Source organism: Rhea pennata, chromosome 5, assembly GCF_028389875.1.
Source record: "Rhea pennata isolate bPtePen1 chromosome 5, bPtePen1.pri, whole genome shotgun sequence".
Lineage (NCBI taxonomy): Eukaryota > Metazoa > Chordata > Aves > Rheiformes > Rheidae > Rhea > Rhea pennata.
The window spans coordinates 60,293,319-60,354,266 of record NC_084667.1 but is presented as its reverse complement, the minus strand read 5'-3'; the positions used below and the strand labels follow the sequence as shown (position 1 = coordinate 60,354,266).

At 41.8% G+C, this 60,948-nt stretch overlaps 1 protein-coding gene across 2 annotated transcripts; it reads right to left on the bottom strand.

Annotated features, from left to right (window-relative positions):
* Positions 1 to 325: 325 nt before the first annotated feature.
* On the bottom strand, positions 326 to 19,639 carry C5H14orf180 (chromosome 5 C14orf180 homolog). Of its 2 annotated transcripts, XM_062577031.1 has the most exons (6): positions 19,545 to 19,639; positions 11,930 to 12,030; positions 11,027 to 11,119; positions 7,596 to 7,722; positions 5,638 to 5,664; positions 326 to 2,977 (listed from the first exon to the last, which is right to left on the bottom strand). In XM_062577031.1, the coding sequence occupies exons 3-6, from the start codon at positions 11,042 to 11,044 to the stop codon at positions 2,775 to 2,777; spliced, it is 375 nt and encodes a 124-aa protein (XP_062433015.1). In that variant the 5' UTR covers positions 11,045 to 11,119; positions 11,930 to 12,030; positions 19,545 to 19,639; the 3' UTR covers positions 326 to 2,774. The 2 variants fall into 2 exon arrangements, with proteins under 2 accessions (XP_062433015.1, XP_062433014.1); XM_062577030.1 differs by lacking the exons at positions 11,027 to 11,119; positions 11,930 to 12,030; positions 19,545 to 19,639 and adding an exon at positions 9,534 to 9,739.
* Between the last annotated feature and the right edge of the window lie 41,309 nt (positions 19,640 to 60,948).

Below are 60,948 nucleotides of genomic sequence, written 5' to 3'. Positions count from 1 at the left end.
TGTCCCGCTCACAGCAATGGAAAAAGATCTGGTGATGGAAAAAGAATAGAAAGAAGGGGCAGAATGGAAAAAAGGGCTGAGAGGGGTGTGTGTGTGTGTGTGTGTATGTGTAAGAAGGAGAATGGATGGATATGGCATGAGTTCCAATGTGAGGAGAAAATAAAGTCCATGATTAGATGTGCTCCAGCAATTAAATGTAGATCAGGAATCAATAGTTTTGGTCCTATTCCCAGCCTTGTTATTGACTTGCTTCATTCACCCATATACATAGGTTTTTCTCAGCTTCAGTTTCTTCATCTGCAAAATACCACCACTCTCATGAGGATAGGATTAAGCTTTTATTTATTTCAAACATTCTGGTCATGCTTTGAATTGAATTTGTTTCGACTTTGTGCAATCTGCCATGTATCTGACTGACTGCAGCAAACAGTCCTGACCCAGGAGACCTTACAAGGCCATGGCTTAAACTCAGCAGACAACTCAAGTGCTGCTTTTGCCAATGTCCCAATCAGAGCCTGGGCAGAAGCCAGGAATAGTTGTTCCTGTTTAATTTCCCTGACAGCCCTGATGCAATAGCCATTCTCAGAGTGTGCCTCACTCACACTGATAAACCACGACCCCAGCAAGGTGGATGGGGCCATTTTCTGTTTAAATCAGGCCTGGGGAGAGGTGGTCCCAGGGTCTGTCTCTTGGTGAGCAGTGCAGGAAGGTGAGCCTTCGCCTTGGATTTCAGGCTATACCCTCATCTTCCTTCAGAGCCCTAAAAGGAGATCTCATTTCCTTTCAACCCTTACTTTGCTTACTTGTTATGATATGCAGTGAGTTTCAGGGAGTGCACTATCACTTCAAACACAGGCTCCTGTTTTGAATGTGGTCGCTACAAACATGTTAGTACAGATCTAAAAAAAGAAGCCCACTGACTTGCCAAAGGGTTAAAAGCATACACGTTAAAAAGGTCATAAACATTAAAAAAATTAAAACAAAGGTTTCAGTGACCCACTTGCCCCATGAATACATCATTCTCAGCTTTTCCATCAGAGAATGACCAATACACAAGTTTAAAACCTTTCTTCTTTATTATCTAAAAAGCAGAGCTGAGATGGGGGCAGAGGGGAGGGAAGTAATCGTGGAACTTACCCTGGAAACTTTGGGTACATGATGGGTTTAGGCAAAGAGCCACTGAGCTAAATGCCTCCTGCAGCAACCTCTGGTTCCCAAACTGGCAGCTCATCATATGCAGTTGCTGTGGGCCTTTGATGTCTCAGGATGAGCATGAGAATAGCCCCTGCAGTGATTTCTTTTTGTCTCTGACACTGCAACTTTTTGGATTCATTTTCAGTCAGCTTGCGCCCACCTTCATCTTGAGTCCAGGCTGCATATTTTGTTCCTTTTTCATCCATTGCCTAGTTTAAGTCTGAGGTTGCTTGGGAGAAGATTGCTGTGGCAGAGAAATGTTGCCCTCTCTTTTGTTAAAGTCAGTTAAAAATAAGGCACCAGATATACATCTTTTTGGTTAGCAGCTATGGCAGGGGAGTTCAAGACATGGTCTTGCAAACATCAATTCAATCTTCTTTGCAGTGTTTTCTCTCGTTTTCTTCAGCTTTTACAGATTCTGACATTGTTCTTATACTGAATAAAACCAAACATGCATCATATGCCTTACTTTGATGTCACTTGAAGATAATCATATTTTTCAAGTTGCTGCTGATGATATTTTTGTCAAGGAAGAAAATAAACATGAGAAAGCTGCTGTTCATAAGCTCGCATGTGCTTGCTCTCCTCTCAGATGAGAGAAGTTCTACACTCCCTGCATGAGCTCCATTAATTAAAATGATGCCCTTTGGAGAGGTGCACACTATGGTCTGATAACAGAGGTATGGTAGGGCTGTATCCCCCACATCTTCATAAACAGTCTGTACCACCATTATATAAGGTCTTGAACACACAGGCGTAAATGCATAATCTCTGTCTGAATGCAAGTGCTGTCATAAACCTTGTAAGCTCAGCTCATGGGGTTTATGGGCTGAATCAAACACAGAGGATTAAACTACTGATTTGATAATTAACCTGGGATTCAAGGCTGTTGTGCATAATACTAGGTAAATACACTATTTACTGTTTAAATGAGTTTTCATGCTCTTTTTCACACCTGAGAGTCAATTGAAATATTAAGTAACAGTTTTTGCCTATGGAGGCGAAAATGCATGAAGGGAAAGAAGAAAGCCACTTGCCAGGATTTTACTAACAATCATTTTACAGGTGTAGAAATACAGCAAACTTGCCAACCTTTGATCACAAAAGTAGTTTTTGTGCAATAGTTCAGGTTTATTTTAACCTTTGCAGAACTGCCCTTGGGAGACTTGAGGAGAACAATGGTTTGATAGTTAATGCCGTGATCTAAGACTCCAGAGACCTATTTTCAGAGCTTGCCACTGCCTGCACATATCAATGAATTTTCTCTATCTGCTTCTGCTGCTCAGATCTACGATTTGTAACCTCTTTAGGGGACACAGCTAAGATGCTTGTTCACTGTCCAAGATGATGAAGCCCAAGTTTGGTGAGACCTCTAGTTGCCACTGTGGCCACACGGTAATGAGAAAGGAGAACAAATGGCTCTGAGAAGTGCACGACAGAGCTGGTTTTACTGTTCTTCAAGGTGGCTGCTCACGCCTTCCCTGGCATATGGCTGGAGTGAATCAGGAGCTTTTTGTGACCGTGTGCTGGTTAGCAGTGCTTGGAGATGTTTGTCAAGCTGTTGCAGTCAGAGACTATTGTTACTGCCTTGTAAACCAAGTCCAGCATTTCTGAGCAACGTGTCTTATCTGAAGAAAGAAGATAACAAGTCGAGATTGAAATTCTTCCAGGACCTTGAAATCTTGCCTCATGCTGGTGTAGTAGAGACTCACAGCCAGGATCAGCACGGCACAAAGTGAGAGCCACAGGAACACAGGCAATCCAGATGATGACCTGTCAGGTACTGAAAGGGGGGAGGAAAAAGAAAGCAGCATTATTTTAATGTCATCTTAAGCATTTCCCAGGTTTGCTCCCCTGCTGATGTCTTTGTCCCGCTTTTCTGGGAACAGCAGGATACACAGTGCTCTGGTTGTGAAAACTTCTGCAGGCATCAGTTAAGTGATAGTGAGTCACACCTCCCGACGCAGGGTAGTGAGTATAAAAGATCTTATCTAATGGAGCGTTACAGGAGTTTAATTATATACAATAAGAACAGGATTACCATAGCTAATGCATAATCTCAAATTTCCTTCCAGCAATTACTTTTTATACATTTAAGCTAAACATTGGGTTAAATACTAGGAGGATATTAAGCAACCACGTCTAATTCTTTAATGCTCACAAATGCTCCATAAAGAGAGATACAGATTTCTGTCTTTTTCCCTGATAACTCAGCTTGTTCGGGCCCCCTGCTAATTACAGCAAGAACTGAGGTGAGAATCTATTAACCGAGAGGTGTATTTAGAAAGCCCTGGCAGGTTTAACCTCTCTCTAAGCGCTAGGTGTGCTAATTACACTGGAAAGTCCTCAGCACTTGCTCTTAAGCAGGAGAGCATTGTAAACATTTTTTTCTGGCCTGTTAAAATATAATTCAAGGATGTTTAAAGTGCCCTGGGTCAGGCATAGTACAAGCATGGAAATCAATGGGCTATGTTTAGCTCTCCGACATCTATGCAGCTCTAAGGAGCGACTCTGACAGAGATTTGGCTACTTTAAAACCTCCCCTAATGTCTCGGTTAACCCGAGCAATTTGGGGCTACCTGCAGACTGCTTCCATGGTGGGAAAACGCTGATGCCCTCCGCACAGCCCCGCTCGGTCTCAGAGGGCAAGGTCCTGCGAGAGGGAGGCAGGGCAGCAGCTCTCCCCGCTGCCGAGGCGGCGGGGCCTCCCCCGGGACCCGCGCTGCCCCACAGGCTGCACCCCGAGCCACGGGCTCGCCGCTCGACTGCGTGGTCGTGGCACCATCAGTATTATTTGGTGGCACACTTTGTGCGCTAAATGCTCAGTATATAACCAAATTCGTACTCAAATAAAAATCCATAGCATGCAGCTATTTTCCTCCTATATGCACATAATCAATAAGAAGATAAAAATGTGGTGTGGATTATTATGGGTAAAGGGTCAACATTAGCTGTAACATATTTAAATTAGCTGCTATTACCAGCCCTGCAATACACAGCAGTCAATTAAACTGTCATACAGATGTACAGAGAAGAAGGTAGAAGTCATAAAACCAAGCAAGAAACGCATAATAATGTATCAAAAAGTGTATGGGGAAAAGGTAGAATGTTAATAGGCAGTCATTTTAGAGCTAACCAGAAACCAAATCAATGTCCCATAATAGAGCTGAGTGAATTATTTGCAGCAAATAATTTATTCATTTGAATTTAAGCCCTTCTCTCTGCAAATTATCCATGAGCAGACTTCATTTTTTTATAAATTTGTTTATTTGGAATTATTCTATGAATGGTTTATAAGAAGGTACTTAGCCAGGGAATCACTTACCGCGTTTTGCTTTTGCAAAGATTTGCGATTTGGAAATAGAAATTCCCCCTTTGTGATCTCCCAGATCACAGGACGCGGCTTGTGGTCCTCAGCTGTGTGCCTGCCTGCCTTTCAAAGGCAGAGCCTGCCTGATGAGCCTGTCTTACAGTAGGGCCGGTTTTCTGTGAATGCTGACCAGCTTTCAACATCAGCCCTTTTCTATGAAGTGCTTGTAACTTTTTCCATCTCGTGGACATTATTTTCCATGTGAAATTTCTGGGCAATCTGAAATGCAATTGTGATCTTTTCTATATCACAAATACAAATTCAAGGATTAATTTTGCTGGTTAAGTTGTTCGCTAGAACAGGACAATCAGTCCTAGCCAAGTGCCTGGACTAAGAAGAGGACACCTCATTTGTGGGAAAGGCTCTGGACTGAGATACAGATTTTTGCTTAGTTCCTACCTTGGCTATGCATTTTTGCTGTTGCCTGAGGCAAGTCATTAGTGGTAAAGCTAACTATGTCTCTCTCTCTGTGTGTATACACATATTTATGTATCCCTTCCCTCTTACTGCACTGCATATAGTAGGGCCTGGAGGTTGGCTGTGGCCTCTGGAAATGATCATCATAGTAATAATATCCATAAACACATTTCCTTGAGGGTCTGTGAGGCTGGTTGGCCTCAAATATCCTCGCAAACAAAAAGAAGAAACACATTATTTTTATTATTTCTACCCTGCTGCCAGCATACAAATGAAATGTCTTTTCCCCACACATGAAAGTCAGCAGGAAGCACTACTGTTTCACTTGGGGTGCTTTCTCTCCATATCTTAGTGAAAAATCTGTACCTATTTTGATGCCATAAAAATATTAATTGTCTTTAAATTTAAATTAGCTTCAGGGATTTAATTTTTGTTTCTACTATTTGTCTTACTAGATGTTGTATTTAATATACCCTACCAGACCTCATCAATACCTTGTGCTTCACGTGCCAAAAAAGAAAAAGCAGCCACCAGTGACAGTATGAAATGCTTCATATTTAAAGGGTATATTTGCACAGTGCATCCCTGCAGCCACAAAGCAACCTCAGGTTAGTGTCGTGGATGACTCATAGTCATAAAGTAAAACTTCAGCTTACCTACTACATAGTCACAGCAGGAAATAGCTAGAAAAGAGAATGAAAATGTTATCACATGCCTGGAAAAACCTTCTTGTGGCAGATAAATAGGAAAGCAAGCAGACTTGGCGGCTGGGTGATATCTCTGAAATTGCCTATTGCCTTACAGACACCGGACGACTTCTCACCTTGTTTTTGGCTGCAGAGGCTTATGGTAGATGAGGATTTACCCACTCCATGCAAACATGCACGTAGGTGCACTTTAGGAAAGTGAGGAACAATTGCTGTATCAGGGATTTCAGAGACTATTTCTAATATGAGACTAATGAGATTATTTCTGTTTTAGGGAGATAAGGAATTGGCTAACTTTCTCTCTCTCAAAAAAAGCACTTTTTATTCGGAATACTTTCTAGAAGGGAAGTGAGATAGACCAGGAGGCTGAGACAAGAATTATGTTTAAAAAACAAACCCCACTGTAAGATACAACCTTCATCCAACAATGTCCTGGAACTGCCTCTACTTGGCAACTGGAGCCCAGATGCAATCCAGGATGAAAAGTCCAGGGAATGGAAAAATTTCAGTAGTGCCAGCAACCTTCCCCTTACCAGTCTCTATATTAATACTGCTGTATGGACAAACAGTAAGTCGTCTAAATCACAGGCTGTTTGTAATAAAAATATTAATTATAGATTTGGACATTTTTCGTGTCTTAATGGAACAAACTGTGTCCATGTCTTCTCCCTCCATGTAGTTCAGTGTGATTTGAGCGTAACTTGTGCTGAAGTCAGCATCCGTGGGAGATGACACTGCATGTCCCCCCTGAGCTGTACTGACAGCAGAGTTACTGATGTTGATCTACCTGCAGACTCTGGCAGTGAGCTGAAGGACATACAGCAGTCCATCAAAATCCTGCTCTTGACCAGTCAAAGGAGCCTGCAAGAGTTTTGAGTTTCCTCCCCTCTGTGAATTTAGTTTTGACTGAAGAACTCAGGCTGCTTATCAAGGAATATTTCACTGCTGCATTAGAAGGCATCAGAAACAGAGTATTGCAAAACCAATGCAAGGTCTGTATATGGACATTGTGGCAGGTGCCAAGCTGAAGCAGTAGCCTGAACATGGGCTGACATAGCAATTGTACCGTTCTGTCACCTGTATTTTTATCGACTGACATATCAAAAACATACAGTGCTAGTTCCCTAGCAAAAAGTACATTTTTCCTAAGTTTTGCCAGTTTGTGAAAGTCAGAATACCATGATAGTCCTTATTAGGTTATGAATTGAACATAGCCATGTGCAGAAGTGCAAATTATATCCTTTGTGCTAGACTTCTGCTTAAGGTCACTCCCAGTTGACCTGCTTGCAAACTGCTTATTGTGGCTCATGCATTAGAGACCAGAGGTTATGTTAGCTATTTTATTCCTTGTGTGCTGTCATTGACAGAAATGGTTATAACTTGGTTGCTTTTAACCCCAGTGGGCCAGCTAAGCTCAGGCATTCCTTTCGTGTTTTGCTAATTGGCATACTGTTCAGAAACATGAAATAAGAAAGGGCCAGCTCCCTCCACTGGTATTAAATCCCAGATACCCAGAATGACATGAGCACATTTAAATATGGTCTGAATGAAAGCTGAGCTCTGAAGTAGATTTGGGGCAAAGAAGGATGCAACAGGAGAGCTCAGCCAAACCCATGGTGCTGCAATGTTCCCTGCAAGGGCTGATCCGGGAGGTCACAGTTAGAACAGCCCTGGGGCTGATCTAACTTGATCGAGGACCTTCTGCTTTCCCAGGGCAGGTAGGCAAGAGGCTCAGAAGTACTTCTGCAAAGCAAGGCACAAAAGGCGTCTGTCCCTCCTGCCCTTCTGATCTGCACTGAGCACAAGGAAACAAATTGTATTGCAGAGGGGGAGACTAATGAGGACACAGAGACTGAATGTTAGGAACTAGAAAGGTCGTGCCAGAAGGCATAGTAGTTTGAACATACCATGTTCAATGACTTCTTCTGGCTCACGAAATCGAACTCTTCTCTCTACTTTTCGCTTTTCCCCCACAGCTTGGTCCACAGGTGGCCTTTTCCTCAGTATCGAAGGAGGACAGCTACTATCATCTGTCTAAGGAGTTGATCAAAACACAAAATGTTGCCATTCAAACAGAAGTGATGGATCTAGGTAAAGTTTTGAACTTTTGTAGCTATATTTTTACCATGACCCTCAAAAGTCATGATATGAAACAGCACCTGTTGTTATACTTAGAGTCAAATCACTGTAATATTGACAGCAAGGCAATATTTTCATAGCACTTTAGTACTTTAAAGCTACTTTCTCAGGAAAATGGTTTGTTAAAGTAAGGGCAGAAAGGTGTTCAGAAAGGATTCCTTTAAATTGGAGTGAACGGTTACTGAATGTGGCTGCTCAACAGACTGAGCTAAGCAGCCCCATCCTAAGTGATGGTGTTATCATTTCAACAGCTGAGACTACGCAGCAGTCTTATGTTTGGACACTATTATGATGGATGAGAGAAGGTAATTCATTTGCACTTTGATATCCTAATTATGTTGCTGGTTTGATTTTTGCTTGCAAGCAACACTCAGTCTTTGTTTATGGAATTGGATTGCTCGCCACACACTGACTGTGGAAGAGGTATCATTACCAGCTGGATCCGGAAGGGGAGTTAGTGGGGACATTGCCGGGCAGATCCAGCCTGCCAATGCAATTTTCAGTCAGATGCCTGGGCTTCTTACATGATTCGTGAGAGAATTATATGCTTAAAAATGGCATCTACAGCAGCTGGCCCATTCAGCAGGAAGCCATCTAACATAGCCAGTAGGACCTGCCATGGAGTGAAGAGTGTCTTCAGATTTGATACCTGCTCCTGAGAGATTTAGAGTCAAATTTTGGCCTAACTTATCACTTAAGAGAGCACTTTTCTGAGCCCAGGTCAGAGAAGCACTGATACCACCTCAGTTTTGCAGTCTGGGGGCAATATGGTTGAGCTCTGTGCTTTTCATCTAGCAGCTCAGGAGTTAGAAGACCTATTCAAGATTTGGGACCTGGATTCAACTTACTTTCTGAGTCCAAGGGAATATGAACCCACCTCTCCTATGTACACAGCCTCATCAACAGAGTTGTGAGGCAGAAGTGAGAATAAGGAATCCCAATGAAACCACCTTGTTTAGCAAGGGAAAATTAAATATTCTTTGGGCCAAAGAATAAGCGAAAGACTTTACAGCCTGGTGTTTCAGTGCTCATTGGTGTTGGGAGAGGTCTGCTCCTGTCCTTGCTTCAATGAATACTTAATACGAAATACTTAATTATTCATTAGAGCAGGCACTGGGAACAGGGTCTCTCATCTGCCAGGTGAGTGCCCTAAGCACTCTGCTATAGCCATGCACATACACATACTTTCTGGTCCGATGAATATTTAATTATTCTGTGTAAAGTGAAACAACTTCAGGGAGATAGAACGGAAGAAACCCAGCTCAGACCAGCAGTGGTTAGAGATTTTGCTGGGAGGTCTGGTGCAGTGGCACAGAGAAGGAAACCAGACTTTATATCTGAAGGGATTTGTAGCTGTTCTTGTCCGTATAACCTTTACCAAACACCTAACAGCACCATCACATCAGAAGGGAAAAATGTTGAAAATTAGCTGGCTGGGTAGTATATAGCCAGGGAAGACCTTAAGAATGAAGTGGTATTTGGAATATTTACCAGGCTTAACAACATGAAAATCAAAGCTACGCAATGTCAAAACAAAATGATGCATTTTCCCCTCAGACAGAAACCCAGTGTTAACATACTGTGGCAAGAGCTGGAAATCTACCAAAGCATTAGTCAGGAAATCATATGCCCTTAAAACAACGCTCTCGTGAAAAGCTCTAGGCATTGGACAGGACAACTCTATCACCCATCAAGAAATTACTTACCGGGAGCTCCTCTGTGCTAGAATCAGAAGGTGGGGCTGGACATATTTGGGACATGTACTCTGGATGCCAACATGAAGCCTCCTACATGAAGCTTCAGTTGGAAAGCAACTTGCTCAAGGAAACGGGAAGGACCTGGGAAAAGCGTCTGTACACCCCCCTGGCAGTGCCACAGAGCCGGCAGAAGCAGAAGCAAATGACAGAGAGGAGTGGAAAGACGAGTTTCCACCCTTCATACCACTGTTGGCTTGGGAAGGATGACGTTACTTGAAATGTACTCAGTAGCCAAAAATAGCATATAGTGATAAAACTAGATACGCAGCTGGAAAGTAGGGCTTTCCTGGCAACTGGAAGGGGGCTGAACAGAGCAAATCACAGAAAAACACCTATGGATTTATATATATAAATGTAAAGTCAAGGCTGTTCTTTTTCTAATAATTGTTGCAGTTCCATAATCATTTTGATTTTATTTCCAGAAACTATTCCAATTTCAAAAATCTTAAAAATAGCATTGCTTTTAATCCTCCTTGTGCTGAAGTTTTTGAGGGCAAAAGCCATCAGGAAATGATATAGATGCAGTAGGATCGCATATATCTCCCTTCAGTACAGTTATGGCTTCACTTTATATGTTTTACAAATTAGATCCATTATTACAGTAATAAAGTGGGATTTTAACATTAGACATTTCTATGGATATTATAATAAGATTATTGATAGGCAAGAGAGATGATTGACTGTTCAAGAGGCTTTAACAACTCCTTGTCAAATGCTGAAGGCTGGTCATCATTAAGTATACAATTTCCAATCAAAAATACCTGCCATGATTGCTGAAATATGGTGGTTTACTGTCTGTACAAGCACAAGCTTGAGCTTTTTCTGTTTTTCTTTTCCTGGAGCTATTTATTCGCTGTGATATGTCTAAACTGCTGCAGATCTGTGTTACTTTCCATGTGACTGGATGGAGTCTCCCGTGGCAGGACCTTGTGTTTGCTCCTTTCACAAGGGCAGCCTTCCTGTGAAGGGGGAGGATAGACTTCAATGTCCTTCAGTGTTACACCTGCGCAGGGTCTTGGGCCATTCAGACTGACATCCTAGTTTCTCACCAACCCAGTGGAGCAAGGGAGGCGAGATGGTTGCGGTGGCACCAGAAACCAGAGGCAAAACATATCTGCTCTCTGCACTCTTTTAATCTTCCCTTCAGGAGTTTGGGGAGTAGCTGGGAAAGGTTGGGGTCCTGCCCTGGAAAGCACAAGTGGGCCAGGGCAGCATGGAGCCCCCCCAGCAGTCGTGGGACCAGCAGCCTCCTGGTGCCTTGCTGCCTCCAGCAGCTCAGCCTTTGCAGCAAGACTGCAGTGCTTCATGGGGCTGTGGTCTTCTAGCCGTTCCCTTTGCAGCAGTGAAAGTAGTGTCTCTATGGAGGGGGACACATTTTGCTGGCCTGGAGCTCTCTACTAAATGAACCATATCTAAAAGCCATCTGGAGAGATTCACCTTACCTTCTCTTGCCTGTGCATTGGGGTGATGGAGGGCTTTTCCTCATGCTGCAAGCAGCTCACAGCTGCAGGGCTTGTAAAACTCCCCGATGCATCCTGCAAGCGTTTCACAGCAGTTATTTTAGGAATACCTGAACTGAGCTTTTGGTACGGAAATATCATTCTTTAATACTGTGTGCAAAACACAGCAGATCCTAGGCAGAAATGTGACAAAATCTTCTAAACCATGGCTGCCAGCTTTTACTCTTGTTCCCCTTTAATAATCACTTGCTACTAATTATTATAAGAAGGTATTTACTAGTCTACTTTGGCCAGTGAAACTGGTAGAGGTGGAAAGAAGGAAGTCAAAATCTAGAGTTCACCTATCCTTCACTTTCTCTAGGTGAAATTATCATTCATTTTTACTAGTGTAATTCATCAAGGCACATAAAAAGGTCTTCTGTAGCCTCCTTTAGACTTTCCTGCAGAAAGTTGCAGAGATCTTGCGAATCCTTAGACTTGAATAAGAAATGTGAGTTCCTGTCTTTTTCACTGACTCTGGTTTTAAGGCAAGGTTCATAGTTTCTCTAAGCAATTTGTCAGAAATTATTGAGATTTTCTTTAAAAAGAGAAAGAAATTTTGGGGTTTTTTTTTGGTTTACAAGAAATGAAAGTGTGGAGACAATATTTGTCATTTTGGGTGCTAGAATATCAATTCTTTTAGGTTCTAGAGATTACTCTTAAAGGTACACACTTTTTCTGTTTATTTGATTGAAAAATTGTAGGGCAGTTTATATGTTTTCATGCAAGCTTGCTACTTAAATCCTAGGAATGATCATTTAATAGTGTCATTATCATAATTTTTTCCATTGCAGACTCGTTAAATTGATAGAAACAGTTGTAAATGCTTGAATAATTCGTAGTTACCTGGGCTCTCAAGTTCCAGTGGATAAAGGTGTCAGAAGTTCAAACCTCATAACAGGGACAGATCCATTCCTGCTAAGTGCTTTTGATTGCAGTTTAACAACCTAAAATTGGAAATATGATAGGAATAAAACACAGCTTAATGCATGAAGTGAAAGATTCCAGGAGAATAACTTCAGTAGTCTTTTAAATCACTTGTAATGAGTGATTGATACAACATTGGGATAATGTGCTTTGGAAGCTGGAAGAATTTTCTTTAATATTACTCTCCTATTTAAAGTAATTTTTCATCTAAGCTTTGATCTAATTTCATGCAACATGTGTCAGAACTAAAGCTGGACAAAAAATTCATAAATGAATTATTTAGCTTATGAATGTCACCTCTATTTCTTTTGGTTAATTGCTCACAAATAGATAGTGACTTCTGTGAGCATATTCATTATTCAGATTTATTCAGTGGATAATTGCTGGGAATAATTCTTTGTCTGTAGATTGCTTGGAAGCTTTTTGCTGGAAGCATTTAATAGTAAAAATCTATCCAGGCTTCCAATATAAAACAAAATAAAAATATCTGTAACTACTGATGGAGTCCTTAAGCATGACCGTTGCAGCCTTAATCAGGAAAGCCAATCTTTTGAGGGTGAACTCTGCTGCTACTTCCTATGTTACATAGCAGAAAAAGCAAAGATACCTCAAATATCTGTGCAGTACTGACATTGAATGGTACATTTACATTGTATGTGCAAATACGTTTTTGCATGAAAAGAGTTGCTTAAGTGGTTGCTCAGCAGAAAAACAAAACAAGCCTGAACAAAACATGATTGACTTCCCAGTGAATAAATACGAACAGTCCACACAAAGGAACTAACTGCATAGCCAGTATTTTCCTGCAATACTCTCATGGAAGATGTCTAGGAAATAAATATAACATGATAAAACAATTTTATGCTCAGAGGATAGCTGTGTAACCATATGAACTCTTTTTCCATTTCCTTCTGCAGGAATAAATATTTTAGACAAGCAAAGTACTTTGTAAATGATGCCTTTGTGGGGATTCATCTGGCCTGGTTCAATTATTTCGAAACCTAGCAATTTTCTCATATCATTGAATCTGGTTTTATTGCAAATAGGGTCATAGAAATAGTCACTCATTGCGATAATGGACTTAGTTTATCTTAACTATTAACACTTCCAGTAGGTTTACACACACGTATATATACAATATTTATGGATATGCACAGCGCATATATATTAATAATGAAGTAACTTTATCTCCAACAATCTGAAAACAAAATCACGTAATACCATACAGTTCAGGGTGCAGTGGTAACTGGAAGCAGCATATCAGGATAACAGAACAGAAAAGGAATAAATAAATTAAAAGGGAGTCTTCCGTATCTTCCTCAACTTCCAGAGTGTCAGCTGAGCCTTTGTTCAATATTCCACCTTTCGTGGTTCTCTGTGCTCTTGATTAATAATTTAGAGATGCACCTTTTGGCAGCAAGGTAAGTTTTGTGTTTGCCAAGAGTGATTTTCCACCAGTCAGGCAATACATCAGGAAATAAAAAGGAGAACTGCTCCACACAGCATAATTAAACATGTGCCACCTTCTTTTTTTTGCCTCTGAAGAAACAGATTTGCTGTTGAAAGATGGAGAGCACCTGTGAGACACCATACAGCACCATTTGTCCTCCTCAGACCTTCCAGAAAGGAAAACACTATATAAATTCCATCTTTAGGACAGAAATCTGTCCTTTGGATTGTGCATTTGCATGTGTATTCCATAATAGAATGGTCAGGGTTAATCTCTCTTCTGATGCTTGTTCCCAAATGGAGGCATTTTTATGGAGTTGGAAAAAATATCAACAGCAAAGCATGATGGAGGCAAAGCAGTGAGTAGTCAGGTAGTTTGGTAACACTTGATACTTCGGGGTAGCCAACTACACTGAAAGCAATCAGTCTTCCTTTCCATATTTTCCTTAATTCCTGTGATGCTTAGAGACCTGCTGTATCCAGATCTGTTTGCCAACAGGGAATGACAGTGTGCTCAGCACAAAACACAAATCTACTCTTGCTATGGTGCTCCATGAAGGAATCACAAAGTTATCCTCCCTGAGAGCCCCTCACTTTCCCTTTGACGTGTTACCAGTCGTCTTTGGAAGCTTTCATGATCGCATAGACGTACAGGCTCTGTTTCGATGCAGGTACGCAGACCTGGAACCATTCATTCATGCACTGCAGGCTTGGATTGCCGCTGTTGGCAAATGTTAAATTAGGCATGGTAATATCACATGCAGCCATCTGATTCAACACAGTAAGATTTATTTCTGAGGACAGAGCCCAGGCTTTATTTCTGGATGTGGCAGGCACTTCTGAGTCATGATTCTCTTCCTGGCTCTGTGGCAGCAGTTTTGAATTCGCAGCATGCAGGGGTTTGTACTTTTCTTTAATACAAAGACGCAAACACCAAGCAAAATATGTAGTAGGATTTTGTGTTGTGATGAGAACATCCCTGGTGCAGGGCAGAGTGATTCCTGCTCTGTTGGGACTGCCTAGAAAAGATTTAACTCTCTTGAAGAACCTGGTTTCAACTCATCTCTAGCATGAATCCAATGACTTATAACAGGCATGGATCTGTCTCCACTTTTTAAAATTACCTCTCTTATTCACACGTCTTTCTGGATAGATATTACACATAACCTGAGAGAACTCATGATGATATATAGTAAATATAGAGAGAATTTCTGTGCTGCTGAAGTGAACTTTCTAAACAGTTACAGAATGTTTCCGCATCCATTTCATAATTAGACTCCTGAGATTACAGTCAAGCTATTATTTGTCATCCAACATACATTTTTATTTTGGAAATGTCTCATAAACCGTTAGGTTTATTCCATATGAGGTTTTCTCCTCCATTCTGTTCATCCTACCACTGGGATCTAAAATGTAAGGCATATATTGATTAAGGAAGAGTTACCAAGTAACCAAATGCTAATATCTACTGTTGGCTTGCTCTTTCCACATCAGTCAATCCTGTTGAGCTGAAGGCAGGAGATGGATGGAGCTGAAGTGAGTATGGTGATTCTGAAAGACCTTTTATCACCCTGTCTTCATATTTTAGGAACTAAAAGGAGTGGTAATAGGTCCTCTCCCTAAAGCATCCTGGACTGTTGTTGAGATGAGATTCATCATGAGATGAATGAGAAGACTGAAACAACTGCCAGAAGGTGGATGGCTGAGCTGACATAAAATAAAAGAGGAGGCAAAAAAGCATAATAAAAACCAATAAAAAATCAAGAACAGAATTATCTTAGGAATTGCATTATAGCAGCATCCACTTTGTGTTCCATGTTGTGTTGATTGGTGCTTTTTTTAATGATTACCAATTTCCCCAAGTGAATTTTGGCCTGAGAATTCAGGCTAGGATAAATGCAGGATATAGTCTAAAATGGGGATTAGTAGTCTCGCCTAAATCGTGTAGATATCAAAAGGCTCCTGTTGACTTCAGTGGGACACTTAATGGATTTGAGAAAATTGGTAGCCATTAATACCCAGATTGATCCTGAGAAGGGCAGCAAATGGGACCTAAGCTTTGCAAGGCAGTGAGAAAGGAAGAAGCCAAGGGAATTGTAAACCATCTCGAAATAAGTATTGTTGCATAAAGATGATTTGAAGGCAGTGATGCAAATGCTCTTGAGATCCATTTGCAGTGTCACCTTGGAGGGGGATTAGATTAGATTAGTGACATGAAAGAAGAACGGAAAACTGTAGAGAAGGACAGATGGAAGCCCGAGAAAAGTCCAAATTCGTGAGCCACACGAATTGGAAATAGCTTGGAGGATGATAGTGGAGGAAGAAAATGAAAGCAAATGGCAAATCCTTGTGTCTTTGGTAGTCATTTTACACTAATCTTAATTATATTAACGTCCACTAAGGAGGATATTTTTTCTGGATTTAATTTCTTGTAATTAGCATGTGAGTCTTTCTCCTCCACCTCTCCAACCCTTGGAGGCTGGTGTTTTCAAAGCAGAATAAGTAATTTTAACAAAGAGTAATCCGTACAATTTTCAAAAATGACCAAGTGCTTCTGGAGCCTATATTCAATTAACTCTCAGTTTTAACAGAGATGAGGAAATTAAAAATAGGAAAATGCAGGCAGCACATCAAAGAACACTTCCGGACATCAGGATGTGCAGGTAAGTTACGCAGAAAGACAGCTCTGTTTTGCACAACCAAATGTGCAAAGATGTGTTTTTGCTGTGTTTGAGCTGTGTTTTTGTTCCAAAGCAGAGCATCGTTGGACCCGTTGACATTTCTGCAGGAGTGTCAGAGGGACCTACTCCCTCCAAGAAGGTCTACGTCTTATGTAGGAAGAGCTGAGACTAGGACAGGTTTTTACTGGAGAATGTGAAAACATGATCCCTGACAGATTTTGATCCCTGACAGATTTGGATTAGATCTTTAAAATGGGATGTCCCTCCCAGTGACCTTAACAAGTTAACATTAGCTACCTTGTGACAGTATTGGCTCTCTCTCATCTTTTTGCCTTTTCTCTCTTTCATTTTTATCAGAAATTTAGTCCAAGACCAAGAAACCTTTTAGCCTAAATTATATACTTGTGGCAATCATTTCTGTTTCAATAAATCAGCTTTTCCTGATGTGGGAAATCTTCATCAGCATACTTTTCATCCTCTCATCTGAGCCTTTCAATCAGTCTCTTTAGTGAAACAACGGAAATTATATCACCTTTCCTTTTAAAGATAGACAAATGCAACAGCAAGGAGTAAGCCGTTGCACAGGTGAGACAGATGGTGAATTCATGGTGTCTGAAGGCAGGAGGATTGGAATTGAGCTCTCGTTTTATCAACCAAATTGATTCCTGTTGTACCACACTGGACCAAAAAAGGTTCATTCTGTCCCCAAGATAAAGGTGACGGAAAGGTGATGAAACAACTCTTCCTTCCAGAATAAGACTTCTCCTGTCTCTGTGATTCCAGCTCAGTAACACTCAGACTAGATTTAAAACACCTTTCTGTGACACTTCTGTTTTTGTCGAGCTTTGACGCTTGCTGCATGCATAGTGCTGAAGCTAGGAAATTGTCAACTTCCTCAACAGACGTATCTGTCAAGTCCAAACAAGAAGCTATTAGCATGAGATACTATAAGACTGCTTTCCAGGATATTAGCATGAGATACTATAAGACTGCTTTCCAGGAAAGTCGCTGTCTGTTTGAATGAGATATATTTTCCCTAAAAATCTTTTATGTGCAAAATCTCTAAAAGAACATGAAAGGAGGCCTGACCCTTCATAACCACGGATGTTGTCTCCACTGAAGTGTTTTGCATGCAGAAACCAGGCAGGATTTGACCTCTGCTTTTGTAATCTATGAGACTAATAGATCTTTATTAAAAAAGCAAAATTTATTTGTTAGGGCACTTTGGGTCAATCTGTCTTCCTCTTATACCCATGCAAATACATTGCAGTCAGTGGAAATTTGCTGTGCATGTGTAATACCAGAACTTGCTCTTCAGTCAAGTGAAGTCATGCAAAACATGAAGACTGGGGCAAAGAACTTTTGATCCCAAAGCAAGATATCAAGTGTCTTCTCTGACTAGCACAATAATTTATTTCCCTCTGGTTAAAGTCATTTTAATGTGCAGGGCACAATTTGACTGTGAGGTTGACACTCTGCTCTCTTGAGCTATAGTTTTGCTGGCTGCTGCCAAATGGCCAAGTACTTTCATCTGTCCCATTTCCACTGGCTTGTCTGCTATCACTAGCTTATTATGACTGGTGAATTTCCAGTCTTTTGGCGCTTACTTACAGCATAATCTTCTGAATAATACACTCTATGCTTGCAACACATGAGCAAAGTATCTGCCTCACATTTTCTTCTCTTTAAATGAATTTCTCCCACATATACCAGTTGCTGCACAAAGACACCTGGTTCCTGTTTCTAAGCCCAGTAGCCTGCCTACTCCTCATCTGCTCTTCTGGCCAAGATTCATCAAGCTATACTGGGAGACTTTTTGCCTGGCATTTGCTATGGTGGCAGCAAATGCTGCAGATCTGATTGCAGTCCACTACCGGGGGATGGTGGGTGAGCAAAATGAGGCACATCTGTTTCAGGTGAGCATGTGGAGAAGGACACACTTGCTGAAGCCTGCAAGATTTCATTGGGTGTAATATGTGTCCTTTGGCAAAAGTATGGGTGTAAAGTGCATCTGAGAACAGAACATGAGAGAGTTTCCTTAGACTGATTCACAGGAAGAAGGTGGCTCCTTGAGCCGCTACTCTGTCATGTCTCTCAGAAGGATCTGGGAAGACAGAGACTGTGTGTGAACCAGCATCAGTGCTGGAGAAGAGGATCAGGTAAGCACCAGGCCAACAGTCATGTGGGTTTGAATGGCTGTGAGACAAGACCTTTTCTGTGCTCCCCACTGCCATTTCAGAGAGCACCCCTTCAGTTCCTTTGGGTTCACTGAATGGAAATCAACTACTTGCACAACAGCAAAATGACTCCATTTCCTTTTTTCTAGGAATGTGCAACTTATTTAAGTGTGACAGAGGAAGAGAAAGGGGGAGATTTGGAGCAGATGGAACTGGTGGTTTATGTCATCTTTACTTGTTGATCTGGACTCAGATTTGGGGGGCAGCCCTGGAGGCAAGAAACTAGCACTCCAGTGTACCAAGCAGTCCTCAGTTCTCTGGGCCACCTGCTTACACAGGGGTCACTTTGCACAAAAACAGTGCTGGAGATGTCTTGTGGAAGAATTACCTCATATCTTGATTCTGCCCAATGGTATATATAACAGTAGTTCTGACCTTAGGAGTGTGTAACCCTAAAAGGGCAGCCAAACCCCTTCTGTCTGAAATCTTTGATTCCTTTGCTCTGAAAAGTCAAGCAGCTCCTGTAGGATGCATATATGATTAATAATTTCTAATTTCAGAAAATTGCCAAGATCATTTATTACAAAACATTCCTATCTGAATGATGGCCTGTTCACTCTAGGTACTTTATAGGAATAAAATGGAGGTCAGTTCTTGGGGTTGGGAATGACACTTGGCTGGTAACATAGACTTTTCCTGCTCCACACAGTGTAAGTGGCTTAGATCTTCTTCCTTCACAAAGTTGGTTGCTGTGGGTCTGAAATGTTATTAACCTTTTTTTTTTTTAGCATTAATGGCAAAATAAGATCTAAAGGAGCAAGTTGTTGTATTACGTTTATACCGATTCAATCCCCCAAAACTCATTAATACATTTTATTGCACCACCTGTTAATAATATCAGCTCCTAACAATGATTATTATTGATCATAAATAATATGCTAGTTTTCATTTGTCTTGTTTAAGACCAGGGCAGTATAACACCTACAGACATCAGTAAAGAGACAGTTCCTGCCCTGGAACTATATAAATTGAAGGAGTAATGACGGTTTACAGCAGACTAAAGATCTGACCCACAGTTTCTGGAGAGAGACTGACTATATTACAGAAGGGAAAAGAAGCCAAGAAGCTGCAGTATTTTGACAGAAGTAGTTTAAGCAGTTTTATTATAGAGGCTCTCTCTACACTGACCTATGTAACGCAAGAACACAAAACCATTTTTGGACGTACCTGTTGATCACGATGAAAAGTGCAGGCAGCATCTCATACTGACATGGCCAGCTTGGGAGGCCTGTTCAGATAAATCCTTCATGAGAACAGCAGCTGTCTCCTTCCCCTGAGCAAATTCCTTTAAAGCTGTCAAAGATGCTGTAATCAGACTAGGTCATCAAAACCAGTCCTCCTGAGGACTGGAAATAAGATCCAGAGATGAGCATTCAGCTACATGGGCAAGGTCTAAAACACTAAAGTTTCCATTGAAATTAAATGAAAGGACTGTAATTGCTATGAAAGAAAAGCAAAGCAATCATTGGAAGAGCCCGAAAGCTTTCAAACTACCTCCTGAAATGATGCTGGCTGTAAAGCAGGAATCTATGTGCCACATAACAGAATCTGATAGCAGAGCAAAGCTTTTACCAGGAAACCAACTTAGATAACTACTAGCACATTTATCTGTGTGGCTCCTGGAGCTAAGGCAAATTTTAATCGAGATTTCACCACACAGTTGAGTAGTTTTATTACCAGGTTAAATAAAAAAGGTTAATAAAGCAATAAAAATGGATTCTATGTCTTCTTGATTTCAAAATATGAAGCTGCAGTCAATATGTTTAATAATTTGTAAATAGACTGGAATAGAGCATTACAGCCAGCATGGTCACCTCTCAGAGAGGATTGCTGTGCATTTGTACCCTCTCTTGTACTTGTGTTTGCTTCAGCAGTTTTGCAGTTTGCATAAATCATAAGTCTGCAAGGCAGAGAAAATGGACTGAGTTCCTCTCCGGTTCAATATTTGCTACTATTACTGTTGTTTAGGATAAATTTGGCTTAGATTTGATTAAACACAATCCTGGATAAAATTAAAGGGTATCAATGTATATGAATTTAGATGTTTTTACAACGTATTGTTTACAGGGTATCTGAATTTTGGTGATGGATCCCTGCTTGAGGAATAGTGATACAGTAAATAGATCACAGTGTGTCCTGGATACTGCTCCATTGCTCTGGCATTACACCAGATACTGGTTCCTAGCTACTTCCTCTCTCTCAGATGCAAGAAAGAAATCATCTTGATGTCTAATGTAAGTACTTGGACAACAACAGAAAAAATGAGAGTAAGCACCCTCTCTCCCAAGGAGGAATAGCCAGCACAAATCACTGTCTGATTTACCTGACATTTGACGTGCTGGTGATCTAGCCAGCTGTTCTGCACAGCTGAACTTTTAGCTGGCTGTAACCACCGGGCAATACCCTGCCCCTGGAGAGGACATGAGAGAGGGGAGGAGGGAATGTGCAAGGCTGTCTAAGCTTAAAACAAGAGCAAGTATGTAAAGTGGGGATCTTCGGGGAAAAAGAAGAAAAGAAGGTAACATGCTCCACTGAGTTTCTGAAGGAGATAGTTGGAAGAAAGGTGGCTGAAGTACAGGACAAGCAGAGGCATGTTGCAGGAACACAAGGCTCTCTAATGCAATTAGAGACCCTACAGGAGTAAGGCGTGGAGAAAGCTGGTGCAGGCAAAGAATGGGCAGCATTTTCAGAAGCTGATTCATTAAACCATTGCTAGCATCATTAGTGGTAACACTAAATTCATTTCTCATATCTGATTGCTGTTTTCATCAAAGTCTATGACAATAGCTATGGGCTACTTTTTCCATCTGTCAGAGGGGGAAACTGAGGCACCAGGCTGCAAAGTGACTTGCCCAAGGCTCCTTTGCAAGTGAGCAGCAGAACTGAGAGCTGAAGTTGTCCGATTCCTCACCCCACATCTCATAAACACCCCGCTGCACTCCCAGGGAGATGATTGCTCTGCACTGCTGTGACCAAAGGCTTCTGCGGGTTGCGAAGCTCACAGCTACGTGGGGATTAATCAGAGCAAAAAAAAGAAAAAGAAGGAGAAGAAGAAGGAAATACTGCTATAAATCCACTAATATCTGATGAGCAACCCTGCAACAGTTCTGAAGGAAGGCAGAGCAGAGCACAGAGAAGGTAGCAGAGAGGAGTATCTCGATATATATAAAGTCATGTACTTGCCTGAACACTCTCGAAGAGCAACACCCACCAAAAGACTGCGCTTGAGTGAGCCACAGAGCTTCGTCCTCTGTTTATACTGGTGAAGAATGTTTAATGGCCCAGTCAATTGTCTGAAGCGCAAGTGAAAAAACACAGTGCCAAAAGCGCAGGAGACGGAGCCAGCACAATAAACACGATGTTGCCTTGACTTTTTTCTGAGTGTCTAATTATACATTCGTTCAAGATTCCTGGGGCTCTATTTTAACCTTAAAGTTGTCTTTCCTTCCTCAGAGATTTTGTCCCTCACTTGGTTAAGGAAACAAGAGCAAAACAAAACAACAAGTGTTTTTTCGTTTCTAGCTCCTGTGCCACATGAGGATTCTTTATTGCTGAATCAAATCTGGCAGCTTCCAGCCTTCCCAACACTATAATTAGAGCATCTTGCAGCCGTGGAAATAGCACTGACCCTCACCACAGCGCTGACCTGCCTGTTTCACAGCTCTCCTCATCTGTCACACACACCAGCTCCTCACCCACGCAAAGCAAGCACACAGAGCAGACGAGGGGTTTGGCATTTTGGCTGTGCGTGTCTGGCATGCAGTCTACGTCCGAATATTACCGTGGCTCCCGCATATCTAGATCTATGTTACATTACACTGGCTGTGCTCCCGTTCACTTCTGAAATGATGGGGCTGGGTGAAATGGGAGCTGGGGGAAGGATGCACTTCAGTTTAATTTGACGTTCCATCATCCAGGCTCCTTGAAATAGCAGGGCTCAGCCAAGGCCTCGGACCCTGTCTAGTTGTGAAAGCAGCCGCACAGTGCAAACCCTGGGTTTGGAGCAGACTTACAACATTTGGCTCTTCTGTCAACATTTCATTGCGCTTGATTTGTATGAACATACAGGCAGGTGTGGCTGACCATACAAATTGCTGGTTCAGTCTAGACCCCAGGACAAGTTAACACAGCTTGATTTCCTTTAGTTTATGTTGTTTGCCTATGTTTCCTGCTTCAGAAACCATCCACTGAGCATTAGAGAGTCCATGTTATCTCTGCCTCCTAGCAAGGGCTGACATGACAGGAAGGAGCAGAGGGTTGCCAGGGCAAGCAAGGATTGCTATGTTTTGGGATGATAGGCTAAATATACCCTAAAGCTGCTTTGAACTGACAGATATATTCAAAGCTGTTCTAAGAATTCTGCTGACCTTTTTTAGAGCAATTTACTGTGCTTTGCAGAACAAGGTGTGACAGAGTAGCCACAGCCCCTTGATTCTCTTATTGGTGCAGTTTCATAGCACCTTCAGGTGAGGTGGTACATTTGGGACTCATCTCGCCTAACTTACTGGCCCTGTGAAAGCACAAGCTAGGCCTCCTTGTACAGTCAACAGGAGACATGTAAGCAGTCCCTGGGAGCAATTCATCACATCTTCTGGAGAAGAGAAGACTGAGAGGGGATCTTATCAATGTATACAAATACCTTAAATGGGGGGGTGTCAAGGGGATTTGGCCAAACTCTTTTCAAAGTGCCATGTGATAGGACTAGAGGCAAGGGGCACAAATTGAAACACAGGATGTTCCATCTGAATATGAGGAGGAATTTCTTTACTGTGAGAGTGAGAGAGCACTGGAACAGGTTGCCCAGAGAGGTTGTGGAGTCTCCTTCTGTGCAGATATTCAAAACCTTCCTGGATGTGATGCTGCCTAACATGCTCTAGGTGACCCTGCTTGAGCAGGGGGGTTGAATTAGTTGATCTCCAGATGTCCCTTCCAACCTCAACCATTCTGTGATTCTGTAAGCTCTAAAACAGATGAGATAACATTCCCAAAGCAGTCTCTTTCAGGGAGCTGGAGAGCTTTAGACTTTAACTCCTTGTAGGATTGTCCCCACAGAGTGGAGTCTCTCTCACTAACTGCAAAGCTGGGATTCAACTTCTCTGATTTTAGCTGCCTGTAGATATCTCCATGTCAATAGTCACCCCAGACTCCTGTTATGTTCAAAGGACAGAAACAAGGGTTTTTAGGGGGCAGTTCCCTCACCCCTGCAATGTAAGGGTCTAATTTAGAAGCAGATGACACACCTTAAGAGTGCCTGTTTCTCTCCACTTGGTATGAAGGGAGCTGAGAGGCCTAGATCTGATGGGAACACCTCCAGTTGGCCAGTGAGCCACCCCTGAAGTATTCTTAGGCAGAGAATTTTTTTTTAATACCTATCACCAGAAGACATGGGAGGAGGGGACTTCTTCAGGGTGACGTTACGTTGAATGTGAATTCTTTATGGTGAATTTACTGGGCTGAGCTGGGAAGGACAAGGATTTTCCAGAGTGCAAACTTGCCTACATGTCCTGGTGCAGAACTACTGAGACAAGTTGTGTGTGCCCCACTGGACATGAGCATCGCTTTACATCTCTCTATGTGCTTTCATCTTAGAGAACTCGTTTTAAATATAAATCAAGTCTCTTTCTCCACTTCCGAGGTTTCTCTTTATTTAACAGGATATACTGTACATTTTCTTTCATAATTATGGGAGTTTGCATTTCCTTGTATGTCAGCAGTGTACAGAATAGATGTCTAAGTGAGTGAAGTGGAATTTTGATTTATTGGAGGAGTGTACATTATCAGTAAATTCAAGAGACTAAATCTTCCATGGAGAGGGCTTCTTTTGTTTGCATCATCAAATCAGACACTATATCCTGTCAAACACCCCAAGGGGTGCTTTTGCTCCGTGCACCAAAGGTAATAACTCTGCTCAGAAATTTGTTCTGCACTGAAGTCTTCATCTTAAAAGGCTTTCAAATCTTGTTTCAAACACAGGACACAAGTGAAAGAGAGAAAAATCAGGAATTAAGCCAGCCCTTTGGTATCTCCTCTCTTTTGGCATGGACTACAAGGTTCTTTGACTGAACTCTTACTGCTGGCATGTTCCCATGGCTAAGAGTGGTGTTGTCAGCCAATGTTGTACCACATAATTTTCGCCTCTGGATGTAGCATCACAATCACGAACATCAGCTCACTGCACCAGGTCACTGTTACAATTCTTTGGTCACTCTCCGTTCCTCAAAATAACTTCAACACTTACCATTATTTGTTGTCAGGGAGGGAATGAATTCTCCTTCCTCCTTTCATCTCCTTGGGTTCTGTGAGAGCGAGGTGCATTCTCTACCTTGGGTGCCTCTGGTCTCTTTGACCAGCTCTGTGTTTACTGCCCTCTCATATAGCTAGAGAAACCTTGGTCAATGCTCTTACCACTGACATCTGTGCTTCATCAAGGCCACTAGTACCTGCAACACTCAGTGACAGTGAATGCTCTGTCACTCTCACAGTGGAGAGAACTTCTCAGAGAAGTCCTCCCTCATATTCAGGTGGAAATTCCTGGGTTTCAAATTGTGTCCGTTGCTTCTTGTCCTGTCACATGGCATTATTGAAAAGAGTTTGGCCCTGTCCCCTTGACACTCCCCCTTAAGGCATTCGTAGACATTGATAACATCCCCTCTCAGCCCTCTCTTCTCCAGGCTAAACAGGCCCAGCTCTCACAGCCTTTTCTCACAGGGGAGATGCGCCAGTCCTCTGGAGCAATGTTGAAATTGTTCATATTTTACAAAGTCACAGGGACCTGCCATGTAGGAAATGACCTTAGGTAATGATTTTCCTAACATACAGTCAGTTTTGGAGTATTCTAGTGTCATTACTATGACACTTGCTTGTGGCAAACAGAACTATGTCCCCAAGGGTGGCTTTTAGCTAGAACCCTTGGCCTCAAGAGGAGCCTGAAGCGAGCTACTGCATGTGTTTAGCAGTTGATTCTTGACATCCTTTCATGCTTCCCAGATCTACAGTGGTTTGCTTTTGGTACATCTGAAATGAAGCTCACAGAAGCTTGCATAGGACATGTTTGGTATGAGTTGACTAAAGAAATGTACCCTGTGGTAAGTTCATAAAGCTAAGACTCACTGAACAGCCAGCAATTTATGAATAAATATATCTACTCAGAGTGGGAATCACATAAAACAATGGGCTGGCAGTGGCTGGCAATTTAAAATGCAGCAGACAGACTACTGCTCGCATTAGTAACCTATGAGGCACATTGCTTAAACAGCACAATCAGCCCCAAACAGCTCCTTGGGAATTACTGAACCATTTGTGACCTGCTTTATTCTTAGAGAAACTTGCTCTTATGATTCTGTTGTATCTGTTTTCTTTATTCAGATAAACTTGATAGCTTTAGGTGAATCTGGGTTCCTTTAAACTATATGCTTTTCACTCATAGAAAGCCACATATTGTCTGCACTTAATATTACGTACTTTGGGTTCTCATTAACAGGCAAATGCTATGCATTTTTTTTATTATTATTGTCATTTCTTTTCCATTCTGATGTGTTACTGATTATTCTCACTGTTAAATTTGGAACTAAATGATATGTGTTTCCTGTGAATTGATTGTATCTGGTACTAATTATTTGGTGCTTAGATCCTCCTCCTAATTTTGCAAATGCCATCTGGTCTACCACAGGCATTGTAATGATGGGCTGTATTTATGTGGTGGATTTTTTTCCTAACAAAAAGACATATGGAAAATAGAAGCAAGATGTATGCTTGGAATAAGAGGTGGACCTTTGTGAAGCAATTCAGCAGATCCTCACATTGCCTCAGCTACAAATGCACATAGCTCTGAAAGGTGCTAATTTAGACCAACTGGTCTTACTAAAAATGAATGAACTTAAGAGCTATCACACAGCAATACATAATAATCACACAATACAAAGAAAAAAAGTGCTGCTGAAAAGCTAATTTTCCTTCTTTGTAGTTAAATAAGACATTATTTGTTAGAGGATGCAAATCTATTCTTCATGCAATTGGTGCAGAGCTTCCATTCTAGTCTAGATTGGGATAAATATAATCTCAAAAAGACTAAAAAGAAAATTGACATTTACATATGCAGCTAAAATGTGTACTTGAACACCGTGAGTCTCTTTCCTCTGATAGCTGGTGGGGGATATCACAGTCTACCAGAGCTGCTGCTAAGGCACTCCCTCTCTATTTCAATAACGTGGACATAAGGAAAAAACAAATAGCTATCATCCAAACAGAGAGATATAAAGAAGTTTGAGATTTTGTAGTGTGTTATGAATCATTTTTCTTGAAATGTGTTTCAGGACTTTCTGTTAGGTTCAGCAGCCATTGGGATGGAAGACACAGGACAGCAATTTCTTACTTGAACGGTGTCTGTCTCTTTCACCTTCAGGATCCAACTTCTTCACCGAATCCTACCTTTGTCCCCAACCCACCTCTGTGATATATCTTCCCATTCTCCTGGGATCAGCATCAGTAATGCTCTGCCCTGCTCAGCCTTTCTCTCCATTAACTCTTTATTCATCCCATTCCCACAAACTGTCCCAGGCTTGTGCAAGTGACTTAGCAGAAATTAAAAATTAATAATAAGAAAGATCACGGCAGAGGTAGACCCAGGTGAAGTAAAAACAAAATAAAAAGTTGTTTTGACTCCATCAAGATGTTTTTCTTGACCCAACACAAAGTTATTTGCTCTATTTTCAAACTCTTTAGTGACTATTTTTTTCCCTAGAACCCTATAACTGAACAGGACATTACAGCATTCATTGAAATTATGTTTGCCTCAAAACAAAAGTCCTGAAAACTGAAGATGAAGAAATTAACTTGGAGACCTGATGAACTGTCATCCAGAAGCATAGGAATGTAGTAGGCGTTAAATTCTATACCCTGCCATGTCATATAATTCTATTTGTATATGCACCAGTCTTAATTCAAACAACAACATAGTAACATTGACCTCTCATCACCCATAAGAAATCTTTTGCAGATCCTCTCTCCTTCTAATCATCAAGCTAAGTTTATCCATGGCTATTCTGTATGCAATCATGCTCATGACAGCATCCTTCAGCTTCTACAGCTCCTTCACAGAACAAACTATAGTGCCATTTTGCTTTGCTCTGTAATTACTTACATCAGAAATAATGCTGTTAAATGCTAAAGATCAGGATGAGACCTAATGCGTAGCTGTGATGGGGAAAATCATTCCCAGATATCCTGCTGAGCCCAAATGGTAATTTCTGTGTTTGGGTATGCCAGTGAATGTCTGATTCAGTGTCAGAGAGAGACAAGATAGTTAGGGAACAAGAAGAGAGACACAGGAGAGATTGTTCCTCCCTCCCCTCCCCTTTCTTCCTTTAAGTGGCGAGCTTATTGCGCTCAGTCCTTCAGGAGGAACTGGCATAATTATTGGAATAGAGATTTTGATTCTATTGAAAAGTCATTTCAGAAAGTCATGCTGCTGTTTTCTGAACAGTCCCTGTGAATATGCCTGCAGACGTAGTGCTGAAGCATCTCATGCTCATGATCATAGCTCCTTCCCAGTCCATACTAGAAGCTTAGACAGATGTTGATTTCACTACTTCTTCAGCATTTGATTTCATTTCACCTTTGCTCATAAATGAGTGGCAAAGTTTAGGATATGTTCATTATGTTAAACTATATGAGCTCTAATAAGCTCTTTGGAGAGGGCTTGGCATGTAAAATGTCTTTGTAGTCCAGGAATTTTTACACTGGTTCTCTTATTCCACATCAGGCTGCTGTAATCGAAGATCCCTCAATTTCACTTTACTCGGTAAATGGATGTTTAGATGTTTAATTAGGAAGCAAACCATATAATCAACCTTCTGCAGATATAGTTTCACAGCGTAATCAGTCTGCTTCAGCTTCTTTGCAGGCTGTTGGAATACTAGCAACTGCTGAGTTTATCAACAATGTCATGGTTCTAGTGGCAATTTGCCCAAGGATTTCTCAATTAATAAATATGAAGCAGCAGGCAGTCCAGGCATTCCACAAGCTAGACTGCATATATAACATGGTGATTTCACCCTACTTATGTCAGGAAACCAAAGAAATCAGGCAGAAACACAAGTGACAATACTAATGAAATGCATTTACCTTTTCTTGTGTGATTTTTTTTTGCACTATTTCCTCTCCACATTCCCATAAAACACTTGTCTGAGCAGTATAAGTTATCCTAGTTGGTATTCAAGGCTATTGCAGTTCTGGTGAACAGACTGGTCTGGAGCCCACATGTTGGCAGGCAGAAATAAGTAAAGCAGGAGAGCGATGTACACCACGTTGTCAGAGGCAAAAATACTGACGTGCCCTCTTATACACAGGCCACAGTTGCAGAGCTCTTATGCTAAGTGGTAAAGGGAGATAAGACTGGGCCAAAGCAGATGTTGCCTGAGAGTGGGATCCTTGGAAAGACAGTGGAATGAAGAAAGTGGGAAGGGAGGAATGCTCTAGCAGAGTGCTCAAGTTAATAAACTCTTTTCACTTTACTCCTTTTACACTCATGGGATGAAAGGATTGAATCCAGAGAGAAAGACTAATTTTGGTGCTCAGATCTGTATTCTGAAGAAATCTCTCCTGAATTGACAACATAGGCAGCCAAGGAAGATTGACTTCTTTAGCCAGGTGCCTATGATTAGCCTCTGTGGACTCCTAGCAAGAGTTTCCAAATATTTGCAATCAGTGAGCATCTTGACGTTTTCTAGGGAGAGTGCAGACTTTCAAATAGTGGACAAGACTAGGTTCCCAGGCTGAAGCTGATACCCACCTGTGAGTCCTGCTGAGACTTAACGGCTGCAAAGGATCTATTATTTGTGTGTTCAGCCCCATCACTTTTGCTTGCACTGGTGCAGCAGCAGACTGCCAGAAACCTCTCTAATCTTACTAAGATAAACGTTTTTCAAGGTGATTTCTGCTTGGTGTATCCAAAATCTATTCCTAGTTCCAGGCTGGGAAGGTTGCTGCATAAAAGACTACTCTCCCATGTAACCTACTGTTAATGAGGAGCAGTACATCTGTCAAAATGATGGGTCAGGAGTGCTTTCAGAGACACTCTCTTGTTATTCTGGTTTTGGCAGCCCTCAATCCCTTTGCATCACTATCAGTTTAGTCACCGACACACTAAGCCTTTCTGAGAATTTTGACTTCTTTATCAAATGCAAGATACAATGAAACTCCTAGGCCTCTACAGTAGCCCAGGTACATATGTTTGTTGTCTGTACTGCAATAGTCAGAGCTGCCGCATCTCTGTGGGGGAATGTCTCTGGATCTGAGCTTCTCACAGCCATGAGAAACCAGAAAAAGCTCTGGTGGAACTAACAGGACAAAATTCTTTTAGCTTTTTGTTATCCAAGAGATTTTTGGTGCTGGAAAACTAAAGGTGAAGCAAAGGGCTCAGATGAACCATCCAGCTATGACAGTTAAGCAAGTTACTACACATCAACAGGTCCAGAGAAACTGTTTTTGCATGCCCTCACAGATCATGGCAACTGAAAGATAGTTCAACTCATTTTACACTGCTCTGAAAGAGATCTACATTAGGTTATATTATTGTACATTTTTTGCACATTAGGAGCACTTATTTAGACTGTTTCCAGAACTCTCCTGACATGCAGTCTTTTGTTAGATGTCATTAAAGTGTTTGTGTGTCTAAGTAATTCTGGAATTAACAAAGATGAAGTAAGTTTACATATTCTATGGAAGAAAATTTTGGAGGCTCTGACTTCATAAGTAGACAAACTGTACAGTGAAAAGTTGGTATTGAATTAAATATTCAAGGCAATGTTAGCATTCACAATGGTATGAGAGTTACAACCAGAGAACATTCAAACTATCTACTAAACCAATAAACAAGCTTTTTGGTTTGGATTCAGAAATGGAGATTTATAGACCAATAGATTTTTAAGGCCAGAAAGATCTGTATTATTTCATTGCCTGCATATCACTGACCTGCACTGAGCACAATACCTAGTGTTTGACTGAAAAGTGACATCCAGAGTGGTATCTGAATATCATTTGCAACAGAAGATAATTGAAAATCCCAAAGCCCAATTCCCCACTGCTCTGTAATTACAGATGCCTGTGTAATGCGATATTGATTTGCCCATGTTTTCCCAGACTGATTTTGCAAAGGTGCTAATGACCACACAAAACACAAAATATTGGAAAAATAACCCCAAAGTCTTAAGAACAGTCAAAGATCCTTAATTCCCCTTTTGTCTATATTTATTTGTGTAGTTGCTCATCAGCCATAAAGAAGTTAATGGTATTAGTACAACAGTACTCAGAGAACTTCCATACAAAACTCTTATAGTTTGATTCATTTCTGACCAATTTTGCTTTGTCTTTGATTGTCCTTGAGGAGGATCTGGGATTACTCTCAAGCATGGAGCATTTTTAGTGAGACAGACATTGTCGCACAGAGGATGCAATTCATTTTCTTTGTATTTCGTATTTAAGTACTTTTACTGGTGCATCTGGCCCCACATCCTTCCTTGTTGCCTTATGTGCTATTTGGTGCTAGGGGTTTCCCTGACCATTTTCCTTTTGCTTTTCTGGACCATCATAAAAGCAGGAGACAACTGGCAGATGCTCCAGAGATCAGGCATGCAATGATTTTTCTCTAGTGTGTAGTCTGTTTAAGGATTTGACTGGTCTAGTCAATCAATGTTTGCTTTTAATGAGCTCAATTAGATATATCTCTTCAGTGCAGGATTATGAGGATTTGAAAAAGGGTCAATTTGTAATGGTTATTGTGGTGGTCACTGATACCTGCAACATTAATGAAGATGTATTAAGTTAAAAATGCATGTTATTTAGTAATCCAAAATTCTCACACACAGTGGAGGAGTCCCACAATTAATGTGGGACTCTATACATACAAGAGCTTGGTGAGGTTTTGGTATGTTATGTGTGCAGAAGTGATTAACTGCAAGTCCTGGACTATTCGTCCAGAACTTTGCTAACTCTATTTTTAATCTATGAAAACATTTTGTACTTCATAAGATCTTTTAAAAAGTCAGCAGGGTGCTGCCTGGGTTTAAACCAGAGACTCCCAGAAAATGTTTTTTCTCAGCGTATTATAAAAGTCTCAGAGAGTAGGTAATGTTGCTGTAGAAAGTATTTTGAGCCTGAATGGGGAATTGATTCAATTTTTTAACATTTTCTTTCCCCCCTCAAGCTTGTACAGTAAATTAATGCATGAGACAGTAGTCAACATCTTCAACACAGTCGTTCAGACATTAACAGAAAAATGTCATCATAATACTTCAGGGAGGAACATTCATCTACCAACCAGCACATTAATTATATCTTTTGCTCACATTTTATCATCTTAAACAGAATAGCTCAATCAAGGAGACCAAGAATTTTTTTATATGCAAGGTTAGATTCAGGTGAAGCATTCAAGCCAGATGTGTGACCTAGACTAGATATCTACTAAATATTTAATAACTAAGAATCTGTCTTCATTCAGCAAGGAGAATTCAAAACATCTGATGCCGTACTTTTGAACTTTGTATCTCCATTTGAGATGGATCAGAAACTGTCTGGTTCTGCTGAGAGGCAGTAGGTGCCCAGGTCTTTTGGAAGGTTTGGGAATAAGTCTCCAATTTGCTGGAAATTTTATTTCTGACCTGGGCAAGCTACTGTCTGTGCTCAGCCTGAGGTAGATTGGAGGTTGTATAAGTAGATTTAATCTGTTTTGGGTGGCTGCAGCAGTACAGACTCCACTAATAACATGCCTGCTGGAAAGCAGACTCTTCCATCTATCCAACTAAGTTATTTCCATGCTTCTCGCATTACAGGCATTACATCCAAGCATAAATCTTAATGTATTTTCCACCTGGAGCATTGGGTAAGTTTTCAGTAAGTAAAACCCACACCCCTGAAGTTATAGTTATAAGTGTCTTATTTAAAAAGTGCAAATTAGCCCATGTTTTGAATTTATGCTGGGGACATACTCCATCTCCTTTATCCTCAATACTCCTTCCTGTGAAAAGGAGCATAGTAAAACCTCTTTACCTCACTGCTATATGGACAAATACGTGAAAGATCAGGAGGCTTCTCAGTTACTATTACCATGGATGCCATACAAATAACTGAGATAGACACCGGGCTACTCTGCCATGTGGCTTTATGCAAACTATGACAACAGTGCTCAGCTAGGGGTTAAGGTAGCTCTGGTGTCCCATTAGACAGGTACCCTGATGCCTTTCATTTATAGGAATGAGGATCTGTACTCCTATTTCAGGTTTGACTTGCTGAACCCGCTCCCTGTCCCCCGTGCTCCCCTCCCCCCGATACTCAGTCTGAATAATTGCTTCCCAGTTGAAACCAAATGTTGTCAGAAGTGAAACCAGACGTCTTCATTGCAGCAAGGAGGCAACGTTATTTCTGTGTAATGCACCTACACCAGATGTACTTACCACTTAATAGTATCCTGAGGATTACTAAGATATAGTGGCAGCACAGAGTTGAGTTTACACAGGTGGAGGTAAAAAATGGCGTGAGGACACTGAATGCAATATTGGGGGGGGGGGGATTCTTTAAAATTACAACGGTAAAAGTATCTGCTCCTCAGTTATATTACTGTCCTGATGATATGAGGAAGAAGGAACCTGAGAGCACCACAAGACTGATCTTTTCATGAGCCCCAGGGGCTCATCTCCAGCAGGACAGATCAGCCTCTCAAGAGGCTGATGAACTCCATCAGATGCAGAAAAATTGCATCCCATCATGATGCGGAAATTGCTCCCATCATGACAGAGCTATGATAAACAGCTCACAGAAGTGCATGTGGGACCTTGTCTGTGCATCGTCATTCCTTCTGCTATAGGTTTGCTCCACTTTTCTTCCTACCTCTGCAGCTCAACTGTTATATCTTCCTGACTCTTTGCTGTGTGTTGCATTTCCCCACACAGAAAGATTCCTTGAAGAGCATGGCACAGGACTGTAGGACTCTGGGCCTTTCTAAGTAATGTTGATAATTGTTGGCAACACTAAAATGTCGTCTCTTCTCTGAAGATTTTACACAAATGAGATTGCTAGCTGGACAAAAAGAGATCATCAGCCTCTAACTAAAATCACTGGCCTTATCCCTGCTGCTCTGGCTCTGCATGTCACCAGAAGCATAGTAACTTTCCATATTCCTCCTCCTCCCTTTCACACTGGAGCACTTTACTAACCTTGATTTTTTCTCAAGAATGGTCTGGTGGATAAAGCATCAACCTGGAACTTGACACTGGGCTGAGTGCTGGCCTGATAGAGGTCTCATGCTGAGGCCTGGAGAAGTCATTTTAGTCTAGAATCACAAATTTCTGTTTAAGAGAATAAGTCCTACTGAGATCACCTTTACTGATGGTGTTTTATTTTCTGTCACTGGGAATTAGCTGTATAGGGTTAAGCTTTTTAAACTTTTGGTGAATGTGAGACTTTGTCTCCTTGTGCTTCATCTCCTTGTGGGAATAGTAATGTGTAGTAAGTGTAGTAAGATATGTACACTAGAAAATGTGAAACCTTCACATCCTATTGTTATGAAGGCCATGAATGTGTCAAGAGGGAGAGATGAAGTAACACCAGTGTGAGCAAGAGAACAAAAATACAGCTTTGACCGATGACTTTTTTTGTTTTGCAATGACATACACAGTCAGTGCAGATCAGTGAAGTCTGTAGAACCTACCATGGAACTAGACATCTCTTCAGTGATATTCTGATATGAAGGATTGATCCAAAGCTGGATCCTTTGATTACCACATAAATGTAGAGGCATGATGTTCAAGACCTTGTGCTGCTACCAGCCTTCTCCGTGGCTGTCGTCAAATCTTTTAAGCCTCTCTGTGCATGTACGATTTCATAAGGGGTCTGTAAGGATGAAAATATTGAATGTCTTAGTCTTTTATTGCAGAATAAACTGCATGGAGGGGTCAAAATCCTATCTGCAGATGGTTTGTTAATGCTTGTTTCATGATATCAGAGTAGGATAATGCAAAGCAGTGTGAACTATGGCTAGTGGTGTTAACCTACATGCTTTCCATTACTGTTATTCAGAGCTAAAGAGAACATGCATTTTGACTAGTGGGCAATGTGTCCTTATGCCTAGTTCACTCACCAAGTGGGCAATGACAGGGCTGGGGCTGGGGCTGGTGCTGACTCACTGCTCAGCCACAACCTCAGTGGGGCCCGACACAGCGGAGCCTTTGGTGGGTGACAAAGGATTTGTTGGGTGTTTCTTTGCTGTATTGTGTTTGTCTAATGCATGTACTCAGGCATGTGAGGGATTGAGATTAGCACCAGCAAAGTGAGGGACAGCAGATGGGTTGAAACTCTTCTGTGCTCCTGGCCACGCTTTTCTGGCAGACCAGAATTGGTGATTTAAATTCCACTGTGTGTGCTAGGTGCATTTCCAGTACACAGCAGGGAGCACAGCTCTGCTCTGCAGATACATGGGGTGAAAGGGAAGGATGAGAGGACACTGCCCAAGTCTCACCCTCCAAACATGAGACCTGACAGGCCTTCGCTCCAAAAAAATAGCCAGGACCTCAGGAGTATAGGAGAGAAAAAATATTCTCATTGCCTATTAGCTAACTGCTGTCAAATGCCTGTGCAAGAGGCAGTCTTTGTAAAACCCACAGTGTTTTGTTTCTGTAAAGGAAATCAAGCAAACAAAATCTGACCTTGCCATAAAGTGGCCGCAAAAAAGGAAGAAAGAGCTTTGGAGTAGCCTCATCTCCCCTTGCTGGTGTTTGGCGGTTATTGCAGCCCTGTCTTTGTTTCTGTTGTCAGACTTTGCACTGCATTTCAGCTTCAGGCTTGCAGGATTTTCCATATATAGCCAGAGAAATGATTATACTTCTTGTGCGTATGCTTATGAAGCTAGAACAGAGCTCGCTTCTTTTGATAAATGAGTTTTAGTTAAATAAATGTATCTTTTTTTTCCTAAAGGCCTTCATTCATATCTAGCATCAGTATTCAAACTTACTGCAAAGGGATGTTTCAAGTGGTTCCAGCACTGTTGCAGTTACTGGAAGCAAAAGGAAAACTATATTTCATAAAAAGAAAGCAACTTAAAAAAGCATTTGAACCAAAATGTACTTGTGAAATTACTGATTTAATTGCACACAAAGACCTTAGCCTTTGCAATCAAGGATTGTATGAGTTATAATCCTCACCTGAGAGGCAGGAGAAAGTGAGAGGAGAAAGTCAAGCCTAGAGCCACCTGTGTGACAAGGCAATTTTGTGTTTCTGTGATCAAGAGCTACCAAGTACCGAACAGTGTGCCGAGATGCGTACGACAACCTGGAGCTCACCAAAACTGCTCTGAGGCGGCAATCTCACGGGCCTGCAGGCAGCAAGGGATGTCAGACGTAAGGGCAATGAAGAGGCGTGTGACAGATGTCTGTAACTTATCAGTATGAAGTGCTAGAGAGCAAGAAAAGCTGCCCAAAGTGCAGCAATGCTGACACAAGACAAATGGGCATAAACTGGCTATCCATACATACAGCTTGGAAAGCACAAGAAGATTTCTTGCTATCAGAAAAGTCATGTGTGGGACAGCTTGGTAATAAAAGTAGATCTATATGAAGCCAAAATAGGCCTGGATCAGACGGGGAATGAGTTTATATGATGCAGAAAACAGATTTGATGATTCAGGAGAGAGTTTTCAACTCTGTATTCCATTCTGTTGTGGATGCACAACAGACTGCCTGGGTGTTCTCCTCTTGTATTCACCCCTGGGCTATATATTACCTACCTCTTAAGCTTGTAAGTGCAAGGGACGTGTGAGTGGGACCCAGAGTGCACTGGTCTGAGGCAAAGTTCAGCCAGGTTTAATGGTCTTTTTTTAACAAAACTCAGTAGTATCATTCTGTACAGCAGAGGAAGGTGTAAGTTCTCCCCCCAAAACGTAGATCAAGAGCCAGCTTACAGTTTTATCTCCAGGAAAGGGCAGCACACTCAGAAACAAAAATGCCTCTTTTCAGTGCAGTCTTTTTTCACTCCTTTTAGAGGTTTAATTCATATAAGCCATGCTGTTCCTGCATACGTCCACTAAGGGATATTTTGGGAGTGGGACAGAGTTACCTTTCCAAAAATCTCTTCTTCTCCTGCAGACTGCTCTCCTAGGATCATGAAGATCTGTAAAGTGAAGCTACGCAGAGAGGCTGGGCTGAGTGTGGCCAGCACATTCAGCACAGCACAAGAGTCTTCATACACACAGATCCAGAGCTTGCTCACTGTCCATGTGCAAGGGCTGGAACCTCTACATGTAGTAGTTTTTTTCCTGTTTATTTGTGAATAAGCTTTGGGAATGAATTTCTTCACCTTTAAATTATTTCTTGGCACAAGATCCATGCTTCTGGCTCTACTGGTTAAAGAGCCATGGCTAGATTTACTGCCTTCTCTGACTGTATCCTGATGTTCAAGGCTACAGTGATTGAGCATTGGCTTGAAAACCCAGCTCCTGTATTTTTTATACCATTATAGCTTTTGCTGGTGGTATTTCCCTAAAGGCCTGGGAACATGCATCATTTTTCAAGTGAAATAACCACCCACATTTCTGCTGAGAGACAGCACGATCTGACATTGCATTTAGCACATAGTAAGATATTTAGTTTGTTGACTAGGTACAAAGAAGGGACAAACATATACAGCACAGTTCCAGATAGACAGTCATTTACCAGGTAAAGTACTGCTTATTGTGAAAATATGGCAAGATCAAAACAATAGCTCTTTCAGCGTTTGCCATCTCCTTTTCTGCCATGTTTCTTTTATGCAATTCATACAAATAAACTTGATATGCCAGATAAACCTTGTAAATAGCAAGTCAGTCTGAGCCATCATGTTTGCAGGCCCAATAAATAAAGATTGCTTCTGTGCTGTTTGGGAAACACTCCAGAAGCAAACGGCAGAGAGTTAAAATGTGTCTGCACAGAAAGCAAATGTGCGATAACACATGGATAAATGCAACCGTGTCCGCTGGATTCAGAATAAAAGCAAGGATTTCAGTTTATATTGATCAGCTGAATACATACCACTGGTCCTAGGCAGGCCAACACACAGAAACCCATGCCAGTATGTGTTCATGGGCTAGTTGGGCACACACTGCCCTGCTGCCGTCACCCCTCCCATTGCAACAGCCCCTTGCAGCCCTTCCTTAGACTGATGATGTCTGGGAAGCTGTAGAGCCTCCCAGACTCCTCATGGGGAATAGTAACTGGAGGTAACCATAGCTGAAGGTACTCTGCGTTGTGTACAGCTAGGCTTTCTACTGTGATCCAAAAACCACTGAAATCACCGAATATTCCTGCTCATGTCAGTGGACCAGGTTGGTCTTGGACTAAAATCTCCCAGTAATACAATTATTGTCTATTAAGGGAGGAGAATGGAAAAGTGAAGCGGGCATTTCAGGCCACAGCCTGCCAACCAGCTCTGTGAAGGATTTGATTCTGTGCCAGATTCTCACATATCTGAAACGTGCTATGACATGGCCGGATCAGGATGTGTTTCATTGAGAGCTGAGGGGAAGCAGAAAGGGAAGAAACATTGTGACTGACCTGAGCAGAATTAGAGGCAAGAAACTGGAAGGACTACTCCAAGGTGACCCCAAGACAGCTTGCAAAAGCCCTGCTGACCCCACTAGCCCTGGAGACAGAGTGCCCTGACCACATGTGGACCTTACTGCCAGGATGCTCACAGTCAGAGCAAAGAGCTCTTCCTTAAATCCACCAGGCAAAAGGTATTTTTGCCATCAAAAATTTTTCCCATTTTGTTAAATAATTACTTTTCTTTTTTCTTTTCTTTTCTTTTCTTTTCTTTTCTTTTCTTTTCTTTTCTGGAAATTAAGTCATTTATACTCTGATTGGAAACATCAGGAAAATCTAGATCACTGTCTAGCTTTACTTCTGTGCTCTAGATGAAATTACAGAATATCAGTCCAAGCAGAGTTAGTTTGAATAAGATTGGATAGACTGCCTCTTGAAAAAATAAAAATAAAACAAATAAAAGCCTGTGTCTGGTTAAAAATTTCTACCCAGGGAAATTCTGTATAGAAAGTTAAGTTCCCTTTAAAACTTTTCAGGAGATTACCTTGCTTGATCATGTTAACTCTGTCTATTTATTGATTACATGAATCATTCAGTTTCTAAAATGTCAATTCTCTCTGCTCTCCTCCACCCTAATTATGGGCTGAAGTCAAGGTGAATCTTTCCATTAAATTCAATGATCTTTGGATCAAACACTGAAAAAGGATCCTTGAGAGGCAGCAATTGATAATGAATCTGGGCACAGCGAGGTTATCTCTGGCCCGGGTATCCTAATACCAGGTCAATGAGACACAGAGCTGGATATTCTCATGCAATGAAATTGGTTTGAGCAGTAGTAAATACAGTGAACCTTGGTGGTGTGGATATGAGCTTTGGAAACGCTTCTTTTATAGTCTTCTGGGAGACTTGAAGAAAATGGCTCCTGTGACCAAACAGCAGCATGTTAATTGTATCACATTATCACCTGGTAATGAAGCGTTTTGAAAGTGTGAGTGCAGCAAGCAGCAATTTGTTTTGCACCAGACCGCTTGAAAAGCCTTACCTTTATGTAGGGCAGCAGGACTTTTCCACGTCACGTTCTATTTCCGTTTCTTATTAATAGCAAAATTGATTTGTTGTGCCAGAGGCTTTCCATTTGCATTTCAATTACAGATTTCAGTGTCTTCTTAGGGTTTCCAGGCTTTTAAAGGACTAGCATTTCCTGTAAACTATTCTGAAAAAAATAATTTAGGAGCTGGGGTGGAATGAAGTTCATTAACAGTAAAGCTTATCACAAGGACTTCCATCCCCACAGTAAAATTTATTGGTGATTGCTTTTATTTTCATTGTTTATTAAATAGGTAAAGTAAAAGTAATTACAAAGACAGCGTGGAAATACACAATATGTGATCAGAGGACTTTTATGATTTTATATGTCCTGCAGTCCTCATTCACTGAAACTTATCATTGAGGATAAGCCTGGAGGTTGTGTGGAAAAGGGTAAGGAAGTTGATAAGGGCAACAAGAGCTGGGGCTGTTGGAGTGTGGTCTTCCAGCACTGTATAGGCAACTGGAAGTGGCAAAAGCTTACTTCTAGCTCTAATGCCAGGACTCCCCTCCTGGGGAGGGGTCCCAGGAACAGGGGGCAGCTGTGAGAACAAAAGCTGGGGTAGAAATCTTGGCCCTTGAGCTCTCGATCCCTCTCTCAGGCAGGGATCTCTTTGCCTGGATATCTTTTTGCAGTACATGCCGTAGATTGGGCACCGGGGGGGATCCCATCCGTGCTACTGCCCTTGTGCCACACGTGCCCCTGGCTGGCTCCTGACGGGGCAGCGCTGTGCTCGGGCTCCTCATCGTGTGCTGCTCGTGAGGACGGAAGAATGAGTTAAGGGCTGGATGGCAGTCCTTCCCTGCTTCGTGCGGGTTGTGCTTCCTCTGCCACCCAGCCCTTAATTCATTCTGCCGTTTCCATGTGCTGCACATATCCTTTGCTACCTTTGGAAAGGAAATGCAATAATTACCCTACCGGCAAGAAACATGCTTTATGACGTGTGTTTATGATAAAATTATGGAGCTGTTGCAATGAAATACTCTTTCAGTGCATTAAAAACAAGGCCGAATCAGTGTGGTAGTAAAAAACTCTTACTATCCCTGTTTCATGCCTGGTTCTTTTTTCTTGGGTTTATTTAGTGTCTTTATTAAAATATTTTTGTTGTAATACTGTTTTTAACATTCTATTGTTTTTATAATGGTATGATTTTTATTGTAACATCACCTCCAATTTAATATCTCTTTGCATTATATGTGAACTGCTACTAAAAAGAATTACTGTTGTAATGGATGTAATACCCTTGTAGGAAGTTTTAAGAGCCATTATCACTACATGATTACAAAAGAAAAGCCAGAGAATGGCATGAGGAAGCAGAAAATATTATCAAAAATGGGAGCTGTTAGAGATAAAGACAAGCAAGATCAACTAGGCAGAGTCTGATGACCTTGGAACTAAAGGGAAAAAAAAGAATCTCAGAGAGGAACCAGAAGAGGTAAATGTCACCAAAGCCTGGAAAGGAACGTCCTTTTCTTTTCTCAATTATTCAAATAAAACTCTAAAAAGTAGGCTGGAACAGCTGTTCCCTGCTTTTGCCAGTTATGAAATGCCCACCCAGATTCCGATTTCTGCATGATGGTTCCTCCAGAGCTCGGTGGGCAGAGGCAGAGATTACCTCTTGTCTGGTGACAGGGAGACTTGTGAAAATGACTGAACCCATTGACTCATTTCTCCTTCAGTGCTACTAATGACAAGTTGCGCATGCCCCTAATGGAATCTCTTTGGACGGCTCTTCCTCCTTGCTGGAGTTTCATCTCTTAAATTCAGCTGAATTTCTATTATTTAATAATAGTATCCAGGGATACCGTTGGGTTTCCCCATCAAGGAAACCAGCAGGTGTAAGTTGGGATGGAGCCTCGTGCACCCCACTATGTCGGCCAGGCGAACACTGAGGTGACAGTATGGCACATCAGAAAAGGGAATACTCACCCAAAAAACTTTGGCTAAGTTTACTGAAATACATTAAGACATGGATTTAGATACATAATATGAGGTATTCATAATTAATAGTAACTTCTGCTATCGAATGTGCCATGTTTTAGTGAAATAACGATCATAAAAATTAATTGAAGGCCTTAAAAGTTCTTCAGATCACCCAAATAAGGAATGAATACATTTTATTTTTCATGTGACATTTTGAGGGAGGAATAAAACCCCTTATGTTCATACAGTTCTCCTCTGGATCAGTGAAACATATGGCAGCAGATTTAAGGTAGTTTATCAGATGATTTGTATATATGCAGATACAAACTACATACACATGTAAAACTGTAGCGGCTCTTCTGCACTCCAGCTGAAATTTATCTCAGAATAGATCTGCCATTTCCAGACTGTGAATTATAGTTTGAATCCTGAGTAACAGGGCTCCCTGGGTTCATTAGCCTCCGTATCTAAAGATAATACATTTTAATCTCAGCAGCTCTCAGGGGTGGTGCGAATTAAAAAAAAAAAAAAAAAAAAAAGAAAAAAAAGAAATACACGCACACAAAAACCTCAAAGCCAGTATGATAAATTTCTACAATCTTATCTCTGCAAAGCATTTTCTCTTTGGCAGGATGGAGTTTTTTGCTTCAGCAGATAATATGGGAATTCAATCATTGTTTTCCAAAGTACATATTATTTGCAATAGTGTGGTCTGGGCAATTGCCCTTCTCAAAGAGCAGGACAATATTTCAGCTAACAGGGTGGAAATCAATAGCAAAAGATTAAAGCTCAAAGGATGGACAAGTGCACACAAACCAAAGGAGGAAGTGACAGCGAGAGCTGCCTTTAAGTGATAGCAGGTGCTCCTGGAGCCACAGCGGAGCAGAACGAAGGGAGACGGACGCTTCAATTAGCTCATCCTCGTGTCCCCGGCAGTCAGCGCTTTGTTCTTGCCTTTGAAGGATTCTTTCCTTTCTTCTGTCAGGTTTGCAACTCCCTAGCAATTTCGTCTTGCAGTTTGATCCCATATTCCAGGCAAGACCTGGTCAGTGTGTTATCCTGCCTAGTAACATTTTTGCTAACTATATTCTGACTGAAAAGCAGTTTAGTACGCTTGCCCTCAGTAGTGCCTGGACTCCTATACCAAGCAGAGGTGCCAGGACATGTTGTCTCTACCTCTTCTTGTAACACCTAAGCTCTCCGCAAATACTGGGTTCACCAGGAGTCAAATAACAAAATTTCCAGTTAGAAATTGTTAGGAAGGAAGCATAACAAAACACTGTGCATGCACATCCTGAGTACTGTGTGCAACCCAGTTCTGATCATCCCTAAAAAACAGAGAGGAGCTGGAAAAGGGCAGCACAGATATTCAGACATATATGACAGTTCCCATAGAAGGAATGGTTGCATAAACTGGAATGCTCCAGTGTGGGAAAGATTTGGCCAAAGTGGGGGATAATTAGAGATTATAAAATCAGGAATGGCTTGCAGGGGGTGAATAGGGAGCAACTGTCCTCTGTTTCTTCCAGCTGGAGATGTGTAGTACAGTTGGCAGGTGTGAAACAAACCAAAAGAGATATTTCACCTCCAACGTGTGTTTGAGCTGAGGAACGCCTCTTCACAATATGCTGTGGATGCTGAAAGTGTACAGGACTACAAACTCAGCCTCTTCTCTCATGCCGGTAATGGCTCAGACTCATGGTTCTCTTTGTCTTGAGAAATTATAATGCATCAGCAAATCCATGCTCTCAGCCTGTGACAGATACAGGTGATGGGACCTTCAGCATGGGCTAAGCTAAGCTGAATTACCCCCTGTGCTTGCTCTTACTTAGAGTTGGCATTTTCTGTGAATCTGCTGGTGCACAGTAGCTTGTTCAGATGTTCAGATGACCAGTGAGCCACAGCTCAAAAAAAAGAGGGGGGGATAGTTTCCAATAACGTAGTGATCGGAAGCTTATTATTTTCCTCCTGTGAGCCCCAGCAAAAGCCAAAGACAAGGTGACCTGACATGAGCTGCCATCCATATGCAGGATGGCAGAGATGTATAACTCACCGCTGGGAGAAGCCATCTGGATGCACTGTTGACTTTTTTCAAGACAAACCCACACTTACCACGCCAAAACTAACACTGTAACCAATATCCTCCTCTCTCCAGCCATGGGAGAGAAGTAGAATGAGTTTAAAACTGCAGATGCCAGCCTGCCAGAACCTCCTATACTACTCAGTGGCCTCTAACTTCTACTTTTTATGACCGAAACAAGATTCATAGCCTCCTGTTCCGAGTTAGTGTTACTGAGGAAGAGATAAAAGGTAAACTCCAATGTTGATTTTGGCTACAATTTGTGAGTCCAAATACTCATGGCATGTCATGGGCAAAGTGCAGCTATGGAGAGAGCACTGAAGTAAGATTCAGAAAGAACTAAGTTAAACACTGAAAGTTTATGACTGGCATGTGGTCTAAAAATGCAGCAGATAAATAAAATAATACGAGTCAATGAAATATTTATATTTCTTTTTTCTTTTGAATCTTGCTGGTGAGGCTCTTTTGGGCAAGCTCTAACACAAAGCAGAAACCTGGCTGGAGCCAGGCTGGGGTTAGGAAAACCAGAACAACTGGACAAGGGCAGAAAAAAGGAGCAGGCAAGAACTGGGTCTAGGAGAGAAGAGTGGGGTTGAGGAGAACCTCCAGCACCTCTAGGCCATCGTGCTGTACCAACACAAGGTGCCAGTCCTCAAGCTCATGATTCACTTAGGTCTGGACACAGGACCAGTTCCTTACTTGCTCCTGGGAGCTGTGCAAGCCCTAGAACCATCTGACAAGTCACAAGCCCTTGGGGAGCCGCTGTGCTGGGAGCAGGGAAGTTCCTGGGGAACTTGACTTCTGATGAGAAAAACTCATTCAAAACTCAGCAGTGCCCACACCAATGTGAACTCCCCCTTAGGAAACAGAAAAAAACAGTATGTAGAAAATGTGGAGAAGTATTTTTATGTTAATCAACTAGGAGACACCTGACAGTCCCCATAACTTGCTGAGCACTACCAGTTGCAGGGTTATGCAGTGCCTACACTGTATGACAAAACCAACATCTGTAGCACAGCTCAGTTAACTTCTCTCTTACAGTGTTTTCCTTCCAGCCGAATTCACAGCCTTTCATTGACAACAACACAGAAGCAATTGAGAGATACATACAGCAACCTGAAGAACAAAATATACCACTGGTATTTATTAACATAGCCTTGTAAATCAAAACAGTCTGCCTGTCTGGTGTCTTGTCTAGAAATTATTGGCTCATTCATCTTAGCCATATTAAGCTGGCCACATTTATCAAGGTCACATAAAAAGAAATATACATAAAGACTGTGCCTGGCCAGTAGTTACATGCAGGTGTCGTGCCTAGAGCAGGTGCCCATTTTGCAGAGATATACTGGTTTGTTGGCACTATCCTGAGCGTATTATATAGAGGGAGAGAGCAGCTTGCTCACCTTTTCTGCACAGGCATGCAGGCAGAGAGGTGAAAACAGGAGAAACTTCAAAACTCTTAGGCTGAAACAACAAGTTCAGGATTGTTTGGATGTTTGAATAGAGACTGTGAAGAGCTGCACCAGATAATGGCAATATTTTCTGTTTTTTTCCTAGTATATCCCCAAGACATACTGGCAACACAAAATTGTACTGTATATATGTTGTCAGAAACATCCTGAACAGGCTTCATTTGCTGGCATTTGCTCATTTCTCACAGTGACTGTCAGCACAGTGAATCTGGGTAAACTTCCAGCAGGATACAGGCTGCATCTCATGGGACTCAGCTGCCAACCACATGTCAATCCTTGGCCACTTGGTTGCCAGATCTCTCAGGTGGCTTTTTCACAGGATGGTAACGTGGTCATTTCTCCAGTGGCAACCTCAGCAGGCCCAGAGCAACTATTTGGATGTTTTCGTTTCCCCTTCACAGAGAGTTTTGCCATTTGGAGGTTATTTTCCAAAATAAAATGCAATTGAATTTTAAACAGTTGACACTTATGTCCATTAAATGGAATTATTTTACTCTCCCCATGAATGCTGTAGCTTTTAGTACTTAGGAGGCTCTATCAGGCTAGTATATTTTTGCACTGGGCACTGCACAAACACCCAGGGAGTCTCTGCTTCTGTGAGTTCACACATTGAGAGACAATCTTTCTCAAAGAATTTATGGTCTCATCAAACAAAACAGAGGATTACTGGGAAATGGGGGAAGTGGCTTACCGTGAACACCTATCAGAAGAGCTTACTTACAGAGGAAGCCTGTCAAAATGTTTAGATTTAAAAAAAAAGAATTATTTTCTTATTTTTGAATAAAAATAGATAAAAATGGGTGTTTTAAATAGTCTATATTTTGAACCTCATGTTTATGATCCCTTTTTTTGCTAAAAAAAGAGTTATACATGAGGCAGTAAAGTAGCCTGTAGGAAAATGATATACCATACACATTTTGCTATTTTGTTCAGAATCACCATGAGAGGTATAGTATAAAAACCCTTCATAAAAAGACATTCAAAACCACATACGTAATATCATGCAGTAGTAAGTATTTTAAAAGATTATATTTTGGAAAATCTTCTTTTAGAATTGCAGGGTTTTTTTTACTGGAGCTTTCTTTTCTGCCAGCTTCACCCATCGGTAAACCCACTTTGACCTAGTCACTGTCTATATGTGTTGGATGATAGAATAAATGTTAAAAACCTTTAAATCATCAGAGATAGATTTTCTATAAATCACTGTCATAGCCTTAAGGCCTGAGAGCCAGTGAACCTCTAGAGCTTGCTGGAGATGGTTATATCATTAGAAATCTTAACAGCTCAGCTCCTCGAGACAGGTGCTTCTAGTGATGATGGGTGAAGATATTACATCTTAAAACACTCCCTGCTCCATGATTGCACAATACTAGTATAAATGCTCAAACCAGAGTAATTTGGGGAGTAAATTACAACACAGAGGCACAATGATTTATGTATACTGTTTGTGGGATGTTCCTGTGAAACTAGATGTTTTTAAAAGGAAAACTCCACTTTAACAACAACAACAACAAAAAAAAAGTTGAAGATCTCTCAGTGAATATTTTCTGTAGTGGACTGAAGTCAAGACCTTAAAAACTGCATGTGTGTGTGGCAGGGGGAAAGAGAGATGACGTGAATGCTCATTGCACTGGATAGGGCAGATATGTGACGGAGGGTCTGTTCCTTGCTCCGAGTCTGGAGGATCCCAGACAATGCTCTAACTATGGGTTGAGCCTCCTGCATGGGCTTTCTGATAGTTTATACAAAATGGAAGCCCTAAGAAGGGTCACAGTAGGACAGCACTTGACACTGTGGTTGTGTCCTCTGATCACTGAGTTACTAGTTATTGTGGTCCCTCTTCCTCAATGACGGTGACCAGGAATGCCACCTGACTTGGGAATGGGGCACCATTTCTTAGCATATTGAAATCTGCATGAATAGGTCCACTAGTAAGTAGGAGAGAATTAAAGAGAAGAGAAAATCTAAAAAAAAAGTGAAGGGATTGATAAACTGATAATTGACTCTCGTTACATAAAATATACACGATATATCATACATATAGCATATGTTACATACATAATGGTAATTAGGTGCTGCCTGTGGCCACTCTGTGAAGAACCAGAAGAAATGAGTCCCAAATGCAGTGAGGAAGATTCAAGTTGAGTATTAGAATGGAGTTAAATGGTAGGAAAACAAAACATTGCAGCAGGCTGCCAGGGTCTCCTTCTGGAGAGTCTCTTTCACAGATGGCTTAAAATATGGGTTGACCAGACATGTGCAAAGGGTGTCCCAGGCAGGGGTGAACCTCCTTTCAGCAAGAGTCCCAGCAGGAGGATGCTCCTTCTGATGCACCCTTCCAAGTTTTTGTGAGAAGTTTCCATCACAACCAACAAATAGTTGTGTTAGAAAATTCCAGACCAGTCCAGCACTTGTCTGGCAAATGGGGAGAAAATGCAAACAGGAAGAAAAACAGAGAGAAAATACAAAGTCCTGCCAGAGGCAGAGCCCATTTCCCACAGTGCGATGCTACGCAGCAGCACTGCTCCCGACTCCCAGCCAAGTCTGCCTGACGCTGTGCTGTGGGGATTAACCAGCTCAGCCGCCCACAGATTCAGGCAGCTCTATACCATGTCCACAGCCTCTAGTGCCTGAAACCATGCTGCTTGTGGAAGGAGAAGGAAGAGGCAAATACATTTTCCTGACACATCTGCTGCAAATAAAGCACTATGTATAAATTATGGAGTGAGAAGAGGTACACAGTGTGATACTGCTGTTATAAATGCTGGCATTATTAATTGTGCTGGGGTGCGGGAGGAGACAAATGGGTGTGGATGGAGTTTGGATGTGTGGTGTGAAAATTAGGTATGATGGATTAGCATTGCATTTATTTGGGATTTCAGCAGCATCTGAGACTTACATGTGGCCAGACCGACACGCGGAGAGGGATAATCCACTGGAGTAGCAGGGTAGGTTTGGTGGCATTATGTGGATGGCCATATCAGGATACCCAGAGACCACGATTCATTGGCCAGGTGCCTATTTCTGATTTTCTGCTGCTTCCTAACAACAAGCGAAACCAAAAGTGCAGATCTATGCAGCAGCAGGACTCCCTGGGGTAGCTGCGAGTAACTGACAGGTATAAATGGGAGCAGTTAGGAGGCCCATGGGAATCGGAGATAACATAACGAGAAAATGAAGGTCAGCTACAATGCCATGAACATGGAGTGATTGCCCACTATATTACAGGGTCTTTAGGGACTAACAAAACTACCTGGTCTTTTCTAGCCATCGGAGATCTCATGACTTCTCACTGACACCTGTGAGAACTAGAGGTGGCTTCAGGATGGGACTGAGACCTAAATCCCCTCAGGGGTATAAATCAGTCTGTAGCTGTCAAGCTGGAGGGATTTGTTTGGATGCTTTTTCACTGTTGCATAACTCTCTGGGATTTCATAAAAACAGAACAGGAGAGAGAGGTGGGACTCAACAGTCACCCCTGGAAAGAAAATCCAAATGTTTCTGCATTTACTTACTTTCAAATTGGGTAGAAATAAAAATATTGACTTACTTGCAGTCATCAAACATATTATTTTCACAAAGTTATTTCACTGAAATTGTTTGAAATAAAAATATTTAAACCAGAAAAGCAACAGAGCATTTACATAGCAAAATACAGTCTATATTTCAACTGCATACACATAGACTTCTATTTTTTTCAAACTGTTTCTATGACCAAGGAGAAAGAGTCCAAACTTTGTGTGGAGGGAGAAAACGTACCCCTTTTCCCAAAATGGTCTCAGGTAAAATGTTCAGAAGTGTGTAAGTGTGTCTCTTCAAAAAGGACTTAGGTTATTTAGTGATTGCCATGTCTGCACGGAGCAGTAGCGTTTCCTGCAGAGATTTAGGAATGGGAAACAAAACTGACTCCAGAAGGTCCATCAGAGGGAGACTTGCTTACCTGCTCTTAAAAGAGATCCAAAATCATCAGCAGAGCTCTAAAGGCAGTTTGGGGACCCCCTTCTGGGGCAGAGGCTGGTGGGCCCACTGGCAGATTCAGTAGGCAGCATTTGGCACTTGGCTCCCCCATTTCTTGCCTACTACTACCAGCTGTTCCCATCTCTACCAGACAGAGGCAGAAAAGAGGAGATGGTCACCTCAAGCTCCCACCTTGTTGCAATGGCCTCATTCTTCCCAGCCAATAGGTGGCTTGTGCTGTGCTAAGGGATAAGTAGCTGGAATAACACAAATTGCTAAAAATGACTCTAGCTGAGGATATAATGGACTATGCGGATTGAATTCAAACGAGGAGACGTAATACACAGTCAGCAGTGGATTATATCCCCATACCCTGAACAACTTTTGCAGACCCTATTGTACAACGACATGTTTCACAGCTGCAGATGAAGAGCTTTCTGATAACGGCTTCAATCTCTGGGAAATTCTGTAGGGATTTTAGGGGCTCTGATCCTTGCTGTACCCTAAGTTCCATTCACTTCACTGGGACTCTTAGGTGTTGAAAGTATGGTTTCATTTTCAGTACAAGCCATGCAAAAGGCAAATCCTCATCAGCCCCTAGCAGATGTGATGAGCTGATCATTATTGAAGATGATATATTTGGGATTTGTAATTAAAATTAAAGCTATTTGATACAAAACATGTAGAATTTAATTCCTTTCATTAGATATCTTAGGCTAATTGTTGCATCCAGCAGGGAGCAAATGGCATTGTAATTGCTTGATATCTCATGCTGGTTTGATTAAGAAATGATAGGAATGGGAAAAAAAGAGACAACTCTTAGAAGGACTTTATCTTTCTTTGATTTCTGCTTGGTGTGAAGCATTAGCAAATAGAATAGAAAATTTCAAGTCGACTTTCTGTCTTGTCTCAATGAAAAGGCTATAGGGTTGAGGAGTGAAAATGTTGTTTTTATTTACCCTTGGAGAGATGCTGAGACACCATCAAGGAAAGGTGCTGCTTTAGGGCTGAGCTTAGAGAGCACTCACTAGCCACACAGACGAGTTCTCATATTTTTTTCCAGCCCTCTGGTAGGGAAACTGAGGCATAGAAAGGCAAAGTGACATGTTTCATGTCACACAGACATAAATATCAAGGATGTTCTTTTATACAGCCAGAAGAAGCCTAACTGGTGGTGTTCAAGTTAAATAGTGAGATGTGCATGCCTGTGCGTGGGAAAATCCAGTTCCTGTTGCAGCTCCTAACATAGCATGAAGCTTCTTAGCTCTATACCTGTGTAATGTCCACACAGGTCACTGTGCAGCTGCCTAGCACAGTGGAAAGCACCAGCTCAAGGCATTGGCCCTACCAGCTGTGGATGCACTGCTCGGTGGAGGAACAGTGTGATGGATCAGACAGCGCCACATTGTGGAAGACCTACAGAAAGGTGAGAATGGGGAGCACAGACAATATGAAAAACAGGAAAGTCTGGGGAAAAGAAGGCCCAAAAAGAGAGAGAGAGGAAGACAAGACAAATCAAGTATAAAGAAATACGGAAAAGCAATTCTGCCTGTGAAATAGAGGTGGGGGGGGGGGGCATGATCAACTTGGATTAAAGCAGATCATGGCTGCAGAGCTGTTCTAGGATCATTGCATACTTATATAAGCCAAAGAGCCATGGCCAGGTGCTTTGTGAATTAGGCTGCAAGAACCCAATGAGCTGCAAAACCCAGATGGGTGTAAAATGGAAGGAGGCAGATGAATAGACAAGGCTGATGTATTTTGGCCTTTTCATGGGAATATGGAGCCTAACTACAGAGATAAACCAGAGATAAAGGTAGGGAGGTTGAGAGTAGCAATAAGAGCAGTGTCTTTGACCATGTCAGGGACTTGCAGGACTTGGGAAGATATTATTGTGGCAAGGTGAAAATAGCAACCTCTACATTGACTCTTTCCTTCTTTTAGTCTTTATAAAGAAAACATTTTTCACATTCCTCCATAAAATATATCCTCTGATAGCTGGTATAATATTTCACCCTCTCCCCTCCTCAGCTGAAGCAGTACTCACTGTAAATGTGCAAACCACCTATCTTCCTTTCCTACAAGCTGCTAGCTCAGATGTTGTCGAGCTTCCCTGTCCCAGCCCAACCACGCATGCTCATATTTCAGTTTTGTGGCTGTGGCTGACTTCTGCAATGTAGCATTGCCTTCCCTTCGCCATAGCACCAGGATCAGTCATCTGTCCCCACAAAGCCTGGTCCTCCTGGAGGATAAGCCAAAGCCTCTAGTGAAACCTCAACTCCCAGCAGTAGCTCTTTTATCCTAGTGCATTTGGTCCAGATCACGGTGCAAGAGGCAGTTCACTCGGTCTTTTAAAGATGTCTTTATGGTGCTTGCTACTTCAGACTGTGAGGACCTCGTAATCTTTATTAACATCCTCTCCTCAGCACTCCTGTGAGATAAGAAAGTGCCACTGCCTTGATTTTTTTCCAAGTAAGCAATAGAGATGCTGATTCCCAGAGGTCTTTCAAGTACCACAGCTGTCTTCTGAGCCTGTGCTGAAGCTCATGTGCCCAGGCAAGCATCAAAGCTTCACACCTGGGGCAAGATGTGCAGGTCGCCTCAGGTGCTGGGAGTTAATGAAGTGTTCATAGCCAAGGCTGAAAGCAGCTCTGCAAAGGCTCCAAAATACTGTTCTTTAACCAAAAGATACCTCTCCCATCTCCCTGTAGGGTCCCTTTTCCCACTGAGGCTGGGCCACAGAGCAGGCAGGAATGCAAAAGTCCTGAAAAGAAAACATAGCATGTATCCTGACTCAAACCTAGTGATTGCTTTTCTCCTCCCAACATTATTCTTGGTTGCTTTATTTTATTTTCATTAAATTTAATCTTATCTTATTTTTATTTTCAATCCAGCGATCATTTGCTGTAAAATGCTTCAATAGTTCTGGGAGCTGAGGGCAGAGACACAAGTCTCCGTGCTGCCTCATTCAGTTCCCTAGCCACCAATAATAGACTTTAAAGCACGAACGCTCCACGTGGCGACCCCATCCAGAGGCTGTGGGGAAAGAGTTAAGCTGGCTGCCTGGAGGCAGGGCCACAGGTGCTTGCCTGGTACATTGATCTGCAAGGCAGCTGGGCTGGAACCGCCTGCCAGGGCTGCATTAAATCCCCGCTGCCCCCTGCAAGCAGGAGGGAGTCACAGAGTTGTGGTGGGGGGTGCATAGCAGGCAGGGCTGCAGTGGGGAGGGAGAAAGCAGGGTTTGGTGCGTGCGTGCGTGTGTGTGTGTGTCTTCCCTTCCTCGTTGTGTCTTAAGCTGGAGCTAGCCGAAGTGCTTCAGAAGCTCCATGAGAGGGGAAATTCTCCTCTGTGTCTCTGGATATTAATTGGCTTGGCTGTTTCTCATCCCCTCCTTTTTGTTTACAGTGAGGTCTGCCACTGAGTGTTGCTAGCCCTGCCTACTTGTGCGAAGGCTTCTGCACCGCTCTGGTGGCAGTCTTCTGCTGGGATTTGTCTTCTGTCCCTGCTGCTGGTTTTGCCCTACTTTTGCTGAGATGGGTGTGCAGGTGCTTTGTGTGCTTTTTGCTTTTAGCTTATACCCTACGCTACACAAGCTCCTTGTGCATGAAGTTTGTCTGTGCTGTGTGTGATGTGCTTGTCTGAATAACTAATCTATAGTGATCTGCTTGCATGGGGCTATATTAAGCCCAGCCAATCAATACCCTTTCTAGTGATCAGAAGGAGAAAAAAAAATCTCTGTAGCTGTTGTACTGTCAACTTTCCTAACCAATTTAATTAGTTCTGTGGAGCTGCTTGACTAAATTTTCATATAACCCATTCTGCCTTCCTTTTCCTTGTTGTGTGCTTTAATTATTTTTATGGGGCATACTCAGACCTCATGTATGAAGCATGGATCTCCTTGAATGACTCTGCCTCCAGCAGGCAGTCACCAAGGGAAGTTCTGCTGGGAATAGGTAGAGGAAGAGAAAATTGTGTATAATAAAACGGAAGGTGGAGATTAGCAGAGTGAAAGGCATGAACAGAGTCCTGGGAGCCTTGCTCTCCTACGACACAGGCCAATGGAGAAGTGACTTACGAAACTTGCTGCTGCTAGTTTTAGTGTCAATATAGTGTGGTGAAGAGATGACCCTACTCGGGACTTTGGCTTGAAGCACAAGCCCAAGGTGAGAAACAAAACTCGTGCTGTGGGAACTTGTGCTTTATGTGGCTTCTAGGGACGGGCACAAAGTGTGCCAAGGCTCTGCCTGGAGCAAAGGCAGGTGTGCTGCACCGCGGCCGGTGGTGTCGGGTGGTAGACACATGTGGTAGATGTCACCTCCAGAGAGAGTGGGTGGGCTAAAGTCAGTCATAGGTTGAAGACTGATGCTCCTGTCACTGTCAAAGCGCAATCCAGGCTGCTGGAACAATAACAGCCCTCCCTCCAAATCCAAGGGCTACCATTAAACCTGCAGAAACCAGTTCTGTTTATTTGTGATATAGAGATACATGAGGTAAAAAGTGAACGGTTTCACACCAATGTCTGTAATCAGCACAGTCATCAATCAGGACCTGGATGTCCCAGATGGGGTTTGCAGATAGAGAGAAACAGTCTGGACTGTAGCTTTGCAGCCTCTTGGAAGGAGAGGTGGCATGATACTCCGTGGCCCTGGGACAAGAGAGACAGTGACCTGGGATGGCAGCTCCCAGCTCTTCCTGCTGCTCCCTTGTTATGAGGAATTAAAAAAAAAAAAAAAAAAAAAGCGACATACCTTTTGACAGAGTAGCAAATTTCCTCCTCCTGCTCAATGGTAAAATCTAGAATTATCTCTTTTTTTTTTCATTTATTTACTTACAGGAACATTGAGGAATTCAGATGAGCGCCCTCCTTTTGCTCTGTCATAGAGTCCTGGTTTGACGAGACAGGGAAGGGGATTGCTTTCTGTTCTCCTGTGCATCCAAATGAAGATGCTCACATCTAGTTCTGCATGATAAGCATAAAAAATGGTCGTTTTATGCTAGATCTCCTGTTGTGCAACGTAAAATAGCTTTGCAGCTCTGTATAATAGAGGCAGAACCACTTAAACACAGTCCAGAGGTATATATTTGTATAATCCTAAGGAATGACAATACTCATAATTAGCAGACTATCTTACGGCCAGCAGTTACTTCTGATTTTATCACAGAGGGAACAGTTTGTGGGAGATGCTATGTCTTGATTTTGCTATTAATCCATACGTACAGCTGTGTACTTCCCCCATGGTATGTATCAGATATGGGAATTTACAGAGTGGACAGAGGAAATAATATGTCTAGAAGGCACAGATTTCTGGCTTTCCCTAGGAAAGCCCTCATTTGATATGGAGGGAAGTAGGGAGAGAGGAAGGGGGAAATCTGATTCCAAACAGAAAGAGTGAATTTAGTTTAAATACCTTGCCAATGGAGCTGACATTTGATGGGAGCAAATGATTCTTTTTTGAGTGCTTTGTTTACTGCGTAATTTAATGGAAGATTTTTGTCACCTTTTTGCTTCATAATTGAATTTTTATAGTGCTGTTAATAAAAATATACATCAAATGTGACTATTATTATTCTTCAATGGATTTTTATACCATTTCAGTCTGAGAGAGATATGAGATTAACGATAACTTAAGATGTATTCTGAAATCATTTCTGTGATTTAGTACTCCTCAAAATTAGTAAAATACTTGAATGTCTTCTCTACTTCTGTAAGGTAATTCTGGTTTTCAGAGAAAGTCAATATATTTTAACAGTCGTAAAAGAGAGGCCAATCCCGTGGTCATTTTCAGGTAAAAAACCCATTTGTTTCTGTGGGAGTTTTGTCAGGGTAAGGGAGAGGGCTGCATCAAGATGCATAAATGTACGTAAAAAAAAATGTCAGTTCTAGTATGTCATTTGTTTGAGTGTTGAAAACAGCATTATCCTTTCATGTTCTATACAGTGAGGCAGTAAATCATTTTTAAAAAGGTTTGGAAGCAAAGAAAAATGCATTTGACCCTTTGTGCTTGATCCTGGCCCCTTACTTATGTTGAGCAGGGCTTTACTCGGCCAGTCACTCCCTTGGTTTCTGTGGGAAGTGTTACAGAATAAAGCCGCAGAATTTAGTAATTTGTGCCTACCAGTGGAACAAAAATAGTTATCTACATTTCTTTTTTTCCCTTACGAAATGCAAATTGATTGAGTTACAAAAAATATTTTCTTGTCTTTTTTTGTATTAAAGGGAAAAAAGAGACACATGGTGTTAGGTTTATTTGGGACTGTTGTTTTCAGCTGAAGCGTTTCTTTAAAAGCATATTTATTCTTTGAAGAAGAAATGGCATTATTTCCGGCATGGAGAAAATGATGATTTAAATATGTTTTCTGATAATGGGACACTTTGTTAATGAACAGTAATTTTCTGGCTACCTCCAGAGGAATTAAGCTCATGGATTATATAATACATCTGTGAAAGCTTATCTGATTGCCCAGTAATTGTGACCTCATTGCGGGTTGTGCAATTAAGCATTAAGCTACTATTTGGCACCGTGGTTAATTGTGTTTTACTTTTCCGATATGCTTGTTGACAATACGGAACAAAATTACCGATAACAGCACAGGGGCCGGAGCAACAACACTGCCTGAGCACCGTCCCCATGCAGCACCACAGGTGCCCCTCTCCAGCATGGAGGAGATAATTAAGCAGGCAAATAGCTAATGACAGTGGGGAGACCATCACATCTAGTGTGAAGGCTTTTAGGCCGGACACCAAAGTCCTTCCGTTTTCAGACCACTGTGTTATGCTGAAACAGGCAGATGGATCTAACATGCAAGCAGTTAGTTTTGCAGGGCAAAATTGCTGATTTGTCTTTTGGATATGTTTCTGTGGCAGATCAGAGCTTCCCAACTGTAGATAGTTGTTTGGAAACATGCAAAGCAGTATCATTTTAGGAACATTTTGAGGGAACATTTTGTGTGCAAAATGTAAATGTTAGTCAAGTTGAGGGTGGTCTTTTGGAGAGGCAGTGAGAGAGATGAGAAAGATGAATAGAAAAATTCATGTTCTTACTTGGAATTTGCTGTATAAATATCTCAACTCAGTGAAAGGGTCTCAACCTTTCTGACCCTGCAGCCCACATCCCAAAATCTTCATGCAGCAAAGAACCAAGAGATGCTTACCACGTACCTCAGAGGACTGAAGAGAGCAAGGACTATGGAAATGGTTGGTGAGCAGGAGAGGACAAAAGTTCCCGTGTGGTTACAACTCTTCACTAGAGGAGAGGGCAGGGAGGTACCTGCAGCTGAACCCTAGGGCACTGCAGTGTGGACACCTTTGCCAGCCCGGCTGGGTTTCTATTCCTCCCCACTGAGGACTTGTGCTATGTGATGTGTCTGCACCAGCAGTGCGCTCCTGCTTGTTGCATGGCACGGTTAAGCTAGGAAACCAGGTGTAAGTTGTTGAAAAGACACAGGGTGCCGATGTGCTGGCACACAAAACCAGAACATGGCACAGGACAGAAGGAAGTGGTCACCGCTTTCATGTGGAGCGAAGCAAGACGTGAAAGCAACCACTGTGGTTGATTTTAATAATGCAGAGTGAGGCGTTATTGCAGGCTTTTCATTGTGATATAGTCATTCCTTCTCAATTAAATATATTTTCTCTCAAACCTCCTCCTTTTTGGACTCTGTCACCTTTTGAGTAGTACATCAGCAGCACACCCTTTTCCGTCATGATGAATTGCACTCGTATATCTTCAGCGAGAGCTTGCTTTCTAATGATCTATTAGTGAAATGCATCATTTGAGTGAAGATGATGATGATGATATACTGCTCCATGGATGGTGCCAACCAAAGGAAAGAAAAGGTCAGACAACAAATTCAATAGAGTTATTGGATAAAAGGCAACACATCACCTCCGAGGCCGCTTTCCTAATGCTGAGGAGGATTGCTGATACAAGCAATGCATTCCAGGGACCACTGCTTTTACCAGTGTGCCTAAACTGACCCCTGAATGTCAACGCAAAGCAATACTTTGTATCATCCAGATTGAGAGAGTATCAAAACATTTTTGTGTTTCAGACTACACATATGACAGTTTCAGCACTGAATTCCCAGACAGCATATATCTTCTGGCCATGTTTCTGTCCTCTGGGTGCACATTCACAAATGTTGCGTGTGTGTCTGCTTGTCTCACTAATTTTGAATTAAGTGCATCTCTGTGGAACCTGATCGTCTGGTTCACTGCAATCATATATGTCACTAGCAAATAAGTTCTTTTATGAGCTGAAGTTATCAGTGTAGGATTATAGAATAACATCTGCAAATTTCATACTTATTGCTGTTGTTTCCTCCATAAAGTTTGAAAATATACCTTGAGAAGATCGTTCCTTCTGCCTCATTTCTAGAACATTCAGAACCCTTGCTAAACTCCGGCTGAACAAAAATACTCAGTGTACCTTAAATGGAGGTTTTCAATTTTTCTCTTCTCTCGCATACCTTGCTCTCTTGCTTGAAGTCTTAGAACTTTGCTGTGGAAAGGTGCTAGGAGACACAAATAAATAATGTGCAAAAATTTGTATCCCCAAATGGCTTGACTATTTAATGCCTACTGAAATATAAATGAAGCTTATGAGAGTGCTAAGAGATTCATCTAGCCATCCAAGGTCAATATATCCAGTAGGGTGCAATTTGCTGTGTGGGGAAGGGTTCTTCCAATGAATGGTCTTGATTTTCAGGAAAAAAGGCTTTAGGCTAGCCTTTTCCTTCAAGCCTCTGTATTTGCATTTGCTGATAATGACGGAAGGTTTTGTAGTGCCAAGATGTGACATCTGACTGCTTGATTTTGCCATTTCACACTCAAGAGCAATATGCAATGCAGCTGCTCAAACAGCAGGAATGTGGCCTGGCACTGGCCTGGAGAATTGGAAAAGATGTTTTCACATTCAAGGGCAGTTCTGGACTGCATGGACATTACAAGATGCTAAAGGACCCATCAGTACCAGTAGCTGGCTCCTTGTCCCTTCTTCTGCTGAATGTGGGACATGTGAGCAGTTGTTTCATCGTGGAGGTGCTCAGAAGTCTGTCAGCTGGGTTGTGTGTGTGTCTTATGGAGTGCTACGCAATAAATTCAAAACATGATGCATGCAGTAAATCTATTCCACTAATATTTTTCTGTTTTTTTTCCCCCCTATCATCGGCACAAGAGGCCAGTTACCGCAAGTGAAATTGCACCGTTGGTTCTTTTGGTTCTTTGGGAACTTTAGCAACAACTGATCTTCTGCCTCCAGGTAAGTTCTCTGCGATGAAGGGAAGAGTTGCTTTTAGGGAGCGGATAGAAAAAGATTTGTTCTGCCTTGAGGCAGCTCCCTGAAAATTGTGGCTCATTAATAACTGGCAGCAACTATTCTGAGGCCTTCAGCTAATCCAATACTTGTCTTCTGGTCAGAGATAGCGCACACAAAACTGTGTGGGAATTACTGGAGATTTATTACACCTGAAGGAATAGATGTCTAAAACAGCCAAATCACAGAAGTTTACCAGGCTCTAAACAATTCCTGCAGAAAAAATTTAGAGAGTCGGCTGGCACCTCCACAGTCTTCACGTCACTTTCTTTTCTTTCAAGAAAGGTTTGTTCGGGAACGCTGTCGTTTCCTAGCTCAAAGCCCTTTCACTGAGCATAAATTGCTTCTCTATTATTAAAGCTGCTCAGCAAGCATGATTTCTCTGTGTTGAGCTAGGGGATCTAACAAGATAGAAAAATGAAAAGTCTGTAGGTTTTGTCGTTTTTAAAAGCTCAAACAAAACTCCGATGGTGATTTGTCAAATGCAGCTAGTAAATTACATGTTATTTCAGGATGGTGTTTTCAGTTATTCCAGACTTGATTCTCGTTGAAATAAAATTGAGAACTCGTTTAGCAAAAAGAGTCGTGTGACTATGAATCACAGAATTAGCCTTAAGAAGGACTAATCTACGTGTCCCAGTACCTAAAGCTGTGACAAATGTAACTGCAAAATAAGTGATGTAAATATATGTATGCAGGTATAGTTAGACAAAAGATCTTGTATTTTCCACCCAGAATATATCTGGGTTTAGCTGAAATGAGACTTTATTATCTATCCTCTCTCTGTTTCACTACCTACTTTTTAGGATGGCAGGGCTAATGTAAAATCAATAACTTCAAAGATACAAAAACACATCCTGTACCATACAGTAATGAACATTTTCCTGGGGGCAGCAAAACAAAAGCTCAAGCTTATTAAAGAAATTCCTGTAGGAAGGACCAATAACATTTCAGTATGAGATATTCTTAAATACATAATTTTTCCTTCTCAGTATGAAAAATAATTTTCAAACTAAATTGAACAAGGTCCAGGTGACTGCCATTTTCTTACTTTGTTCCAAAAAATACCACGTTGAGCGTAATAATCAACAACAAATCTTTTCCTACGCAGACTACTTTTTCATGTTGGTTCCCTCCTTCGCCTTCCCTGCCACTTCTCCAAGCTGTTGCTCCAAATCCGTAGTTAGCCAGGACTCAGTTTAACCACGGCCTAATGATGCAGTGATTCACTCTTAAGTGCCACTGTACCGTTGGCTCCTCAGCCCTGAGTTCAAGAGCTGCAAAATTAACTCCTTGCACCTGCAGCCTGATTTTGTAGTATGCCAAACTTTCTCTTTAAAAATAAATAAATTAATAAAAGAAATGTCATCTTGTCGTTAATGGTATTTACGTCATTTTGCAGCTGTGTTTGCTTTGAAGTGAGCAGTCTGTGATTTTTGAGTTAGCTAGGTGAAGTGGAAAAATAATGATAGATTCAGTAGTCCTTTGTCACTTTTGGGCCTGAATTTCCCTTACATCTGTGCAAGCACTGGCCTTTCACTGTCTGCTGTTGGTGAAAAACAGATTTCAGTGCTGGCACTGCTGGAAGAAAGTCTCAGCCGTTTAGTTTTTCATCATTTCCCCCTCATTCCTCCTTATAATGAGTGTTAATAAATAACTTTTGGAAAAGCAACTCATGATGCTTTATCACTCAAATGTGCAACAAGGAAAATTAAAATGGAGGAGAAACCAATAAAATGTCTAATACCTCATAAACATTCTTTATCTGAAACAATGAATTAAAGGAAATGGAAGCAGCTCTTAATGGGAAGATTTGGAGGTTTGAGACTGATCTTGATTAGGCTTTTCTTTCCCCAATTTGTTGTATAGCTTATAACAGCTCTTTCAAGACAGAATAATATAGCTCAATAGCTGACTTAAAAATCTTAAAGAACTGGAATGATTAGCAGTTTGAGTAACAGCCTTCAGCAGATTCACCAATTCATGCTCTTTCAGAGCTGAGCTCGTCTTTGGGAAAGAAACATAAATCTAAAGCTCCAAACTCTGGTGTTTGTATAAAATAAATCAATACTCAGTCCTAGCAAGGGATGCATTGATTCGGTGGAAAGGAAGGAGGGCCTGATGGCTACAAGCGCTGTTTTCATACTGCTTTCTTTAGGAAGTGAGGTTTATGACACTATGTGTGTCTGCCTGCCTGATGAAGACTCTGTTACTCCATTTCAACCAAATTTGGGCAATGTAACAGGATCTTTGAGACACTGGGCTCTGGAGTTGGGAAGTGAGACCTTAACAGTGCCCCTGAGAGGTGCAGGGTGGGCTTACCAGCTGCTCGCACCAGCAGAGCTTTCTGAAGCTCTTGGTGCACGTTTTCTGATGTGCCCATCCATAGGACACCGGGCTTCTCTGGGAACCAGCTTGCCTCTTCAGGCTCTTACCTGCAGCCCTTCCCAAGGCAAAGAGGCAATGCAACTCCCACAGCCCCTGGGGCCTCCTTATCTTTCCAACCCAATGAAGTCTTTGCTAAATATTGAGGACATGGTTCAGATGTTTCTGAAAGGATCATGTTACTCTTTCTGACTTCTCCTGTGTCCCTGACTGATTCAGGACATGCAGTGAAGTGAATATTTTCTTTGCAGAGGTGATCTGACACATGCTTATTTTGCCAACTAATTGAATCGGCGATATGGAAAATGAAATGCAAAATGAAACAAGTTACCTTAACTCTTCTCCTTTGCTGTTCCAGCTTTCCACAGCAGTTTTACTTTCCAGCATATAGATTATTTCACCTTGTTTGGACCCCAATCTCCCTTTGGCAAGTGCTGACCTCACTTAAAGTCACCCACTACCCGCTGCTCATCAAATCACAAACTGGCAGAGAGAGGGAATGACCTCTTGGCAGAGGTGGCCCAAGTGAGATGCGGGAAGGAAAGCACTCCTCTTCCAAGCCTGCAGTTGGTTTCCCTGCAGCTGGGGTCAGAGGGAACTCTGAGCCTCAGGCAGGCCTTTCTCCCGCGACTGGAGACTGACGCCATCCCCATGCTCAGCAGTGGCTGCAGGGCATTGCCCAGCTCCCCACAAGTCATGAGCACAGCCACAGGCAGGTACCGCTTTTGGAGTCCTGTAGGGAAAGAGCAGCAGGGGAAGCCAAGGGATGGTTGAAACCAGCATGGCTGCTTTTC

What these genes read in the sequence shown, in the direction of transcription:
- C5H14orf180 (XM_062577030.1), bottom strand. Translation starts at nt 9,587, where the DNA reads ATGTCCCAAATATGTCCAGCCCCACCTTCTGATTCTAGCACAGAGGAG. An exon ending in CTAGCACAGAGGAGCTCCCG is followed by an intron (nt 7,723 to 9,533) that starts GTAAGTAATTTC and finishes TCAACTCCTTAG; the next exon opens with ACAGATGATAGTAGCTGTCC. An exon ending in AGAAGAAGTCATTGAACATG is followed by an intron (nt 5,665 to 7,595) that starts GTATGTTCAAAC and finishes TCTCTTTTCTAG; the next exon opens with CTATTTCCTGCTGTGACTAT.